This window comes from Garra rufa, chromosome 1, assembly GCF_049309525.1.
Source record: "Garra rufa chromosome 1, GarRuf1.0, whole genome shotgun sequence".
NCBI classification, from domain to species: Eukaryota; Metazoa; Chordata; class Actinopteri; order Cypriniformes; family Cyprinidae; genus Garra; species Garra rufa.
In genome coordinates this window covers 50,286,490-50,358,578 of record NC_133361.1, presented here as the reverse complement: position 1 = coordinate 50,358,578, position 72,089 = coordinate 50,286,490, and the positions used below count along the sequence as shown (strand labels likewise).

Sequence of the window (72,089 nt, the reverse complement as noted above, 5' to 3'; positions counted from 1 at the left end):
AGAAGACATTTTCCCCCTGAAAGTTGGCCTTTTTGTTTTTCGCTCTGCCCCCAACCCTCTCTCTCTGTCTCTGTTTTTCCATGACTCATGAAAGTACTTTGACGAATTACAGAGGTCTCAAGACATGGAAAAACTCAGCTGTTGCGACTGACCACAACCGCTGACCTGAAATCAGCCGTGCGCTCATCGGACATGTTATTTAGTCACCCCGAGCTGATCTCACATCAGAGATAGCACTGCTGTTTCAACCCCCCCCTTTATAGTTTTGTCTGGAGTGAGTAAGAAAGTATAGATGTGGAACGAAGGAGGGGAGTAAACCAAAGTGAACTGCTACAGAGGAGGAGGGATGTTTTGTGTATATCCCAGATTTGTCCCCCTGGTGGTGTTGATGCAATAAGATTCCAACTCCAAAATCTAGCAAATGGATCAAACTAATAAACAAGGAGGAATAAACGTCAAATGCAAAATTGAATGCGTTCGTGGATACCACACCTCTATACAGTGTTTGGGACTCACGTGCAGTACAAAGGGAAGAAAAGGGATACAGGGTGGGCATATTTCATGGATGGGCGGGCCGATATGCAGCATGCAGCCTTCTAACTGGTCGCTGTTTAACACCCACTACAAGATGAGCGGTTTTCTACTGCCCCATCTGTTATTTCTCTTTTGCGTTTCTATTTTTTTAGACTTTTTTTTCTCTCCCACACTCATTCTTTTGTTCCCATCTGTAAGCCAAAACAAAACTAAAACTCCCCCTGTCATTCACAGGAAGAATCAACATGATTTTGACTACAAATAAGCTACATGTTACAATAAAGTTAGATAGTATGCATTAACATTAATGAATGTATTATGTATCATGAACTAACAATGCATTTAAACATTTAGTAATCTTGGTTGATGCTAATTAGTAAATATACTTCATTATGCATTAATGTTTATCAGAAATTATTTTTGACATTTTTAACAAAAAGTGGTATCTCCCGAAACAAACTATAACCAAGAAATGCATTACCGTTCAAAAGTTAAGTCATTTTTAGGTCAGTAAGTTTTTTTTTAATTACTATAAAATTAATACTTTTCTTCAGCAAGGATGCATTATTTAGACATGTCTTAAAAGATTCCTATTTATAAAAATAATAGATACAAATATATAATAAAAAAGCTTTTCTTTTTAACTTTCTATTCCTTAAAGAATTCAGAATTTTTTTTATCATGGTTTCCACAAAAATATTAGATTTTCATATTAAAATTAATTTCAAATTAAATCATCATATTAAAATGATTTCTGAGGGATTATGTGAGACTGAAGACTGGAGTAATGATGCTGAAAATTCAGCATTACATTTTACATTTTAATTTAATATATTTATATATTTTTCTTTCCTTTATTTTCCCTATATATATATATATATATGGGTCAAAGACGAAAAAGGTTTAAGCATAAAAACAGTAAGTATAATACTGCTTTAAATTGTGGTTGTTTTCCCAAAAAATATTAAATTTAATTGCATTTTTATTGTTGTTTCTCTGAACAAAAAATAAATATCATATATTTTTCCCTAATTTACAGAAGACACCCACTAAAATGTCATTCAGTGTAATAATCAACAAAAATCAATTTATGATATATTAAAAGACGAATTACTTTCACCTCAAATAATAATTAGTTGTAATTCTACATTTTTAAAATTTGCCACTATCCTAGGTTTACTCATTTACTCATTTAAAACACAATAACATTTAATACGCTCCTTATTCTTTTATATATTTTAATATGTACAAGTCAGAATAAGCATGTTGTTTCAATTTTTACATAAATATTGTGTTACACTGAATGACACTGTAACATTATTTCAACCAAATTTGGACATTTTATTCTCCCCAAAATTTAAAACCTTAAAAGTAGACACTTTACTTGCATTTAACGTGCTTTCTATGGACATAAAATTACTTTTGTAAATTTATTTTGACGTGGACATCTTAACAACTTTGACCCATATATATATTTACATCAAATAAAACAAATGCAGCCTTGGTGAGCATAAGAGACTTCTTTCTAAATCATTAAAAATTTTACTGACCCCAAACTTTTGAATGCTAGTGTTGCATAGTTAACAGATCAATATTTTTGTACTAAGTTGATATTAGTGAAAAAGTTGTGAAAGTGTACTTTTACAGAAAGACATTAAAATCACAGTCACGGCTGGTGAGTCATTACAACGACTTCCATATTGCGTGTTTACAGACGCCATCGGTTTGTTTGAATAATGACATATATTTCTCTTTCTCTGCGCCTCCTCCCTCTCTCTCTTCCATTGTAGCTAAACTACTGCCACATCAACACTAGGAGTATGTCAGAGTATGAGGGAAGACAGAAATGAAAGGGGGAAAGAAAAAAAACTGGGGGGGGGGGGGGGGTGGAAGCAGATGTCCTGAAGTCGAACTCATAGAGGAGGAGTGAAGGAAAGACAGACACATGCCTTGAAGTAGATCTCTCTCCAGAAAGAGGTCAGGAGGAGGAGAGAGAAAGACTTGAGGAAAGAATAGAATTAAACGCAAATAAACATTAGCATTATTAACAATGTCAAGTTGCAAGTTTCTACACTTAACCACACAGATAACATCCATGAACACACCATTTCTAATGATATTCGGTGCTCAGGAATGACTCTTTGTGCACAAAGCCTTGATCTGCCAGTTAACCATTAGTTTTCTGACTTGGGAAGGAAAGTTTTGGGGAAAAAAAAAACAGACCAGACCATGTATTCTAAATAATCTGCACATTTGGCAAAAATATGTTAACAAGAAACACACCGAATTAAATATTTGATATTTTTTGCAATTGCATAAAGCTGATATATAATCAAACCAAAATGTATTCAGACACCTTCAACATTTCTCACATTATCAGTGTTTATTCGCTATAGTTTTGAAAATGGTAATAAAATATGACAAGAACTCAAGAGTAAAACTGTTTTAGAACAAATTCATCTTGATAATGTCAGATAACTTTGATAGAAATTAAGGTATGTAACAAAACATGAAAGTGTCCCAATTTTTATCAATTTCACTGTATGAAGAATATTTGGGTATAATATGTCACAGTTTACTTTGCTATCCTCACTTACAAAAATAAACTATAGTGTCCTGCACCTGCTAGTAAAAATATAAAATAATAATATTTTTTGGTTTGACTGTATGATAAATACTGCAATTTTAAATGTTTAATTTTTATCTCAGTTTTATAGAAATACCAAATTATTTGTTGTTTAATCACAAAGTTTATGAGAGAAAAACAAAAACTAGAGAATATTTGATCCTGTTCTGAAGGAAATATATAGATAACTTGGGTAACTTTTATCTATGTACTATATTTATTTGTAGAATATCGTTCAAAGGTGCTTTTTTATACTTTAACAAAGTTTTTCTTATATCTTTATTCAGCAAGGATGCATCAAATTGCTCAAAAATGTCAGTGTCAGTCAAGACATTTATAATGTTAAAAAAAAGATTTCTATTTCAAATAAATGCTGTTCTTGTGAATCTTGAAGAAACGTGAATCACTGTTTCCAGAAAAATATGAAGCAGCACAAATGCAGATGGAAGGATCATGTGACACTGAAGACTGGAGTAATTATGCTAAAATGTCATCTTTTCCATCACAGTAATAAATAAAATTTTTAATTAGGATAGAAAACTGTTATTTTAGACTAATAATAATAGTGCAGCCTCATATAAAAAAATAATAATAAAAATGCAGCCTCAGTGAGCATAAGAGACTTCTTTTTAAAATCATCTTTTAAAAATCCTACTGACCTAATTTTTTTTGAATGGCACTGTGTGTGTATGTCATGAAACACAAGCAGTACAAATTAATCTGAACGATGAATAAATAAGCTTTTCATTGATTTATGGTTTGCCAGGATAGGACCATATTTGGCTGAGATACAACTATTTGAAAATCTGGAATCTGAGAGTGCAAAAAAAAAAAAAAAGAATTGAGAAAATCACCTTTAAAGTTGTCCAAATGAAGTTCTTATAGCAATGCATATTACTAATCAAAAATTACGTTTTTATATAATTACGGTAGGAAATTTGCAAAATATCTTCATGGAATATGATCTTTACTTAATATCCTAATTATTTTTGGCATAAAAGAATGGCTACTGCTACAAATTTGCCAGTGCTAAGACTGGTTTTGTGGTCCAGGGTCACATAATTATAGATTATTTCCTTGGACCTTCGTTTATTAAACAGCCCAAACTTTGGGTCTTTTTGTGAGTCTTTGAAAAAAGCAAATCTCACACGCAAACAGGAGAGGGGGACAGAGATTAGCTCCACACACAGACATCACGTAAACAAACCTTCAGCAGTAGAGCAGGGAGGCTGGACAACTGGAAAATGGGGTGAGTGTAGAACGAGAAAAATGGAAAAAAAGAAAGAAAAAGAAGCAGCGAGGAAACTGAACATAACAATTTCGAGAAGAAATAAGAAATCAAGCCTGAAGAAACTAAAAATGAATGACACTGACAACAAAGTAGGATGCCAAGGCTGTGTTGTGTTATTGTGTGTTAGAAAGAGAAACAGAGGTGGACCAGATATAACACTTGATTGTTAAATACGCTGACATGCCTTGTTGTTTTTGCTTGCAAAGCAAATTTTAATTTTGTCCTTCTATATGCAGTAGTTTTCAAAATTTTTGGGATTTTGAAAAGCATGGGGAAAAAAGTATTTCTAGGTAATTGAATGGCACTAAATGAGCGTTCATGTGACCTCCTTATAGATGGTCAGAAATTCTTGCTGCCATTAAAGGAAAAAAAACATCAATACACTACCAGTCAAAAGTTCTTGAACAGTAAGATTTTTAATGTTTTTAAAGAAGTCTCTTCTGCTCACCAAGCCTGCATTTATTTGATCCAAAGTACAGCAAAAACAGTACAATTGTGAAATAGTTTTACTATTTAAAATAACTACTTTCTATATGAATATAGTTTAAAATGTAATTTATTCCTGTGAATAGGTTATAGAAATTAATACTTTTATTTAGCAAGGATGCTTTAAATTGATCAAAAGTGGTATTAAAGACGTTTATAATGTTACAAAAGATTTCTATCTCAGATAAATGCTGTTCTTCTGAACTTTCTATTCATTATAAGAAACCTGAAAAACTTCTACTCAGCTGTTTTCAACATAATAATAATAATAAATGTTTTTTGAGCAGCAAATCAGAATATTAGAATGATTTCTGAAGGATCATGTGACTGGAATAATGCTGCTAAAAATTCAGCTTTGAAATCACAGGAATAAATTACATTTTAAAGTATATTTAATTAGAAAAACTTTATTTTAAATAGCAAACATATTAAAATTTCAAAATTTTACAGTTTTTGCTGTACTTTGGATCAAATAAATGCAGGCTTGGTGAGCAGAAGAGACTTCTTTAAAAAACATAAAAATCGTACTGTTCAAAAACTTTTGACTGGGTGTGTTTTATTAATATTAAATTTAAAAACAAAAATTTCTGAATACTTTTCACCGGTAGTTTCAGACTTTTAGACCACACTGTGTTACATTTACAATTCATTCTTATTCATTTTCCCTATATTTGCCACATTCAAACCATCATGGTAACAGACCCCTCTAAATTCCCACATACAAGTCCGACAAACATTTGAACACATCTTCAAGTCTAAATTGTTTATCCGTGGAGGTCTAAAGGACTATAGGCTTAGTGATATAGAATTACACCTTTAAATCTCCCCAGTTGACTCTGTGAGGCTGCTTACTTGCCTCTACCTGCCTGCAGCATAACTTAAGTGCCTTCATTCTTTCTCTCATTGCTGAAGACAGGCATTACAGACTCCCAAATGACTTACAATAAGCTGTAAATATTAGTTCAGTAACAACATACTCAAACAGTGGCTTACTCATTATTGGATGGATGCACTGCAGTAGAGAATATTTATATATAGCATGAATGACCAAAAACTACTGTATCTTTCAATATGCATTTGATTGCAGAAGACAAATCTGTTTTAATTACTACTAGCTAATCTGGTTCGAAATGACTCAATAAGTGGAGAGGAAACAACTAATTATCATTTATCAATCAGCCAAAGACTTATAACTTGCTTTACTTTTGTTGTGTTTAATGCAATAATTTATTCTGCCATTGTGGCCTAAAAAAGTAAGGGATTTATGTTTAAACATTTCACAAAAGGAATAATAATTAAGTATGGAGGGCGAGAATAAAAGACGCTTTGATGAAGAAAAAAACGGCACTTAGAAACTGGAATCTCATCTTCTCCTCCAGACTTACTGACATTCCTCAGTGGGCTTTGGAAAGGAGGATGATGATCTTCCCACTTCCCTCTTTTCTTAGCTTTCTGCCTTTGCTGCAATCTGATCAGGAGTCTTGGGAGGCTATTTTGTAAGACTGCTAAGCTGCGCTGTCATTTCACCTGACAGAATGAAAGCGAGTGTTTTAATCGCTCATATTGGCCTTCATTTATTATTCTTGCACAGACTTCATACTAATGTCCCAGAACAGGGTCAGCGTCAACATATTATCAGTTTAAAACAGAATGCTTCATAATATCCATCAGTTTGAGGTAGTGAGGAAGTTTTATTTTTGGCAGTAAAAGCTAAACTCATTCACATTCCTAAATCATGTCAAGATTTTAGCATTTTTTAATTCTAAATGTCACATCACTAGACCTTACTAATTAGCAGATCTGAAAATAAAGGAAAGGAGGAAAAATGAACTTATTTTTCAGAAGCCAGAATACACAGCAACAGCATGACTGACGCCCTCTCCTGGCCCTCCAGTGTACAGCCGAAAACAACAAAATCAAGAGCCTCATTGAAGAGAACTAATCTGAGATCATCTAAAATCAGCACTTTTGTACTGAAGTGTTTCATGCATCTCGATCTGTATGTTAGGGTTCTCTTTCAAACGTGCTTCTGTCAAATCCTCTGGCATGTCTGAAGATATTTATCATATTTGCACCTTCATCTCTAGTTAGCAGCGTCCAAAACTGATCTATGGCCAGATGAGAACAACTGATGCATTGTAGATGAGGGCAGAGCAAGTGAGAGATGGAGGAGGAGATATTGAAGAGGGGTTATGTAGTAAGAGAAAAGAAAAGAACAAATGATAAATATAAATGTATGAGAATGAGACAAAACTAAGGAGCTGCAAAGTAAGAAAAAAACTCAAAAGTGAAAACCTAAAAAGCAAAGTCAAAAGGAATAAAAGGAAAAGAATGCAAATAAAATAGTAAATAAATAAAATAACTGAAGAAAAGAAAGAAGAGAAAGAGAAATACAAAGTTTATAGAAATGAAAGAAAGAAAGAAAGAAAGAAAGAAAGAAAGAAAATAAGAACAAAAAATAAGAAAGAAAGAAAGAAAGAAAGAAAGAAAGAAAGAAAGAAAGAAAGAAAGAAAGAAAGAAAGAAAGAAATGCAAAGTCTGAAGAAATAAAAGCTAAATTAGATGGAAAATAAAACTGAAAGAAAGAAAGAAAATAAGAAAGAACGAAAATAAGAAAGAAAGAAAGAAAGAAAGAAAGAAAGAAAGAAAGAAAGAAAGAAAGAAAGAAATGCAAAGTCTGAAGAAATAAAAGCTAAATTAGATGGAAAATAAAAATGAAAGAAAGAAAGAAAGAAAGAAAGGAAGGAAGAAAGAAAGAAAGAAAGAAAGAAAGAAAATAAGAAAGAAAGAAAGAAAATAAGAAAGAACAAAAAATAAGAAAGAAAGAAAATAAGAAAACAAAAAATAAGAAAGAAAGAAAATAAGAAAGAAAGAAAGAAAGAAAATAAGAAAGAAAGAAAGAAAATAAGAAAGAACAAAAAGAAAGAAAGAAAATAAGAAAGAAAGAAAGAAATGCAAAGTCTGAAGAAATAAAAGCTAAATTAGATGGAAAATAAAAATGAAAGAAAGAAAGAAAGAAAGAAAGAAAGAAAGAAAGAAAGAAAGAAAGAAAGAAAGAAAGAAAGAAAGAAAGAAAGAAATGCAAAGTGTGAAGAAATAAAAGCTAAAAGAAATAAAAGCTAAATAAGATGGAAAATAAAACTGAAAGAAAGAAAGAAAGAAAGAAAGAAAGAAAGAAAGAAAGAAAGAAAGAAAGAAATGCAAAGTGTGAAGAAATAAAAGCTAAAAAAAATAAAAGCTAAATAAGATAAAACTGAAAGAAAGAAAGAAAGAAAGAAAGAAAATAAGAAAGAAAGAAAGAAAATAAGAAAGAAAGAAAATAAGAAAGAAAGAAAGAAAGAAAGAAAGAAAGAAAGAAAGAAAGAAAGAAAGAAATGCAAAGTCTGAAGAAATAAAGACTAAAAGAAATAAAAGCTAAATAAGACAGAAAATCAAACTGAAAGAAAGAAAGAATTCCCACAGTATATCGACTGCTGTCAAACAAGTACACAACCAGAAGAGAGAGAGAGATAGAGACAAGCTGAATTAAACAGGTATATAACCACTTTTTTAACCACTGCTACTGTCAATCATCTGCATGCATCCACACCCAATAACCTCACACAAACGTATACGCAAACATTTTTATGCCCTGCAGGCATCACCTGGTTGGTGGAGTGAATAAGGATGTGTGGTTATGTGGTTAATATCGGATACAGTATTTGCTTTTTAAAGGTTGCTTATTTATCTAGCATTTGAGATCTGATTTAATACTGTAGCATCTATTTTTCTTAGTCAATTTGGCTCATTCTGAAGAAATTTGAATAATAGATTAAATAAGAAGCAAACATTTATTATACAGATTCTGCTGATATACTCTGAACGTTTCATCTCTATGTGAAATATTCAGTGTCGTCTAGTTACACTCGACCACCCACATGGCGGCTGCTGGAGTCGTGCTGGCCTGACATGTCCGGTGCAGACGGCAGGACCAAGATCAGTGTTTCTCAGGATTTTCTAGAAATAACAAACCAGCTCTTCTCTCCCTCACAGCTTCTCAGTTTTCTATTCTGAGCGCAAGACAGAAACAACATTTGAAAGAACACTAGAGTTAATTACAGATTAAAGATTAAAAGAGAAAGAAGATTAACAAAATGGTGTGAGACAAATGGCTGCTGTTACATTATCAGCTTAAGTTAACTGACAATGAGCTTTAAATATTATCTGTTTTGCGGGGAACATCCAATATAGATCATCTAAACATGGGGTATTTCATTATATTTCATTCTAGGCATGTTTAGTCATTTATTTTTACCTTTTTACCTATTTGTAAAACCGTTTCTGGATAATTTTTGCCCTTACCTAAGCCATATACCTTCTTTGTAGATATCAGAGAACAATTTAAAATATTCTATCATTGCATTCTATGGCACCTTTAAACTTCTGATATAGAGTTTTCTAAGCGCACACATTCAAAGCGAACACACAGAAAGCGGCTGTCACAAGGCATGCGAGTACTAAACTAAGTTCTCTTTCATGTCTTATTGCGCTTAAGACTGTTAAATACACACAAGTTTGTTACAAAAACAGTCAGTTATGTCTGAGAAGGTAAACAGCTGGGAAAGAAATTGCATGTTTATATTAGATCTGGGTGGCAGCAGCGTAATGTACACAATAAATAAATAAAAAAAATATGCACTGCTCTTTTGTCTCCTCTAAGACTAGGACTCTAAATATTGTTCTGTGCTCATCTGTGAAACCAACGACAGAACATGTAGATTAAGGGGCAGTGGTATTAAAATAAAATCCCCATTCTACATCACGGGGGGAGCCAAATCTGAGCTGTTCGTTTTTTCACATGCTTGCAGAAAAAGGCTTACCAAAACAAAGTTATTGGTTTGTCCTTTTTCATGTTTTCTGGGTTGGTAGATGCACCAGGGACCCAATTATAGCACTTAAACATGGAATAAGTCAGATTTTTATAATATGTCTTCCTTAACTTTAAAACTTTCTAATATCCCCAAATCCCCAAAAAATGCATCAGTTTACACAAAAACAATAAGCAGCTGTTTTCTACACTGATAGTCATAAATCTGTCTTAAACACTGAATCAGCATATTCGAATGATTTCTGAAGGATCATGTGACAATACACTAAATAATAAACAAATATTTCACAATTTAGCATTGCAAATCACACGAGACTTCTTTTAAAAAAAATCAAATCCAGCAGGCAAAACTTGTTAAAGAGTTAGATTAAACCTAGCTAGATTAAAGTGATTATTACGTTTTCAATATGGATATTTTTCTTACAAAAACGCATTGATTCACTACAGGAGGCCTTTATTCTTCCCCCGGAGCCATGTGAGGCACTTTTTAATATAGATGGATGTGCTTTATTGGATTTGCTTGGATTGTTGAAGAGAAACACTTGCCCATTGAATAATAAAAACTGAAGGAGACAGAACCATTTTTAATATAACTCCGATTGGATTTGTCTGAAAGAAGGAAGTCATATACATCTAGGATGCCTTGAGGGTGAGTAAATAATGAGCTAATTTTCATTTTTGGGTGAACTAACCCTTTAATAATAATAATAATAATAATAATAATAATAATAATAATAAAAATTAATTGCATTGAAACTTTGCTTGCCATTTGCAGCTGCTTTTTATCTCTGTCTCTCTGTCTTTTCTCTCTTGTGTCCTGGTTAACATATCCTAATTTATTGGTGCAGATCTCTTCTGTTTTGTTGATACTTCCATCCTGACACTTCCAAGATGGACACACAAATACAGTAAAAACAGTAATATTGCAACAATATTATTACAGTTTAAAAAAACTGTTTGCTATTTAATATATTTTGAAATATTTTTGATGCAAAGCTGAATTTTCAGCATCATTACTCCAGTCTTCAGTATCACATGATCCTTCAGAAATCATTCTAATATGCTGAATTGGTGATCAAGAAAGTAGATTAAAGTTATATATATACACACCACATCACTAAAGCAGCTAAATAAAATGTCTTGGATAAACAAGAAACCGACAGAAATGCACAGTAAGTAAGTAAAAGGCTTTCAACCTTAATCATGACATGTGCATCTAACTTGGAGAATGCACTGAAACGTTTTGGTTGTTAATGGGTGTCTAAGACGATCTAATAAATTGTTTAAATGTTAAGAGTAAAGTTCGATTCTTCTTGAGTTTCCTCTCCCCTTTGGAAAAGCACACAGATTGGAAACAGCTGTGGCCCATCCTGGAAGCTGTACAGCTGGAAGTCTCGTCATAGGGCTGGATCAGCCAACGAGAAAGGCCACAGGAGATCCACATCTGGAGAAGAGAGAGCGAGCGGAAAAGGATCCCAGATGCATGCCAGTTTCAGTGTCTCTCTCTCTCTCTCTCTCTCTTTTTCTCTCTCTCACACACACTCAGACACGCCAGTTCTTGGGCGAAGAAGAAGAACATTCCCTTGTGCTGATGTGAGGGAGGAGATAAAGAAATCAGGCCTGAAAACTGCATGGTGAGAGCTGAGCTGATTCCCTCCTCTACCTCTGAAGTTATATTTGATGATTTTTTTATTAAAGGGATAGTTCACCCAAAAATGGAAACTCTTTTCGTTTACTCTCTCTCTCATGTAATTTCAAACCTGTATATGTGACCCTGGACCATGAAACCAGTCATAAGGGTAAATTTTCTTTTAAACTGAGATTTATACATTTATAAATAAGCTTTCTATTGATGTATGGTTTGTTAGGATAGGTCAATATTTGGCTGAGATACAACTTCTTGAAAATCTTGAATCTGAGGGTGCAAAAAAAACAATTTTTGAGAAAATCGCCTTTAAAGTTGTCCAAATGAAGTTCTTAGCAATGCATTTTACTAATCAAAAATTAAGTTTTGATATATTTATGGTAAGAAATTTACAAAATTCACACAGGGTCATATATATGAATTTTAACACAAAAGGTATATTTGGGAAGAATATCCTGGCTACTCTTCAAAAATATATATATATATAAAAAAAAGTAAAAATAGAAAATAAACATTAATAAATTTATATTATAAAACATTAATGTTTTCTATTTTAATGTATTATAAAATGTAATGTATTCCTGTGATGCAAAGCTAAATTTTTTTAGCATCATTACTCCAGTCTTCAGTGTCACATGATCCTTCAGAAATCATTGTAATATGCTGATTTTGTTGTAACTTGCTAGAAAAACTAAGTTTATATCTTTCAAAAAATATAAAATAAATAAAAAACTTTTGAACATTGTGTATATTCCACATGTTCCAAAGTCATATAATAGCTATGCATAGGAAATAGACTACCATACCCTATAAAAACCTACCCTATATTTAAAAAATAATAAAATCAAATTAAATCTATTGTCAGATTGTACTGAAAATGAATGTAAAATACATGTAATAAATCACAGTAAATCACAAAGTGATAACCCACAAAACTGCTACTAAAAAGATAAGCATTAACATAAGATAAAATTCCTTTTGCAATTGCCTCAAATGTGCTTCATTTATTCAAAGAAGGAACATTGCTCCATCAACCCTGCCTAAACAAACACTCTCCAGAATTTTTCACAAAACTGTAAGAAAAGTGATGAATGTGTATTTGATACCTTAATGAGATATTTCTACCTGATCTTTTAAAAAACGACTTTCTTTGGTGTAACCTTGATATTAAATCGGATTTACTCTGTACATTTTAGGTTCCTTGACAAACATTGACAGTGCTGTCTGTGCTCTAAGTTTTGTTCTCAACCACAAAAAACAGTTTCTTCGAAGAGAAACCCAAGAAACCAGACGCCCTTGATCAGACGAGACACACATGGCTGTTATTAGAAATGACCTTCAATATTACAGCATTGCTTTTAGTGCATTTCGGCTGACTCTTTTAAAGAGTCCACAAAGGAACAAAAAATAATATTTGTTGTCCATAAAGCTTTAAAATCAGAAAATGATTACTTATGTCTTATGAGGCCTTGTCAACAACAATGGATGGAACAACATCACATTTCATTTTCCAAAAGAACCTTTTAGCGAACAGTTCCTAAAAGAACCAGTTTGAAGCACAATTTAAAAATCCACCATAAAGAACCTTTTCTGCATTTGAAAGGTTCCAATGATGTTCAAGGTTCTTCATGGAACCACTGAAGCCAGTAAAGAACCTTTATTTTTAAGATTACACTTTGTAGAACACAAGATGATATTCAGCAGAATGTTGAGGTCCAAACAACACTGGATGTGACTTGTATTTGTATTTCTTGTGTTCCACAGAAGAAAGTAAGTCATACAAGTTAGGGACGACATTCTTCATTGCCATCTGTGGTTCCACAAAGAACCTTCAACATCCATGGAATCTTTCCATTGGACAAAAGGTTCTTATAAAGGAACAGTTTCTTTAGATTAGTAAAATAGTCTTGGCATTAAGATAAAAATAGCTTCTTTTAATAATTGTTCACTGAAATGTTCTTTGGGGAATCCAAAATGGTTCTTCTACCTCATCGCTGCAAAAAACCCTATTTGTAACTTTTTAAAAAGTGTATTTGAGGTCATTTGTAGGTTGCCAACTTGGAGGTCGTATCTCAAAGTGCTTCTATGCCTTGACTGAAAACCTCATATTTCTTTCAGCAAGATTTCCTCCCTCTGAATCAGTATTTAGACTATAAAGAGCATGAATTACAGCAAGCCACCGTAGGCTATAGATATCCTGGCACTGCCCAGCAAAGACAGGCTAATTATGTATTGTGGTTGGTTTGACATGCGTGGCGCACAGACAATCCAGCGAAACCTCCTACGCTCCTAAATGCTCACCACCATCAACCGCTCGCTCCTTCTGAGCATGCACAGTAAGTCGGGTCCCAAAACAGGAAGTCTGGAAGCACCGTGATCCAGGGACAGACTATAAAAAAAGATTCTTCTGGTGAGATTCAATTACGTTTTGAAAATCCTGAAGAACTCGACAGTTTAGTGTTCAGTTTTCCAACACAAAGATTGGTGGTGTACGTTTTCTTTCTACTTCAAAATGTCATGCTCAACTCAGTGTTACTTGCAATTTCTGTGGAATTTACTAGCAATTTCTAAATAAAATTTGTTTTCACTGTGGTGTTACATTTATTTCCCATTAATTTTCATATCTCAGCTAAGATCTAAAGATCTAAACGTTCAAATCACTCAGGACTATTTTAGATGGCCTAATTACATCCTGTAACTCTCATAGTGATTTTCCCACTCTCTTTTCACTTTGAAACATGTACTGAGCTAACGAGGTCATGGTATTTTGGAGCCAGTTTGTCAAATATTAAAGTGACAAATTAGTGCTTGAACTCAGTCATAGTACTACAAAGTTATGCATTGCTGCAAAATGGAAAAGGAGGAGAAAAATAGAGAAGTGAGGTCTGTGAGTTTTTCCTAAATATAAAATAAAGGAGAAGGCTCTATCCAAAAGACACGGATATGTTCTGAAAATTATAGTATGGCAAAAAGAGTGAGTGAGTCAGAGAGAAGCGAAAGGGAGAGGAGTGGAGAGGTGTTTGGTCTCTGACAAAGGCTTCATTCATTGCATCTCAGGCTAACATTATACGGATTATTATAAGGAAATGTCCACTTAGTCCTCCGGAGCACAGGCTCAGCACCACACCTTTGATACCAGGCCTTGTCCAAATACCCGCCGGAAGATTTACAAGGATAACACCATCAGAGGTGAAAGTAAGTGTTGGGCCCCAAGTGGCTCAGGTAAATAAACTCCCAAGTCAAAGACAAATTGGTTTAGGCAGGTTTCAGACAAGAAAAGCTGTTTTCTCTCCAAACTGCTGCTTATTCTTAAGCAAAATATTCTTTATGATTGAGTTAAATGGCTTTGTTTCTAACATATAGCAAAAATGGAAAGACATTTTACTTACTGACTTTTGGATATACATTAGAGATGTAGATAAGATGTTAAGTCTGTAGATGGCGCTCTACACTCACTACAAAAATAAAGGTGCTTCACAATGCCTTAGAAGAACCTTTTTTTGCCATAAAGAACCTTAAACATCTCAAGAACCTTTCTGTTTGACAAAAGGATCTTTGTGGCAAAAGAAGGTTCTTCAGATTATAAAAAGGTACAAAAGAGATGGTTCTTTAAAGAACTTTTGACTGAATGGTTCTTTGTGGAACCAAAAATGGTTCCTCTATGGCATCGCTGTGAAGAACCTTTTAAAGAACCTTTATTTTTAAGAGTGTAGAGCTATAACCTAATCACTACAGATTTTTTTTTTTCATCAAATCCCAAGATAGTTTTCCTAATAATTTGAATGATTGGTTGATTTTTATTTTAACATACAAGAGTTAAAGATGCACTATGTAAAGGATTTTCTTGTTAATTTATGAGTTAATTATTCAAACAAATTAAGTCAAACATAATATATGACACAAAATAAGTGTTAAAGCAACTTTAAATAATCAATGTGATGCTCCATTAAAACCATGAACAAAAACTGCTTTACAATAAACACAAAGACGCCATGTCACTGAAATAACAGCTTCCCAGAAGCTTAAAATGAAATAAACAGGTCATTCTTCATGTGTGGTGGCAAGTGGTGTCCGTCTACTTTACAACAGTTGAAATAAATAAACTTTAAACACCAATAAATCATAAAAAGTTTGCATGTTTGTATTCTGTAGGGTAAACAACACTGGTGCACTGTTAATAGTTACACTTCTCTTTTAAAATATATATTTGAGTTTGAGAGATTGTATTTGTAACAAAGTGCGCATGTTTCTGCCAATCATCAGAGAGTTATCATGGAATGTAATTGCTAAAATAAATATTTTACACACAAATAAAGTGGTTATATTGTGGACATAGATTTTATTTAATGTTGAATTTAATTAATTTGTTTTTAAAAAATACATATTTTGTTATATCTATGAAAAAAGCTGTGTCCCCTAAATTCACGTCTGTCTTGTTACAACAATAGATGTTGCCCTTTTAAGAAAAAAGTGAAATCTATTTAGACTATTTTCTGTGTGTAAAGGTCATTGCAGGTCTTGGTTGATCTGAGGGGTGCATGGCGAGTACATCCTTTCTTATTAATTCCCTTAAAGTTAGCTAAATTTCTGACAATTTAATGTGTCACACTTTATTAGTGTCTGTGGTGTTATGTTGATAACTTGCAAATCTGACATATTTTATTCAAAATTTTGATAAATACATACTTATTAATATTTCCTAAATGTCCCCTGATCTTGAAATCATCATGATGGCAGCCTCCATTTTAGAAATGTATGGATTTAGGCTTATTTGTCTGCGGTACTATCTTTCCTGGTAACACCATTGACATAAGTGGTTGTGTCACCAGTATTTGATTAACAATTATTAAAAATTAAAACTAAGCTTCTATTTTAATGGATATAGCATATTAAACTAAATTTAAATGTGTAGCAATACATTTCTTTGCCACTCCAATTCAAGAATGACACAAACAACAGGCTACTGTAGCATCAAAAAACAGAACTCAGGGTCCAAAAATGTTTAACTTTTCACATAGTCACTGTAAGACTGCTCATTACTGATACATTTGATTTGACACAAGTTAACTTAAGAGCATGAGGGAGGGGAAAAAACTGATTTAGAACCTCTTACTAGTCTTCATACCCTTCCCATTTATGTTGCAATGCTGCCTCCTTGAGGCGCGATGTAACCAAACATAGAATTTCGGTTTGAGGATTTTTTAAAACCAGTTAAATTACGCAATATAATAGAGAAACAGTCATTGATAAAACGATGATTTATAAAAAAAAGTATGCTAAAATATCCCAATAATATGTATAAACGCTTTGTCTGATTAAAATAATACATAATGGGCTACTTGAGAAACTTTTTATCAGGCAATTGACCATATGCACGAATTACTTCCTTGTTTACTCAAGCCAGCTAAGTCATTTCCGGTCAACTGTACTGTGGCGTAATATGAGCGCACTTTGTTTGTTTTCTCTACATAATACATTCACAATCGAAGAAAAGTGTTGTTTGTCTAAGAGGAACAAACGTCCATGTACACCGTTTCAAGAATGAAAAATGCCAGTTTAAAAAAATACGGGAGTAAATCGGCTAAATATGCGCGAGTCATTGCTATGATTGACAGTAATAACCAGACCAAACAAATGACAAGCTGATGTCAAAAAAGAGCTTAAATGATTCAGACTAATTTCACAGTAACAGAACTACAGCAGTAGCAAGTTTGTGTTGGTTAAATATAGGCTATTAAATAGCTTTTACAGTTCAAGATAAAACTTAAAAGATGTAGTTATTAAATTTTATAAAATATTTCAAATTCATATTGATTCATATTGAGTGCATTATTTAATCATTATACCATCAATAATACTACAATTTATTATACTAGTAATTTTATAATAAATCAAAAAGCAAGACGTCTTGAAAAATATATAGGGATTTTAAAAGTCAGCTTCACAATAAATAATCCTCTGCTGCCATCTATTGGTTATATGGGTAATTCCATAAATAGACGTTGTTTTCCGTGAAAAGCCATTTTTTTCCGATGCCGTTTTTATGAATGAAAAGTGAGTCCCTGAAGTACATTGTATTACTACGGAGCCCCTTACGTCACCTGTAGAAGAAAAATAATTAATCCGTGGGGACGGTTTTGCAATTCGTTCCCTCAGTTTATAAACCGTTCTCACGAATTCTTAAACTGTCCCCTCAGTTTAACAATTCGTGCCCACGGATTAACAAACCGTGCCCACGAATTTCCAATCTGTGCGCTCAGATTTTGTAAACCGTACCCTCGGATTTTGAATCCATACCCACAAAATCATAATCCATGCGCACGCTTTCGCAATCCGTTCCCACAGTTTGTAAACTGCTCTCACGGATTTGTGGCCCCGCCCCCAAATTCAACCAGGACACCTGTTTATATGCTGGATGCATTGTTTTGCATTTATTAAACTTTATTTCTCAGTAGGCTATATGAGACTATGCAACACTGACAAAACAGAGTTTTTAGCTTTATTTTATATTAATCACCAATAGATTAGCTGCCAAAACATCATGTGTTTTAACCTATTGGTTATTAATGTAAAATAAACGATAAAAAGAAGCCTGTTTTGTAAGTGCGGTCATGGTACCAAAATAAAATAATAAGTGAAGAGCGCTGTTCAAACGGCTTTGTTTTATATAATATTTTTCAAAATATAAAATAACCTGAATTAAAAAAAAAAAAAAAAACGAGTTTTGGAGAGAAGAAGGTAAAAAGCAATACAAAACAAATAATGTACAGGTTATGTTGCCATTCCTTTGCTCTCAGACTAAATGCAATGTAATAATAGGCCTTATTTAATAATAACATTAATAGTGCAGCATGTATCTAACTCTGGGTGAAAAGCTTATCATATACTACGGAGCCCCTTACGTCACCTGTAGAAGAAAAATAATTAATCCGTGGGGACGGTTTTGCAATTCGTTCCCTCAGTTTATAAACCGTACTCACGAATTCTTAAACTGTTCCCTCGGTTTAATAAATCGTGCCCACGGATTAACAAACCGTACCCACGAATTTCCAATCCGTGCGCTCAGATTTTGTAAACCGTACCCTCGGATTTTGAATCCGTACCGACAAATTCATAATCCGTGCGCACGCTTTAGCAATCCGTTCCCACGGGTTTTAAAATGTACTCACGATTTGTGGCCCCGATCAGTAGAAACAGTAGTATAAGCTGTTTACGTCATAATACTTAAAATAGTAATTATTATTTTAATTTATAGGCTAAATAAATGAGTGCACAAATGTGCACATGTAGACTCATTTTGGCGATTTTATGATAATCTTTTCACTCAGAGTTAGATGCATGCTTCACTGTTAATGTAATTATTAAATATGAAATATATTACATTGCATTTAGTTTGAGAGCAAAGGAATGACAACATAACCTGTACATTATTTGTTTTGTATTGCTTTCTACCTTCTCCTCTCCAAAACTCGTTTTTTTTTTTTTTTTTTTTATTCAGGCAAATTTATATTTTGAAAAATATTATTAAATAAAGCAAAGCCGTTAAAACAGCGCTCTTCACTTATTTTATTTTGGTACCACACTCTAAAAAGTGCTGGGTTAAAAAATAACCCAACCATAACCCAGCTGCTGGGTAACTATGGGACAGAACACGCGTTGGGTTGTTTTGACTCAAGTGCTGGGTTAAATCATTTGACCCAAAATGCTGGGTTGTTTATTTGACCCAACCAGTGGGTCAGATTAACTGTGTTGCTGGGTTAAAAACTACCAAAATATTGGGTTATTTATTGTCTAATTGCCTTGCTACCTTTATATTTACCAATAATAATATATAAATCACAAAAGAATGTAAAATTATTATTGTTTTTCTGTAATACAGTTACACAACACAAAAAATGAATATGTAAATGTCATTTTAATGAGTTTTCATATTTCTTTTTAATACAGTTTTCAAATAGGTGTAGCTGTCACACATTTTGTCCAACCCTTAAAGACACAAATACCGTTTTTAGTAGATCAGTTTCTTTTAAACACAAAACTGTAAACTAGGCACACTATATTCATATTCTTTATGTCAACATTGCAGCAGCAGAACACTCAAAAATGAATTATTACCACATTAGAATCATTCCAAACATTGTGCCATTAAAACTAAGCCAAACAAAGAGTCCACCAGACAATTCTTACAATTTAAAACATGTTACAAGTGGCCAAAAAAAAAACTTCACACATGAAGACTTATGTCCATCAATATGATATACTGCAAGCTGGAGAAATTCCCAGGCAACAAGTCCGCTTCAATGGCATGGCCTGGAACAACGGCGAAGGTCTAGAAATGTCGTTGTCTCATCCCAAGGCTCAAATCCACCATGTTGGTCCCCACCTGTTAATTATACGACATTTAGTCTTGCAACATTACATTTTAAGTTAAGTGTATTTTATGAACATAAACACAGAGGCATGAAATAAATGCTCATTTTACTTCTCAACTTTTCATGCAGTTGTGGTCAAAATTATTAGAACACTAGTATTTTCACCAGCTAAATAAGGTTTTAAGTCAGTGATTTCTATCTATTGCTGTAGTGTGTCAGTAGGAAATATTGCTTTACATTTCCATTCATTTTACCATTAATTGTGATAATCCAGTGACATTTTTGTTCTGTGCTCCACACAGGATCTGATCTCATCATCATCCAGAAGAACTGTGACAGCGTCTCCAAGATGCTCCAAGAGACCTAACTGCAAAGCTACAGTACTGTTAAAAGTTTTAAGCACTTGTCTAAAAATGTCATAAAATGACTCTGTCAAAAATAATGTCATAAATAAATGTTCTTAATCAATTAACCTTGATTAACTAAATTAAATCAACATTTGGTTTGACCATCCTTTTGTGTTTAAAGCAGCTTTTGCCCTACACTAGGTGCACTTGCACATAGTTTTTCAGGTAGCTTTGCAGGTAGGTCTCTTGAAGCATCTTGGGGACGTTGTCACAGTTCTTCTGGATTTAGTCTGTCTCAGTTTGTTCTGTTTCTTCATGTCATTCCAGACAGACTGGATGATGATGAGATCAGATCTCTGTGTGGAGGATTGGCTGTTGTGCCAATGTATACTGATATTTCTCACTGACACACTACAGCAAAAGATAAAAAACACTGACTTAAAATCATTTTTTAGCTGGTGAAAATACAACTGTTATAATAATTTTGGCCACCACTGTGTTTATATATATATACACACACCCTTATTAGAGCAGAAAACGTAAAACAAAACTTACTGGTTGTACGTCAATGAATGGCCTCCGGGATTCCGTGGTTGTGTGTCTGAAGACCTTTTATCCAGAGTGGGCAGGACTTTGAAAGCACTTTCCCCTTTAGCATCTAAACCATAGGAATAATATGCAAACTGTGAAACATATTTTATAATCAAAACAAACTGAAACACTTTCATATGAAGATTTCTTCATTCCTTTAAATAATGCAAATTAATTCCCACCCTCATTCAACTACTGCAGGTTAAGTTTAGGTATGGGGTCAGATTCAGGGATGTAGAATATGCTCATGCAGAATAAGGCATCAGTTTGTGCTTCATAAGTACTAATTAACAGCCAATATACAAGCTAATAAGCAACTAGTTAAGTGTTACTGTACCATTGTATTTACCAGTTGATGTGTGTCAAATACAGTTGCATATTGTTTTATAGATTGACATATTATAAGAAAAAGCTTACCTTAAGTCATGTCACCCAGCTCTGAATGCACCTCACTGAGCACTGGCAAGAATTAGGTCTGCAACTGTAGCCCAGTCTTCAAAAAGTCTGCCTCTGGATATAGCTTCCTAAAGTCTTGTGAAATCTGATCAAATCTGAAAAACAAATGTGGTTCAATAAGTTTAAGGTTTATACTGGTCTCTTAGTTTGTAATGCAACACAGGCATTCACTAAAATAGAGGAAGAGTAACGGTGTGTTCACACCTTCACACCCCCTTAAGGGGCCGTTCACATGCCGCGCCTAAAAACGCGTGAAAACGCAAGACGCGTCGCTTTCTTTCCAAAAACGCAGCTTGCTCTCCCATGGCGTCTGCCGTTGCTAAGCAACCATGTCCCGTGCCTGGAAAAAATGAGCTTCCATTATGAGCGTATAATAACGAACTTCAGTGCGCAAAAAACGCGACATGTGAACGGCCACATACACCACGAGAGATTAAGTCTAACTTTACATACTGTAGCTAAAACAACATTACATTTAAGTAATAAACAATAGTACATACCAGTCATATTGTGGTTTAACATTATTAAAGTAAGGGACATAGCGTTTTAGCTAATGCAGATAAGTTACCTCAAGGAAAAAACCGCGAAAATGCTCAACATAAAACATATGGATCTATCGTTGGATTCGGCACGTCGCAAACATTTACTTGAAAAATATGCCCTTAAAAGATCAATTTTTGTATGAAATGATCTAATTTTGACAAAACATTACAAAGCAATACAGTATGCAGACAGTAAAGGAACTTACCCCCGTATTTCTGACCTACTCTTTCCATAAGGCGTTAAAATAAAGGCCATATGTATACTGTAAATTATACAAATAACACTACACACACACACACACACACACACACACACACACACACACACACACACACACACACACACACACACACACTTTATATAACAATAACGCGATTGTTGAGGCAAAAAAGTACATCGCTAGGCTGCTTAAGTTACAACGTTCGTCATTCACGGAATAAAAATGCCAACCCCGCACAGCGACATATCAAATATTGCATTAAACAGTGAAACCAGTGTGCTCTAAAACACAACTTATTAAAAATAAAGGTAAATAATTATATAATCATATTATTAATTTACCTTATAATCCTGCTTGCTGCGAGGTGCGTGGCCGCCTGGCGAGGAGACGAGTGAAGAATCCAGAATGTTCGATGAAGTGAAAAAAATAAACAAACCGGTTGGGTCAAAATAACCCAACCCAGGTGTTCATAGTGAAAGAACCCCTTATAGTCCATTTGACCCAGCATGATCAACCCAACTGTGTGTTTACAGTGCCTCAAACAACCCAACATTTTGACCCAGCACAATTAACCCAGCAATGTGTTTACAAAAATAACCCAGCACTTTTTAGAGTGCATGCATGGTCCGCACTTACAAAACATTCTTCTTTTTACATTCTTCTTTTTAGCGTTTATTTTACATTAATAACCAATGGAATAAAACGCAGGTGTGGTGTTTTAGCAGCTAATCTAGTTATTAATATAAAATAAACGCTAAAAACTCTGTTTTGTCAGTGTTCCATGGTCTCATATAGCCTACTATGAGAAATAAAGTTTAATAAATGCAATACAATGCGTATTACGGAGCCCCTTACGTCACCTGTTGAAGAAAAATAATTAATCCGTGGGGACGGTTTTGCAATTCGTTCCCTCAGTTTATAAACCGTTCTCACGAATTCTTAAACTGTTCCCTCAGTTTAACAATTCGTGCCCACGGATTAACAAACCGTGCCCACGAATTTCCAATCCGTGCGTCCAGATTTTGTAAACCGTACCCTCAGATTTTGAATCCGTACCCACAAATTCATAATCCGTGCGCACGCTTTCGCAATCCGTTCCCACAGTTTGTCCGTTCCTCACGGATTTGTGGCCCCGCCCCCAAATTCAACCAGGACACCTGTTTATATGCTGGATGCATTGTTTTGCATTTAATAAAATTTATTTCTCAGTAGGCTATATGAGACTATGCAACACTGACAAAACAGAGTTTTTAGCTTTATTTTATATTAATCACCAATAGATTAGCTGCCAAAACACCGTGTGTTTTATCCTATTGCTTATTAATGTAAAATAAACGCTAAAAAGTGTCACTTACAAAACACCAAAATAAAATAATAAGTGAAGAGCGCTGTTCAAACGGCTTTGTTTTATTTAATAATATTTTTCAAAATATAAAATTGCCTGAATAATATAAAAAAAGTATTGGAGAGGAGAAGGTAAAGAGCAATACAAAACAAATAATGTACAGGTTATTTTGTCATTCCTTTGCTCTCAAACTAAATGCAATGTAACAATAGGCCTTATTTAATAATAAAATTAATAGTGCAGCATGTATCTAACTCTGGGTGAAAAGCTTATCACAAATCACCAAAATGAGTTATGTTAATAATGACATTTCCAAAACTGTAAAAGGTAAACAGTTTACTGTTTTAAGTGCACTCATTTATTTAGTATACAAATTATAATAATAATTATAATAATTACTATTATCAGTATTATTTACGGTGAGCATTGTCACAGAGCACCTTCTCCCAAAAACAGCGCATACTGTTTCAGCTATTAAAATAGTTCTGTTTTGTATGTCATGGCAAAGTGACTATATTTCGTTTCATTTTTTTATTAAGTTCATTTAGAAAAAAGGTTTGGAGCATTTTTTGTTCTTTAAAAATAAGTTTTTATTTTTTTTTTAAGTAACGATCAGGAGGCCAGCGAGTGAGTTGATCGTGTTTGATAAATTTTGCCTTCTCAGATAATCCTGACTTGGCTAAAATAAATATAGATATAGTCTCAAAAAAGTTAAAGTATAAAACAATGTAATTTCATCGTTAAAATAATATAAATGTGCACATAACATATAGCCACATATGCAATTGTTGGTGCGAGTGGAAAGTAAGCTGTGAAAGTTATACATCATTTGGAACTGTAATAGGTCTATACTTTTATTTATGTGCATCACAATAACATCAGAACAGAAAACAATCATAATACCCTTTTTATCTCAACAGGAGCAAATACACACCTCACAGACAATTACATGTAGGCCTATAGAAAATTATTACTTAATGAAATAATAAAACAATTAATTAATTAATTGGCAATAGGATAAAATGCAGGCGGTAAATATATACACATTAGTTTATTGTTGAAATTAACATTGTTTCATGCTTGGCCTATAAATTTTATTGTCAGCAAGTCGTGATGATTTGAGAAGGCAAAACTGATCAAACACAGGCTATAATGAACTCATTCTCTGCCGCTGGCCGCCTTGTCGTTACTTTAAAAAACAAAAACTTATATTGAAGAACAAAAAAATGCTCCAAACATTTTTCTAAATTAACTTATTAAAAAAACGAAACGAAATACAGTCACTTTGTCATTTCATGCAAAACTGAACTATTTTAATAGCTGAGAAACAGTAGTAGGCTATAAGCTTTTTACGTCATAATACTTAAAATAGTAATTATTGTTATTTTAATTTATAGGCTAAATAAGTGCCCAAATGTGTTTGTGTACTATTCATTCTTAACATGTAGAATTTTGGCGATTTTATGATAAGCTTTGCACCCCCAGTTAGATGCTTGTTCACTGTTAATGTAATTATTAAATAGGCCTATGTAATATATCACACTGCATTTAGTTTAAGAGCAAAGTAATGACAACATAACCTGTACATTATATATTTGGTTAATTTACCATGATCAGCACTTACAAAACATTCTTCTTTTTAGTGTTTATCTTACATAACCAATGGGATAAAACACAGGTGTGGTGTTTTAGCAGCTAATCTATTGGTGATTAATATATAATAAAGCTAAAATCTCTGTTTTGTCAGTGTTGCATAGTCTCATATAGCCTACTATGAGAAAATAAATTTTAATAAATGCAATACAATGCATCCGGCACCTAAACAGGTGTCCTGGTTGAATTTGGGGGCGGGGCCACAAATCCGTGAGAGCAGTTTACAAACTGTGGGAACGGATTGCGAAAGCGTGCGCACGGATTATGAATTTGTGGGTACGGATTCAAAATCCGAGGGTACGGTTCACAAAATCTGAGCGCACGGATTGGAAATTCGTGGGCACGGTTTGTTAATCCGTGGGCACGAATTGTTAAACTGAGGGAACAGTTTAAGAATTCGTGAGAACGGTTTATAAACTGAGGGAACGAATTGCAAAACCGTCCCCACGGATTAATTATTTTTCTTCTACAGGTGACGTAAGGGGCTCCGTAGCATTTGGCGGGGCCACAAATCCGTAAATACAGTTTAAAACCCGTGGGAACGGATTGCTAAAGCGTGCGCACGGATTATGAATTTGTCGGTATGGATTCAAAATCCGAGGGTACGGTTTACAAAATCTGAGCGCACGGATTGGAAATTGGGTACGGTTTGTTAATCCGTGGGCACGATTTATTAAACCGAGGGAACAGTTTAAGAATTCGTGAGTACGGTTTATAAACTGAGGGAACGAATTGCAAAACCGTCCCCACGGATTAATTATTTTTCTTCTACAGGTGACGTAAGGGGCTCCGTATTTTTCACAGCTGTAGAGTTAGAAAATAAAAAAGGCTTTAAAATATTGCAAGATTTTAAAAATGTGTTCATGACTATGAAGGCAAGTTAGTGATTATCTAGAATACGATTAAGATGTCCTTGAAGAGAAGTATAGCTAGCTAGTTAACGTTAGCTTAAACAGGTTATGATAGTGTTTAGCTGTCAGCATTTAAATGTACAACTATGCAGATACAGAGAGTAGGGGATTGCCAGGCTCCGCATTTAAATTATATGTTGTTAATAATATGAATCTGAATGTTCTTGCCGCTAACATTGTTTATAATGTTGCAATTATAATTTTTCTCAGTTTCTGATAAGAACGAGGCAGTAGATGAGTCTCAATAGTGTCCACCTAATATATAGCACATAGAATATGAGCTTCAGCGGAAGTTTACGAGCTGGCTTATCTTTATGCGGAAGTTCTAAAGAACGCTGCGTGCATAAGGTCAATTATGCGGCCGCCATTTTGAAATCGAAAGCTGGCTCAAGTGGGGGAAACGTCGAAAGTGTTAAGTAAATAAGGTAACTGAGTGATTGCTTCCGTTTTTAAAGCACGCATTTAAACGATAACTTGTAGAATAAACATTTTCAGGGTTGTTTTTCACCCCTTTGTCATCGAAGATGGTCGAAAAGGAATTAAGGAGGTTTTAAAACATTTCAGTATTTTTCTCTGTATATTGGACATCAGTCGTGCCAAGGTCCAAACTGCAGTTTAAATGCAGCTTCAAATGGCTCTATACACTATCCCAGCGACGAATGAGGGTCTTATCTAGTGAAATTATCATTTTATTTAAAAAAAATAATAATGTATATACTTTTTTTAACCACAAATGCTCATCTTGCACTAGCTCTGCAATGCGCATGCATGTCTTCACATATTGGAAAGGTCACACATGGTTAGTTCTTGTGTAACATTACTTCAGTTGAAAAATGTAGGTTAAGACCAAAAACTCCATTTCATTTTCTCCTCCAACTTTAAAATCATTGTTTTACCTTTTATTGTAAAGGGCTTTTGACTTTCTTTGCACGTTCGCTTTGTAAAAGCTGGGTTGGTACTTCCACCTACGTCACATGTGCGTGATTGCATAATGCAGGTATTGCTATAGTATTTGTGGTTAAAAGGATATGCATTTTATTTATATAATTTTTTTTGTGGTTTATTTATTTATTTATTTATTTATTTATTTTTATTGAAAATTAACGTTTCACTAGATAACGCCCCTATTTCTTGGCTGGCATCGTGCAGAGCCCCTTGAAGCTGCATTAAAACAGCAATTTGGACCTTCAACCCACTGATCCCCATTGATCTCTACTATATAGAGAATAATCCTGGAATGTTTTCCTCAAAAACCTTAATTTCTTTTCGACTGAAGAAAGAAAGACATGAACATCTTGGATGACATAGTGGTGAGTAAATGATCTGGAAATTTGTATTCTGAAAGTGAACTAATCCTTTTAAATATGTGCTGTACAACATTCATTGGTATGATTGGTATGTACACAATCGCACAGCAGACGGCATACAGACACTAAGTGACTCATGGAAATCTTCCTTGTATGCTCATGGCATCTCGGATAAAACAAAACCTTTCATTTATATTGTTTTATGTGTAAAAGAAAAAGGTACATGGAAAGAATCATTTTTGTGTGCGCTTTCTGAATGCGACATTATTTTTTGAAGATGGATATGATAGAAGAAACTAGAATGGATTTACAGTAGTTCAGTTTCAAAGTTGCCAGTTTTATTTACAAATAGTTTGCCTTTCTCAATCATCAGCATAAGAATAAACACACTCAAAAACCAATACAGTCACCTACATCTTGGATGCCCTGGGGGTAAGCAGATAAACATCAAATTTTCATTTTTGGGTGAACTATCCCTTTAAGGTCAAGTATTTGTTCAAGTCCTGCAGTATCTGTGGCGTGTAGTAGAGATGCTAAAGCTAAGCAGAATGTGCTCACTCCTCCTTCAAGTTCACAGCTCTCATTTGCACAAATTAAAACATCCTCATATAATTCTGCCACAAGAAATCACATGTGCTAAGTTATTGTGCATCCACCCTTCTCCTTGAAGGGGTTTTTGTCCTCAGGAACTCCTTTTATGAGAGGATCTTCTGCAGCTTTGGCCTCAACCCATTCACAGATCTCCTTCGCGCTTTTAGAAACCTGAGGTAAGAGGGAAAATATATCAGACCTTCATCACAAATGCAAAGTTGGCACAACATAAATAACTTGTTCAGGCTTTTAATCAGCAGGCAAAGAAACTTACAGGCTCTCTAGTGTTCTTCACCTCCTTCTGAAGTTGTTCCAACTCCATTTTCAGGATGTCCTTATCGGACATATCCCGCGCCATCTTGCCCTGAGCAAAAATATAAGTTACAGGGTCACATCTGTGACAGTCACATTTTTGAAAGATCACATTTCTGAATTGCTCAGAAAAGGATGAAAAGTAATGTTCATGATATAATGGGAGGAATGTAATGTAAATCCCAGCATTTATTGCCACAATATGTATTCTTAGAGATCAAGACAAATTACTTTTAAAAGCTGTTTGACAAATAGGACATTTCAATAAATCAAAAACGCTCACTGGAAAAACAGATTTTATTGTTCTGACATCAAGCAAGCAAAACGGATTGAACGCATGATTTGTGTTAGAGTAAACTATTTAAAATATAAAGATCAGCTGAGCCACAGTTGTAAATTGATAGTGACAGTAAATTGATATTTTAAACATTAATAGGGGTTTCTCCTGAACTGAATACATAACATTAAGTAACCGGTCATACAACAAGTTAATCTTGTTAGCCGGCATCATTGTTTGAGTTGTTATTATAGATATTTAATTTAAAAACTCTTCTTGTTTTCTTAAATTCTGACTTAAATTCCTAAGATTAAATCAAATGTTCTTATTATAATAAACCAGTGTACACTTGCAATCTCTAATCTGCCATAACTACAGTACTGTGAACAAGGCCTAACTATTCATGTATTTTATTATACAAAATGTGGTTATGTCACCTAGAATGATGACACATGCTAACCAACAGTTGGTTTTGCCAATGGGGGAAGATGATGCTCAACTGCTGCAGTTTTTTAGATTTAGATTGAGAAGAGAGCAATAATATTCACAATTCCTCATAGCTTTAACTGTAATTAAATTTATGTAATTAAATCTTTTACTGTCTGTATAGTAATAAAATGCATTTAGTTGTTCATATAAGTAAACCTTAGACTATACTTGTTTGTATAATGTGTATACCAATTTATCACCTACAGTGCTGTTAGTTTCACTTACCTATTGGTCAGCGGGGCAGCCGATGGAGGGAACGACTCGCTCTCTGCACTTTAAGGGACCATGTACAGAGTTTGGGGTCTGGTGATGAACTGAGCGCTTCGGTCTGCTGTCTTCGCCTCTTCAGGATCACCTCCAGATGGTAAGAGGTGGGGGGGGGGGGGGTGGAGACTGATCCCCAACAAGCACACTTCCTTCATCCAGATTTCTGATCAGCTTAAGCCATCTTGGTAATTAATGAGATTAAATCACCCAGAATCAAGGCAGAGCGGTTTATTTGTGAGAGCATGTGAGCTGTTCTTCTTACAAGATTTTATTTGTGTAATGTCTTGTGCCGTGGAAAAAATGAAGTTGGTTTGGAGCATCTATCTGTGCAGTTGATGTATTTAAGAAATTGAAAAGGTCAGTGACCTTCTCTAGACTTAAACGCAAGTGTATTCGTTTTGAATAAGTAGCAGGTTGCCTAGACATGCCTGACTGAATGTGTGAGCCAGCGTATTAACAAGTCAATTATCCGGTTAACCCAAAACACTTCCAGAAGAACAAATACAGTTGAAGTCAAAAGTTTACACACTGTACACCTTGCAGAATCTGCAAAATGTTAATTACTTGACCAAAATAAGAGGGATCATACAAAATACATATTATTTTTTATTTAGTGCTGAGCTGAATAAGATATTTCACATAAAAGATGTTTACATATAGTCTACAAGAGAAAATAATAGTTGAATTTATTTTTAAAAAATGACTTTGTTCAAAAGTTTATATTCACTTGATTCTTAATATCAAGCTGTTTTTCAGAAAAATCCTTCAAGTCCCACAAATTCTTAGGTTTTCCAGAATTTTTTTTGTGTTTGAACCCTTTCCAACAATGACTGTATGATTTTGAGATCCATATTTTCACACTGAGGACAACTGAGGGACTTTGAAGATCGGGGTAAATTTGACTTACTTTGTCTTCTGGTAAACATGTAAGTATGTTCTGTGGCTTCTGAAGGCAGTACTAAACAGAAAAATATGATATTTAGGCAAAATAAGAAAAATTTACACATTCTGTTCAAAAGTTTACACCCCTTGCTCTTATACTGTAAGTGATATATCTTATTCAGGTCAGTAAATAAAAAATAACATTTAGTATGATAGCATTTTGTATGATCTCTCTTATTTTGGTAAAATAGTTAACATTTTGCAGATTCTGCAAGGTGTATGTAAAATTTTGACTTCGATTGAAAGTGGTTGACTGATGACTTCAGGAGTAGGGTGGCTGACAGGTTTACCTACAATGCTTATATATAATTCTTAAATATGCCTAAATCAGTTTAATAAGATGTACATAGCACTTCTGAATTGAAATGGATAACTGAATACTGATAAATATACAACATAATATTTACTAAATATTAAAGTCATATTAGATAACTACAACAAGAATAATAATAAAACATTTTTGTTACTTAAAATAAAAATGACTAACAGCAAAATTACTAAACTGAAATAATAAAATACAGATAACATCTCAATGATATTAAAATAACATTTAATAATTTTTGAAAATAAATATTGTTGTATACAATATTAACTCAAAATTCAAAAGCATTTCATATTATGAAATAGTTCATAATATTTAATTTAAAATTTACTCAAAATGGACAGTTAACCTGCCTAACTGGTACATCAGCTCATCATCTAATATAATTGATAATAATACTAGAGATTCAGTCAAACCAACATTTATTCAGACACCTTTAACATTTCTCACATTATCACAGTTTATTCGCTATAGTTTAGAAAATGGTAATAAAATATGACAAGAACTCAAAAGTTAACCCTTGGCAGAACAAATTCATTTTTCAAATCAAGTGTCAAATCAAATTTTTGGTCCAATTTTTTCCTAATAAGAGGGGTAGTCCACTTTTTGGGTATAATATGTCACTGTCTATGTTACTATCCTCATATGCTATCCTTACTTACATAAATTAACTGTAGTGTCCTGCACCCACTAGTAAAAATAATTTTCACTCATTTTTAATAATATATCTAAGGAAAGAAACATAAATACAGTGACCTCTGATTTCTCTTGAAAGAGGGCAGGACCAGTAATATGTGATTGTTGACTTAGGGTCTCTTTGATTTAGTCCCTTGCCTGTAGCACAATCATTTATAGGTGACTGAAAGCAGACAAGTGACTGCAGTCATCTTATTTTACACAACATTTCAGATACAACCAGAATGAACTGAAATTCGTAATGACTGATGACTGCAAATGCAATCCTTGACCTAGAAGGATCTTATATTTGGTCTTTTATCTGTGCGATGTCAATGCCAATTAATGGCCTCATCTGAGTGATCTGTTATCCTGGAGACAAGCCTCTTGCCTTAAATGCGTCACCTTAGCTAATCTCATCACAAGGTCTTAATCCAAGTGATTAGACTCAGAAATGTCACTCTCACTCTTGATTTTCACTATGAAATATAGAGCAAGGTTATTTATTTCCTCTTCCTGTTTGCTCTTTGTTATTTTTTGACTGTTTATATTCATACGTTTTAAAAAAGCACACACACAGACCTACTGTCATAAATTAAATTAAATTAAATTAATTGTTAATTGACGATGTTGTTGTACTGTTTTGTTAAAGAAACAATATATTTATTATACATTCTGTACTTTATATGAAATGACATGAAAAACTTGAAGACAAATGGTAAATGTAAACAATGAACACTGATGTTTAAATGAGCAGCTACAGTACGTCAGACTGCGTTGTTGCGCTCCGCCATCTCACAATAATAATAATAAAAAAAACTTTGAGTGCCATCGTTTACAAGGGACTAGCGGGGAATGTCCATTGATACACCTTGATTGTAACATGGTTTATTTTGATTGGTTAACTGTTTTTGTAGTATTAAGGGAAAGAACCTTGGCAGCACGTTCTTAGAGGAGTAGTTCACTTTCAGAACAAAAATCTACAGATAATTTACTCACCCCCTTGTCATCCAGGATGTTCACGTCTGTCTTTCATCAGTCATAAAGAAATAATTTTTTTTGAGGAAAAAATTTCAGGATTTCTCCATACAATAGACTTCTATGATGCCCCTGAGTTTGAACTTCCAAAATGCTGTTTAAATGCAGCTTCAAAAGGCTCTAAATGATCCCAGCTGAGGAAGAAGGGTCTTATCTAGTGAAACGATCTGTTATTTTCTAAAAACATTTACAATTTCTATACTTTTCAATCTCTACACAGAGTACACTACACACAGAGCTAGACAAGATGAGCATTTGGGGTTAAAAAGTATTTAAATTGTAAAAAAATTTTTAGAAAATAACCGATCGTTTGGCTAGATAAGACCCTTCTTTCCTTGGCCATGATGGTTTAGAGCCCTATGACGCTGCATTTTGGAAGTTCAAACTCAGGGGCACCACAGAAGTCTATTATATGGAGAGAAATCCTGAAATGTTTTCCTCAAAAAACATAGGCTGTATCCGAAATCGCCCCCTAATAGTGCACTATTTGAGGGGACAGCCATTTTAAGTGGTGTTCGAAACCATAGTGGACGTTCTCGAGTGCACTCATTCAATCCCACAATGCACCGCAAAAACGAGTGTACAAACGATGTATGCTCAACAGCTAGAGATAACCCATAATGCACTGTGAGAGTCGCGCGCCGACTGAATTCCCGCGTCTCGCCAGACGATGGAATCATCCATCTGTTCATTTTACAACGCGCTGGTCCATGGCGTAATAAGCGTAAAACACAGGTACCAATTCGTTGTAAAGTGATTATTAATTTTTTTAACCAGGGTTTATACGTAAATTCCTTGACATAGTTCAAGATAAATCCTTTAATCTTACTACTCGAACTGTCAATTTTAAATGATTGTTAAACGGCAAGCAATACTATGCAAAAGCGGCAGTCCTTCCGGTGCACTTAGTGTCCGAATTCACTCACTCGTTTTTATTCACTCCTTCAAGTGAACTGTACGAGTGGACTAATGTAGGGAATAGTGAATGAGGGTATAGGGGGCGATTTCGGATACAGCCATAATTTCCTTATGACTGTAGAAAGAAAGACATGAACATCTTGGATGACAAGGGGGTGAGTACATTATCTGTAAATGTTTGTTTGGAAATGAACTACTTCTTTAACATAAGAGGAAGACCGTAATTTCTGCTTGCTGCAATAAATAGCTATTTTTCTGCACTAAACAAGTGAATTTTGGCAAAAATATTTTTAGAAATTATAGACAAGATGTTATAGAGTAATAATTTAATGAATTTTGACAAAAAATGGACATTCTACATTTTTCGAATTTCCAGAAAATGTCACAGCACGACATCCAACGGGTTTTCCCAGATTGTAACACAAATAGTCCATGTGACATCAGTGGTTCAACCATAGTAGTGTGAGACTGAAAAGGTAATGAGAGACAGGTGAATGCAATTGATGAGTGCTGATGAGTCCAGGCAGCGGAGTGGTACAAGTCTGGGACAGAGTGCCCTCTAGCGCAGCTCACAGGCACTCCAGCTAAAGATCCTCCAAGCAGAATAGACTAAAGTCCAGGAGGGAGGTGGAATGAAGGTGGAACAGGGGAGGGATGGAGGGCCAGGTCCATGTGGAAGTGGAGGGACAGAGGACTGATGCAGAGCAGAGAGCCAGGATGGAGCCAGCGGAGCAGGCTACACTCGGGGAACAGAAGCACTTTTTTGGGCCAAACTCAGGAACAGGAGCCCTAGACTTAGGATCAGAAGCCTTCTCTGGGCTAAACTTGGGATCAGATTCGGGGAGCAGAGTGGCGCCACCACCTTGGGAGGTTGTGCAGTGAAGGCTGCCACCTTGGGGGATCTACGGTGGTGTGTGTGGCCCAAACACAGAGAATGGCCATAGCCACAACAGGCAGGACAGAGAGAGTACATTGTCTATTTCCAAGACTGATGGTGCTGTGCCTGGGAAACTGGGGTGAGTAGTGGCTGGCAGGCTTGAGAGCGTTGAAACCGTTGAAATCAAATTACTTGATTGTGCTGAGACTGGTGCTAGGGAGCGTAGAGTCTGCGTGGCTCATGTGCGTAGAGTCTGCATGGCTCATGTGCGTAGAGACCCTTGGAATGCCAGCAGCTCGCACCGACACCAACTGAGGGTCCTCCATTGCTGATGCCAGCTTTGAATCCTTTGGGACTTATTATTATTAATCAGTACTTAATGTAGTTAAGATAATTCTTAAAGAAATGATGAGCAAGTTTTCTCTCTTCTTCAGCTTTTCCTTGATTCCTATAAGAGTCATATTCGGCCTGTGGCTGGTGTGTCTGGTGACCAACAGAGAGACCTTTACAGGACGCAACCAACAGCTTTCCAAGTCCATCAATAAAGAACTCTGAAGTCGGTGGTGAAAATCCACAGATGGGGCATGAAAATGAAGAGCAGATTGAGATAAATACAATGTGCTTGGAATTGATCATTGAAGATGTTTTACTCAAGTAAAATTTGGTACACTTACCGGTGTGACCAACTCTTTTGAGGAACGGATCAAAGCCAACACTTCGCACCGCATCAGTCCTTGCCAGGAAAAAATTTACTACGCCATCCACCAGAAAGCAGCCATCATAGCCTGAAAGTGGCTGATGAAACCCTCTAATACGGCTCAGGCAGCCTCCGTTACTTTCATCTCCCTCGTCATACTCCAGAATGAAGTAGAACTGGTCACCTGACACCTCACCACCAAGCTAATCAGAGAAAAAAGAGTTTTTACAAGTATATTGCTTAAAGACTTTCCACTTGCAAACAATTATACTGTACATATATACTTACAACATCTAGTTCTGGAACTGCTTCCATAATCTCCACAAAACGCTCAATCTTTGTCTCTTTCGAGAACACAAAGTCGTCATCGACCCACAAGAAGTATTTGGTTGTGAGCTGTGATACAACCAAATTTCTTCCCGCAAACCAGCCCTGAGAAGCCAAATAATCATCAGCAGTAATCAGTTACCAGGTCATCAACACTTAAAGGGCATAACACACAGGCCAATGTCATGTTAATCTTGAGAGCCTATAGAGTAGTATTGCATATCTCTGAAGAGTCTTTAGTTTTATAATTTTTTTAAAAAGAAAGACACAGCTTTTCTCTCTGAAAACAGTCGAGTTCCTGGAGGCATGGTGTGGCGTGGGCGGAGCTAAAGAGTCACAAGTGCGCAATGCTTTTGCGTAGCGATCGGTTGCAAGCTGTGACATCAACATAATTCCCTCACAAATGTGATTAGCATGGGAATCCAACTCCTTAACAGTTTAAATAAGTCAAAATTCATGAAACAGCATTAGACTTCCCTTTTAACAACTAAAGGCCAATTCACACTTAAGCAACAGAGGCAGACCAATGGCAACAGACATGTTTGTCAGGTTTTTTTGTTTTTGTTTGTTGCAACACCCTGTAACACACTGTACCTGAGGTATAACAATATGTGCTATTAACGCCTATTAAATATTAATTAGCTTTTGTGTGGTTTTGGAATGATTGAGAAGTCACATTCTGTCAGCTGTAGGCGTTGGTCTGCTTATGTTGGCGATGAGTGAATTGGTCTGGAGATGTGTGAAATACAGAATTAGATCAATAGAAATGATGACACAGAAGTATTTACCTGTGCAGGAGGCATGATGTAGTGCTCAATGTGGTTTCCAGACACACGTTCAGGCTTGAGGCTGTCATCCGCAACAATGATCTTGATCTTAGGGTAAAATTTCCTGATACTCTCGATGAGAACGTTCAGCTCTTTATACCTCAGAAAGGTCTTGGTTATTATGGTTACCTGTGAGTTGACATCTAAATTGCAAAGAGAGACAAAACGGTTCCTTAGATGCTACCAAAGTGATAGCATATCATAGTGGTACCATGATAATCATAGTGTTTTTTTTTTTTAAATTGTTGTGTTGTGGTATTACCTTTTCCTGGGTCATACAGAACAGGTACTGATGGTCTTCGAATCGTAATTGGAAATATGGCTTCTTGGTCTTCGAAAGTGAAGTAGCCTGAGGAAAGAAGACATATTTCGAGTCATTGTAATTATATCTCCAGCCATAAGAAACATTTCTTACAGTGATTAAATAGTGAATACATATAGCTAGTTAGTTTTTTTTTTTTTTTTTGCAATTAATCACAAAGGCCCATTGACACCAAGAAGTTCCGCTTACGTCGTGCCGAACAACGCCCCTTAGCTGTTATAAATTCACTGTAAACCAAACCTTCTCGGGGCTTATTGCTTTTATAAAACAGCTATTCCATATACATGGTAAGGTTTCACAAAATAAAACGGAGCAAATAAAGTGTAAGGATAGTAATAAAAACATTGTTCTTCCGCCAAACACTGTAGGTTCTCGTAAACGGTTCCAACCATAAACGTTTTGCAATAAAGTGGTTGCAGAGAAACACATAGACATAAACAAAGGTGTATGTTTGTAATTTACAACAGCTTTGGACGTGGCTCAACCAATCAGAATCAAGGACCGGAACTGTCTGTTTTATAATAGTAACTACATTCCATACCAAAGCAAGCATCTTCTGCTTCCAAGGAAACCCCAGGTATTAACCTTATTATAACCGTATGTAACCTTTGACTGAAAATTACAACCAAAAGCTACACAAGTCTTAATACCCAGGGTTTCTTTTAAATGTCCTTTAATTCCTTTAAACTTCTTAAAGGGATAGTCCCCCCCCCCCCCCCAAAAAAAAAAAAAAAATAAAAAATGCTGTTATTTTGCTGACCTTCAGGTTATCCAAAATACTTTTTTTCTTGAGTAGAACATCAAAGAAGATTTTTAGCTAAAACCATGGTCCTGTCTGATTTATAAAATGCGACAGAGCATCAGTGGCTGCCTGTCTGTGCATGAAACCGAGCATAAAAACATTGCCTGTAATCCAGAGCCACAGGCTTTATTTTTCAATCATTTCTTTTAAAACTTTTTTTTTTTTTTTGATGAACTAGTTGAACAAGTTCACCAAATCAGACTAACCTATCTGAAACAGTTCACTGCTTAAGCAGCACAGATCTACAATCACTCAGTCAAAACTCACTTTCGCACATGCCTGATGACAAAATACTGCTGTACGTGATCCTCTGACGTTGGTTTGCCAATTAATTCAACGCTTCAGTTGCTCCATCACTCACTGAACTAAGGAACGTGTTCAGACCTGAACCAAAGGCAACTGAGCCAGTGATATGCATGAGCACATCACAAGAACTTGTCAATATCTTATAGTTTATGTGGAAAGGTGAGCTGATGAGGACAAAAGAAAAAGCTTATTCACTTTATATGCTTTAGACATGTTAAAGATCCAAGTTTTACATCATTATTGGGTGCTTTGATAATATATTTGCCCATATGTGAAATGAACTAGTGTATTAAACTAGTTCATTCTGTTCGAAAGAACTAGTTTGCGGAAAAGACTCAAATTCCTGTTTCCCGAGGCTCTGGATTACAGGTAATAATCTATATTAATAACCCATTATAATAACACCTCAATATTTTGTTATTTTCAGGTGGCAATTTCAATTACATGGGTATGTTTTGGAATAGCACTCACCTCTCAATAAAAGGTCTAACAGCTGAAAAACCAAGCCCTAAATTCAAAAGTAGGGCAGTAGAGCTCAGAAACAGGATTTTTGCAAGGCACAAATCTGTGGATCTGGAGTTCAGAAAAGTTCTGCTGCATTGAAGGTTCAAGGAGCATGTAGTCACCATTAACCTCAATGGAAGAAGTTTGAGACAGAACTCCCCCTAGAGCTGATTTCAGCATGGTTCTGAACTAACTCATATGCGCAAAAGAACAACAGAACAGGGTTGTCAGGTTTTCACAACAAAGCCAGTCCAATTGCTTCTCAAAACTAGTCCAAAATTAGCCCAGTCGCATTCCAGGGATAAATATCGTGTTAATGGGATCGCTTCAACCCAAGGAATGAAAAAACCAGTGGCCACAAGACCAATGCAAAAAGACCATTTCAATTTGAATCCTGCATGTTCCGTTTGCCTCTGTATGTATGAAAGGCGGAGACGCGTTTTTACTACACGCATATTGAAGCACACGTGACGCACCCGCTAATTTTTGGCCTTTGCATCTCACATGAACAGATAAACTCAATCTCCAAAGCTGCTGTGAGTGTCACTTTTACCATTTCATTTGAGAAAGCATCATATCATACTGTACACACAGAAACTTCAAGGCAACCTGTCAACATAAAAGTACGGTTTAACATGTAACAGAACAATATTAGTCTTGTATTACTTTTGTACAGTATAATGTAAGTGTTTATATATTCCTATTTAAATAATTTACATAAAACAATATATATGATAAAAAATAAATATTACAACAAGAATAACCACTTAATTGTAGAAAAAAAACTACAATTATTATTTAACCTGAATATAATTTTTCTTCCATGTATTGATTTTAACAGTAAACCTCTGTTTGTTTGACAAAAATTAAAAGGGTTTATTTTTCATTTGATTAAAAATAAATTAATGTTTATGCTTTCATTTGATTATCAGAAAAATTAAAACAAGAATTTCAAAAAAAAAAGTCTGCCGACTTTATCAAGTTGTCAATGTGACATGTATGCAAATACAAACTTTTGCATTATATCACAATATTTATTGTATCGTGACCCATGTATCGTATCGTGAGGCCCTTGCCAATACACAGCCCCAGTTATAATGTATACATCAAAAAGTTTGACTTAATTTATTTTTTTTTCCAGGGTGTAATGTGACAAAAGGTAAAGGTTTTCACAGGGTTTGATAATTTTCTATAGGCACTGTATATTCAGTATTATTTAGTGCCAGTTTATCAGGAAGTAATGATTATGTTCTCTTTGACTCGTTGGATGGAAACGGTGCTTATTCACCAATGTTTTATGCGATATTCCAAATTTGCGCATAAGTTGTAATAAGTAAGTTGTAAAGCTGTAATACTTATGAATTCTGACACTTCAACTTCTACTTACTGCCTTTCGCAACTGTCTTAATAACTTTGGATATGTAAAATCTTTGACGTGACTCCCATGAGTGCAGAATTATGATGAATGTTGATCTAGAGCTGTGGTTTTCAAACATGTCCTGGTGACACCCCTGTCCTGCACATTTTACATGTCTTCCTCATCTAACTCACCTGATTCAAATCATCAGCTTAATAGTAGAAACTGCAAGACGTGATTTGGGAGTGTCTTATTAGGGGTTACTTACAAAATGTACAGGGCAGGGGTGCCTCCAGGACAGGTTTGAAAACTACTGATCTAGAGTGACGTAAAAGTTGCATAAATTCTGATACGACTGTTCACACTGCGGTCGCTTTGCAACACATCTGAACTGTATCAGATTTAGTACCACATATGAAAGTGGCACAAATCGGAATTTAACAAAAAAGAGATCAGATTCCATGTGGTTTGTGCTGTTGATACTGTCATTAAAAAACAGATCTGACACACATGTGAGCAATAAAATGGATTTGGGACACATTTGCCTGCAGTGTTAACAGAGCATTATTACTTGCTCAGAGAACTGTTCATAATTCTGCTGTGGCCTTCATCAAAGGCCGTGAGCAATATTGTGTGTATAAGATAACTTGCTTAATATTAACTTCTTGCTTATTGAATGGTTGTACAAAAGCAAATCACACCAACAATCAAATTCAACAGGTTACACTGGCTGAAGTGAACTTGAACATTAATCCTGCCTTTTCATCACTGCATGCTTGATCCCCTGTAGCTACATCTATTTTCAAATACAACCCCTGGCAAAAATTATGGAATCGCCACACTAAGATGTTTGTTTATTAATTCAACATTCTGGTTATGTGAAACATACCTCAAACAAATGAGATTAAGCTCTTTTAAACAATGGAAAATTATTTTTTATATTAAGTACAGGAAAAAATATGAAATCATTCAATGTTGAGGTAATTAATTATGGAATCATTAACCAAAAAACACAGTTAGTACTTTGTTGCTCCTTCTCTGGCATTTATGATGGGCTGAATTCGTTAGGGCATGGACTTTAGTAAAAAAACAACAACACTATTCTTCATCAAGCTGGTTCCAACTTTCTTGAATAGCATTTGACAGATCAGCTTTGCAAGATGGAGCATTGTCATAGACCAGTTTTTTCATTTCCACATACATTTTCAATCGGATTGAGATCCAAACTGATCCGACCCCATATTACACATGAGTTGGGATATTTGATTGTTTTCTTTAGGCAGTCATTTTTATACACTTCATTAGAATGGCACAAAAGTTCCAGCATCATCTGCTTGTCCATTGCAGATTTGTGATTCATCACTGAATATGTTTAGATATTTGTTTCAGAAATACTAATTACAAGCTGATTCCATTTTTTCCCTCAACATTGAATGATTCCATAATTCTTTCCTCTACTTTATATGGAAAATAATTTTCTATTAATTCAACTATTTTAATTTCATTTGTTCGAGGTTAGTTTCACATAACCAGTTTGTTGAAAAATTAAACAAAATTATTTTGTGTTATATCTGTGATTGGTTTATTTGTTTTAAAGTAAAAAAAACATCTTCTAAGTGTAGTGATTCCATAAATTTTGCCAGGGGTTGTAGCCCTTACCCAAGTCTGATGTTTTGATGTGGTAGATGGTACTGGTGTAGGCCACTCTGGACAGCAGATCATTGAGATGTGTGAGGTTTCTGGATGAGATGGTCAGTTCACTCTGATCCTGTCCTTTCACCTGATCTTCATCCAGAACATCCTCCACTGAGAGCACTCCTTTCTTCACACTCAAAGACACCTGCAATTGTGTCAAGTGCAGGAAAAGTCCATTTAAGTCCACATTTAGAATGGAAACAGAATTTAAGATTTTGCATTTAATGCTTAACAAACAAATTTAATGGTGAAAACAGAATTTTAAACATACATGTATAGTAAATGTACTAGGGCTTTTAACTGTATAAAAAAACAATAAGCACAAAGGGCATTGTTTGCTCTACCTTGTACATCTCACTCTTGCCTCTCCCTTGCATTTGAAGAGCGAGACCTGAAATGATATTTAAATTATATTTTTAAAAACCATTCACTTAATAGATTAAGGGAGATTACTTTTGTAACATTTATTAATATGCATATAAGGTCAGTTTCACTCAGTTAAATAACATTCCTAAACATGATTCAGTTAACAGGGAAAGTATGTTAACCTGGTATGATACTTTTCTTCAGAGGAGCTACTTTGAAACCCGTAATTGGATATTGGAGAGGACAGTTGACCGGGGCAATAATAATATCTTCATTTTTCTTATTCCTGAAAAAAAGCACAATATTAGAAAAATTTATAAATGACTCCCAAAAAGTTTAATGTAAGAGATATGTATGGAGCTGTAAAAATGTCAAAATGCTGTAAAAATATGACTGTCAGAAAACAAGATTTGAATGTGTATTAAACGTAACACCCACGACAAATGACATTATGACACATGGTGTTGTGTTACAGGACTGTGTGCGAGATAAAGAGAAATCCAGTTCAACCTGAGTTGGTGTTGTTTAAATTCTTTTGCTCTGCGTTCCAGAATGGCATTGAGATCATCTGGCACAGATTGCCGGGTAAATTCAGTTCCTTGGCAAGATAGATTTGGCCTGAGGAGTCCTGTCAAACTTGACAACATGCTTACACCACAGGTAGAGCATCTAAACTGGAATGATGAGATAAACCAAAGGGAAAAATAAATGACACCTTGAGATTTGATCTTGTTTAGGATTCTTACTGTTGAATAAAGTAATCGCATTTCTCAGTAAACAAGTGGAGGTTAAGGTACAGACTAGTATATATAGAATGATCACAAGTAGAAGAAACAGAAAGTTAGTAAAAATGGGTGTTTCTTTGAATTTGACCACATTTATGGCCAAGGTTATTGTCTAAAGTTATTAGCATTCTTTTTCCATTAGCATTCTTTTTCTTCCATTCTGGAAGTCTATGGCAGCCCATAGAACCGCTTGCGGAAAAGTTGTCATATTTGGCGCACTGAAAGAGAACAGTCTCAACATAATCATAGCAAGTTTGGAGGCGCTAACTCAAACTCTCTAGCGCCACCACTTGTCCAAAATTTCAATTATTTTATGCTAATAACTTTTGAACCTTAAGGTCTAGTAGGAAAATTATCTTTTTTTCTCTGAATCCTTGGGTCATGCCAAGTCGAATGAAGTCCAAATTTCAAAAATCGTAAAGGTTTCGTTTTTTTTTTTTCTATTTTTAATTGCTAGTCCTAGACGGTTTGTCTAATTTTCACCAAAATTGGCTCAGACCATCTTCAGACCATGCTGGCAAAAAGTTATGGAATTCAAGTTGATTGGACAAACCGTTCTCGAATAACGCACAAATGAATTCTATGAAAAGCGCACAAAAATGGATATGAAGCTATATCTTCACAACGATTTGGCGTATTGAGACCAAACTTGGTGTGTGTTATAATAAGCATGACTTGAGGCTACCTGCAGTGTTTTGGCGCAGTGACACCTAGTGGTCAGGAGATATGAAAAATGGCTATTTTTGCAAATAACTTCTCAATTACAAATAACTTCTGTGGAGCATGCCAAGTTGAACAATACCCAAGTTTTCCAATATCAGCCATTTTGGGCATCGGCCATTTTGAATTTTCATGTAAAATGCTATATTTTACGAACGCATCAATGTATTATTACAAAACTCGGTATGTGTCTTCGGCACCTTTGGAGGCAGCTTCAGCAAGTTTGGAGGCAGCTCCACCTTGTGGTCAAAAGTTATAAAGAAATTTTGAAAAATGCTAATAACTTTTGTTTAGATTAGCCTATTGTAATGAAACTGGTCTTGATATATTCCTTGGGTCATGCCTGAGAATATTGATACCAATTATGCCATAATTGGATGAACTTCCTGTCCGCCATTTTGATTTATGTTGAAAACAATTTGAATTGTCTCTGCAAGACACTCTGGCATCGAGCAATGATGCAGGTTACTGCATTACGTAAGCAGTTGTGGGAACCAATCAAATCGATGTATCTGATGTAGGCGGGCCAGAGGCGAGCTAAACTGATGACGACAGCACTGCGACGTCCGAATCATATAGTAAACTTTAAAAGATTGCTGTCGCTACAGATGAACACCGGTTGTTTGAAACGGCTTTGGCCGCTACAATGAACGAGTTAGACTTGGCTTTTCATATAAAAGAGGAACAGAAAACCGAAAACTCGAATCGTTCCTTTGCAAGAAGGATGTTTTTGCTGTTTTGCCGACTGGATACGGCAAGAGTTTAATCTGTTCACGAGTTCACGCTTACATATAATTAGCCGGAGGATAGTAGTGCATGTTTGGCGTGCTGTCCGGTGAAGGGCTCCGAGCTCGAGAGTGGCCCGAACCCAGAGTACGTTACCCCCCAATAGGAGTAGCGAGAACTCGGAGTGATGAGATGGGGCGGTGGAGGTTTACTGATAAACCATCGAGTGAATTGAGGTGAGTCAGCCGTATTTAAACCTATGGCGCTGATTGACTTGAGTGGGCTCCTCTTGTGATGTTTATGCTAAGTATCTGACGCGCTTCTCCCGAACTTTGTTAATGAAACCTCATTTAGCTCTGCTGGTAGCTAAGCGTGTATTGTTGTGATTGGTCGTGGCGTTATCCAATTGTGTGCAGTGAGAGTTTCAAATGCATGCTTGGTGCCGCCCCTTGAGTTAGGCAGTTTTCATTGCTCGATCCCAGACCCTTAATCTTAATAGATTAGGGTCTGGATTTTTCCAGGCTACAAAGCACTGAGAAGTTATAAGCAAAAATAGCCAATTGTCATATCTCCTGACCACTAGGTGGCACTGTGACGAAACACTGCAGGTAGCCTCAGGTCATGCTTGTTATAACACAAACCAAGTTAAGTCTCAATACGACAAACTGTTGCGGAGATATGGCCTCACATCCATTTTTGCACGCTTTTCGTAGAATTAATTAGCTCGTTATTCGAGAACGGTTTGTCCAATCAACTTGAATTCCATAACTTTTTGCCAGCATGGTCTGAAGATGATCTGAGCCAATTTTGGTGAAAATCAGACAAACCGTCTAAGACGAGTTCGAAAAAGTAGGTTTTACAAACAATAAATTATAGAAAAAAAACTAAACCTTACGATTTTGAAAATTTAGTGTTCATTCGACTCGGCATGACCCAAGGATTCGGAGAAAAAAAGAATTTTGATTTGTGGCTTACGGTTCAAAAGTTATTAGCAAAAAGAAAGTGCTACTTTGGACAAGTGGTGGCGCTAGAGAGTTTGAGTTAGAGACTCCAAATTAGCTACAGTGACATTTCAGACTGTCCTCTATCAGTGTGCCAAATTATACAACTTTCCCGCAAGCAGTTCTATGGGCTGCCATAGACGCAATGGCGGAAGAATACTAATAATATTAGAAAGAAATCTAACGGATACAATAGGTGCCATCGCACCTTCGGTGCTTGGCCCCTAAAAACGACAACGTGTACCTGGGTGGTAGTCTGCTTTTTGTGACTTTCAACACTCCACTTTTTATGACGTAGCTGCTCAGTACAACACCAAGAATAATCAGGAAAGCAATCCAGTGGATGTTCTTCATTATGGGGATGATCTGAAATCATGAAATCTGAGTTACAAACATCATTAAAACTTGGATTAAAACTGGAACACTTGTATACCAGAACTTTGGATCTTTTTAATACTTGCTAAACAAACAAAATAAAACTAATGCTTGGAACAACACAAAGATGAGTCAATGATTAGCATTTTTGGGCGACTTATCCTAGTGTTAGTGTTATAGTTAACTGTTTTTTAAACAACTGCGTTGCCTAAACAAGCTTTTGTGTTTTTTTAACCCTGCATAGACATCAATGCAACTATACAATAGGTAAGGACACTGTTAAAATAATCCATGTGACATCAGTGGTTCAACTTTAATGTTATAAAGTTACAGTGCCATGCGAAATTATTCATACCCCTTCATTTTTTTTCACATTTTGTTATGTTGCTGCCTTATGTTAAACTACTTTAAATTACTTTTCCCCCACATCAATCTACACTCCCTACTCCATAATGGCAAAGCAAAAAAATAGGTTTTTAACATTTGTGCAAATTTATTAAAAATAAAAAACTGAATAGATCCCGTTGCATAAGTATTCATACCCTTTTCTGGGACACTTGAAATTTAGCTCAGGAGCATTCATATTGCTTCTAGATGCTACTACACTTTGAGTGGAGTTAAACTGTGGCAAATTCATTTGAATGAGTATGATTTAGAAAGGCACACACCTCTCAGAAAATGTCTAACAGCTGAAAATGCAAATCAGAGCAAAAACCAAGTCCTGAGGTCAAGATAACTGCCTGTAGAGCTCAGTGACAGACTTGCGTTAAGGCAATGATCTAGGGAAGAGTTAAAAAAAAAAATCTGCTGCATTGAAGGTTCACAGAAGCGTTATCCATAATGGAAGACGACTGGAACAACTAGGACTCTAGAAAATGTCTGCCAGCCCCCATCCAAGCTGACAGAGCTTGAGAGGTGAAAAGGTGAGGCAAAGAATGGCAGATAATTGCCAAATGCAGATATGCAAAGCTAGTCACATCATACCCAAAAAGACTTGAGGCTGTAAAGGTGCTTCAACTATATACTGAGTTAAGGGTATGAATACTTATAATATGTACTTATTTCAGTGTTTTATTTTTAATAAAATAAAATTTACACTCCATACACCATAATAATGACAAAGCAAAAACCAGATTTGCAAATTTTACAAATTTATTAAAAATAAAACACTGAAATAAGTTTTACATTTTTAATAAATTTGCACAGATGTATTTTTTGCTTTGCTATTATGGAAGAGGGAGTGTAGATTGATGTTGGAAAAAAAGTGATTTAAAGTAGTTTAACATAAGGCAGCAACATAACAAAATGTGAAAAAAATTAAAGGGGTATGAATAATTTTGCAAGGCACTGTACGAGAATGCTTTTTGTGTTCAAAGAAAACTAAAATATAGACTTTATTCAGCAATTTCTTGGTGTGTTGCTGCTGACGCAGGAGCTGATGATCTGATGTAGAACGTCTATATCTCTTAGTTCATCGTCTGTATATTCTGGTTCAAATAAGTAAGACTGAGCAAAAAATTGCAAGTCATCCTATCTGCCGAAATCGTCAGACATGTTTACGAAAGCTGTTTTATGTACAGCATGTGTTTTCCTCTGCTTGCAAACAAGCTGCAGTGCATCCGGGTTATACGTCAGAGCACAAGCTCTTGCGTCAGCATCACATGAACTGAGTCGACTGAAGGAATTATTGAATAAACTTGTTATTTTTGTTTTCGTAGTGCATAAAAAGTATTATGAAGCAATAGGACAAGTGAGAAAGAAAGAGAAAAAAGCTACATGAGCTGGGATTGTCCAGTTGTTTGTTGCACAGCTGTGGCATACGAATACGGCTCCCAAACACATACTATAAATAAATGCTCCAAAGGCCAACGTGAGTACATTTAATGTGCATATTTCTACAAAAAGTGCATTTTGACAATGTTTACTCTAGTCACCCGTCACATTACTGCACCATATTTGGGCGCTGCCCATGAGCTCATATCTTAAATGGACGCCAGTCCTTTTTTAACATGACTGGCAGCAATCGTTTAAGATAAAATCTAAGCATGAAAGCCAATAGTAAAAGCAATTCACGTAAGTGCACACATCTCTAAGTCATAAATCCATTAGCCACAAAAGCATCTCCACTTTTCTATCATCATTTACCTTAGATGCCCAGGCTCTCTTGGACAAACTTATGCACTAGCAAAATGAGAATATGGAAACCAGACAAAAGTGAGATGTACTACTTACCAGTATGAAATGCCCATTTCAGAAGAGCAGTAAAGTCGAGTCTTGTAAAAACCTCCCAGTCTTAGCTGCTTTCTCTTTCGAACATCTCTGAGATGTTTTGCTCCTCCTTTGTCCAGTGGCCGGAATAGAGCTGATCATTTTACATACTGCATCATCAAAGTAGAAGTAGAGCATTAATCAATTAAATCAAATTTCTTGAACATTAATGTGGACATAATGCACTCACAAACTGAAGCAGTGGAAAATCTGCTGAGAGAATTAGGCAAAGTGCTTAAAGCTATGAGTCGAACCAGCTAAACCCCAGAGTCTCTTATTCTAAAATGTTTTGATCTTTCTTCAGCTAGCCATTCTGATCATTCAAGTTTTTCTTAACTTTTAGCGTTCAATACAGTGAGTATTTCAGTTTAAAGTTAAATGTCTACTTACAAATCTTACGCAATTTGAATGCAATGTTTAAATGAACCATATAAATGGTCAATGAACAGTTACACATTGTAGATGTTCGGTTTTCAATTTGTATAACCTAATGCCTCAGCTAGGCCTAAAAAAACATGATAAAGCTGTTAAACTTTAAAAAAGGTAAAACAGTAACCAAAACCACACTCCATTAACAGCATATGTACAGTGCCTTGTGAAATTATTCACATTTTATGTTGCTGCCTTATGTTAAACTACCGTAAAATTACATTTTCCCCCACATCAATCTACACTCCCTACTCCATAATGGCAAAGCAAAAAATAGGTTTTTAACATTTGTGCAAATTTATTTAAAATAAAAAACTGAAAAGATCCGTTGCATGAGTATTCATACCCTTTTCTGGCACACTCGAAATTTAGCTCAGGAGCATTCATATTGCTTCTAGATGTTACTACACTTCGAGTGGAGTTAAACTGTGGCAAATTAATTTGAATGAGTATGATTTAGAAAGGCACACACCTCTTAGAAAAGGTCTAACAGCTGAAAATGCAAATCAGAGCAAAAACCAAGTCCTGAGGTCAAGATAACTGCCTGTAGAGCTCAGTGACAGACTTGTGTTAAGGCAATGATCTAGGGAAGAGTTCTGGAAAAATCTGCTGCATTGAAGGTTCACAGAAGCGTTATCCATAACGGAAGACGATTGGAACAACTAGGACTCTAGAAAATGTCTGCCAGCCCCCATCCAAGCTGACAGAGCTTGAGAGGTGAAAAGGTGAGGCAAAGAATGGCAGATAATTGCCAAATGCAGATGTGCAAAGCTTGTCACATCATACCCAAAAAGATTTGAGGCTGTAAAGGTGCTTCAACTATGTATGTAACTATTTAAAACCTATTTTTTGCTTTGCCATTATGGGGTAGGGAGTGTAGATTGATGTGGGGAAAAAGTAATTCAAATTAGTTTAACATAAGGCAGCAACATAACAAAATGTGAAAAAAAATGAAGGGGTATGAATAATTTCGCAAGGCACTGTATCTGTTCTGTAACCAGACAAAATGGCTAGATCTGATATTTCTATCAGTGCGACATTAAAGGTGACATATGAAAATCTGACTTTTTCCATGATTAAGTGCTATAATTATGTCCCCGGTATAATTTTGATTACCCTTTTTCTGTAAGTATGTGAAAAAACTAGCGTGTCAGATCTCTGAACAAGAGAGCAGTGGATTTATTGATTTATTTACTGTATATTACACTCCTGCCACATAAATATAACAAACATGCTATTTCTTTCGTAGTCGTTTACCTTCACAGAAAATAACTGACTTTTTTTGTAACTTCTGTGTGTTTTTAACTTAAACTTTATTTGACAGTTTAAGCTCAATAAGACATGAAAGAGAACTTAGTTTGGTACTCACATGTCGTGTGACAGCCACTTTCTGTGTGCATGCTTAGGATGTGTACGTATAGAAAACCCTATATCAGAAGTTTAAACTAATATGGCTTTATAACACGAGTTCAGTGGAATAGACATGATAGTCAAAACCAAACAGATGCTTATTAGCAGAGATTCTGAGGTGCAAGCTGTAAAGGCACAGCTGTGTTCTGAAAAAGGGGGCAGAGAGCAGCAGCTCATTTGCATTTAAAAAGACATGCAGGAAAACAGCGTGTTACTGCTTCCAGTCAAATGGGCATTTTCACAATTATATAATAAATGATCTATGGGGTATTTTGAGCTGAAACTTCACAGACACATTCTTGGGACACCTGAGACTTTTTGTAAAAAAGGGAATAATAGGTCTCAAATATAATGCTGATACAGTTTATATGAGTGCAACGAATCAACGGAAAGGAAGGTACATAATTGATGAGACATTCTCAGTTTTATTAATGTAAACCTAGTACAGACTATAAAGTATTTTAAGAACAGTCAGACAGAAGATAGAAAAAAATAGTAATAAATAATACATGTACATTTATTCAATGCCAAAATGGGTTACAAATTGTTCACAAAATATTACCAGTGTAATATTAACCAAACAGGTGTAGCAGTCACAACACAAACACATTGCCAGAGTATTATTATTTATTTAGACAGCAGACCTCAGCAGACAACTTCATCTCAGAAAAATTAACATGTAGACTGATAATTTCCATTACTGGTCAAATAAATTAATTTAGAGAGAGAAATTTCTTAGAGAAGGGGTCCAACTGGTTTTATGTTTATTAAAAAAAGTATGCTGCCACATTTGAACAGGCTCAGATATATATTTTAATTTTTTGAGTGTAGCCATCTTGCAAGCAAAACTAAATCTGAAACGAGGACAAACTGGACAGAATATTCCTTTGGTTGTCAAAAACAAAGTCTTATGGGAAAAGAGAACAAAAGCCCTTCAGAATTTTATGTTTTTCAGATAGTTCTTAAAGAAATGATGAAAGAGTTTTTTCCTCAACTCTGCTTTCTTCTGAGTTCTGAAGTAGGCATATTTACCATGAGGCTTATGTCTTTGGTGGCCAATGGAGAGGCCTTTACAGGAAGCAACCAACAGTTGTCCGAGTCCATCCATGAAGAACTCTGAAGAAAAGCAAGAATGCAGAGAAAGGACATGACAAGAATGGATACAAAATCTATGAATTGACTCATATACATTAAAGACTATCGGGCACTAAGAAGCCTCAGAATAATTCATATACAGGCCATCCTACAGAAATGGTTCAGTTTGTGGAAATGTCTTATTCCACAAATTTTGTAGGTTTCCACATTGTATAATATCCAAGGTACACATTTCTAGTAATTGTGCAGTTTTCAATTCTCATGTTGTATTTTCAGACATTTTGGAATATTTGTCTTCTCCCCAAATTTGTCACTTCCAAAACACAGTAATGTATAACTTAATAAGAAGGGTTATACTGACCTATTAAGATTTTGCTTACATCCTTCTTGTAAATATATATTTTCTTATTTAATTAAAAAGTTTTTAGAAGTTTATAATTATATTTTTAACAATATTTTAAGTGTGATTTATGAGATTTGTTGTATTTTGAATACAGTTGATCATACTGATGTCAAACTTAAGGATTAATTAGTTTGAATATACATTGAACCAAACACAATTATTATTATTTTTGTTTACTTAAACAACAAGGGAATAAAATGCAAAAATTATTTCAGTTGAAATTTAGGGGTTAGGGTTCGGGACAGCCACCTCCCAATTGCAAGAACTCACTAAATAATGATTTTATATACAGTCAAGCCCAAAATTATTCATACCCCTGGCAAATTCTGACTTAAAGTTACAGGTATGTGCCACAAAATTAGACTATCAAGGGAAAGTCCATTTATTTTAATAATTTGTTTCAAAAAGTGAAATGTGTATGTTATATTAGTTCACTACACACAAAGTGAAATATTTCAAGCCTTTATTTGTTTCAATTTTAATGATTATGGATTAAAGATAAAAAAAAACAAATCCAGTATTTCACAAAATTAGAATATCATGACAAAGTTCAACATTGTAGGCCCCCTGTGTCCCAATCTAGTCAGCCAATTAACGCAAAACACTTGCAAAGGTTTCCTCAGCCTTTAAATTATCTCAGTCTGGCTTCGTAGGCTGCAGAATCATGGGGAAGACTGCTGACTTGATGGTTGTGCCAAAGACCATCATTGGCACCCTCCATCAGGAGGAAAAGTCTCAAAAGGCAATTGCAAAAGAAGCTGGATGCTCACAGAGCGCAGTATCGAAGTATATTAACATAGTGTTAAGAGGAAGGGAAAAATGTGGCCGGAAAAGGTGCACAAGTGACAGGGATGACCGTAGCCTTGAGAGGATTGTCAAGCAAGGGCGGTTCAGAAATCTGGGGGAGCTTCATAAGGAGTGGACTGAGGCTGGTGTCAGTGCATCAAGAACCACCACATACAGACGTCTGCATGACATGGGCTACAGCTGGAGAATTACATGCTAAGGAGAAAAAATACTGGTCTGTTGCCCAGTGGTCCCAAGTCCTGTTTTCAGATTAAAGCAAATTTTGCATTTCACTTGAAAATCAAGGTCCCAGAGTCTGGAGGAAGACCGGAGAGGCACAAAAGTCAAGCTGCTTAAAATCCACTGTGAAGTTTCCACAGTCAGTGATGGTTTGGGGAGCATGTCATCTGCTGCTGTGAGTCCATTGTCTTTTATCAAGTCCACAGTCAATGCAACTGTCTACCAGGACATTTTAGAGCACTTCATGCTTCCGGCTGCCAACATGCTTTTTGGAGATGATGATTTTATTTTCCAGCAAGATTTGGCACCTGCCCACAAGCCAAAACTACCAGTACCTGGTTTAATAGCCATGGAATAACTGTCCTTGATTGGCCGGCAAACTCGCCTGACTTAAACCCCACTGAAAATCTATGGGGTATTGTCAAAAGGAAGATGAGGGAACAGAGACCCCGAAATGCAGACGAGCTGGAGGCCAATATCAAAGCAACTTGGGCTACCATAACACCTCAACTGTTTCAAAGGCTGATCGCCTGCATGCCACGCCGCCTTGATGCTGGAATTAGTGCAAAAGGAGGCCCAACAAAGTATTGAGGACATAATACAGTACATTAACACACTTTTCAGAAGGCCAACATGTGTTTAAGATCCTTTTTTTATTGGTTACATGAAATATTCAAATTTTGTGGAATACTGGATTTGGGGTTTTTTTGTCTTTAATCCATAATCATCAAAATTGAAACAAAAAAAGGTTTGAAATATTTCACTTTGTGTGTAGTGAACTAACATAACCTACAAGTTTCACTATTTGAAACAAATTGAAATAAATGGACTTTCCCTCGATATTCTAATTTTTTGGCACATACCTGTACTTTTATTCAACCAGCAAGTTTTTTTTTTTGATTAGAAATGACAGACGTCTTGTAGCCCTTTCCTGTCTTGTGATCAGCCACAATGCGCAGCAGCAGGTCCTCAGTGAGCTCCTTTGTCTTGGCCATGACTGTCCACAAACCAACAGCAGAGAGCTTCTGTTTTTCACCTGTTGAGTTGATTAAAACAGCTGTTCCCAATGAATCAGGGTAATTAGGATGCTTTAGAACAGCTTGGACTATTTGGAATGGTATAGAACTTTGGATTTTCCCATCGACTGTGACAGTTTGCAAAGGGTATGAATAATTTTGGACATGCCACTTTTTGTTCAAATGTAAATAAAAGCTCAGAAATATTTTTTTCCACAATGATGCCTGATGTACATCGTCTTACTATTTTTTTTTTTGGAGAAGATTTTTTTGAAACTTGCGGGTTGAATAAAAGTAACCAAGTCAGAATTTGCCAGGGGTATGAATAATTTCGGGTTTCACTGTATATTAAGCTTACTGCTATTTTAAATATTATTGTGTGTTTCAAAAGATAATAGAAGGATCTTAGTAAACATCTAAGATATGAATCCTTGAATGTTTTTTAAATGTGTTTTTTCATTGTGGAAAAGCAGTTTGAACCAATTCTGTAGAATGGCCCATACACACATACTGGATGTAACCTGCAGGAAACAAAGTAAAAAAAAAAAAAGATTTTGACCAAATTTTGTAAATACTTACCAGAATGACCCACTCTTTTCAGGTACGGGTCAAAGCCAACCCTTCTCACTGCATCTGTCCGACCCAAAAAATAATTTACAACTCCATCTACTAGAATGCAGTTTGGAAAGTTTGGAAGTTGCTGATGAAACCCTTTTTTAACACGGGTTAGGCAGCCGCCTTCCTCTTCATCTCCCTCTTCATACTCAAATTTGAAATAATACTGATTGCCTGATACGTCACCACCAAGCTAGACAGAGGCAAAGAGAGAAAGGATTCTCATTAGCTTAAGCAGTTAAAGTTTCATTAACAATCTGCAGTTTCACCAAAAGAAATCTTACAATGTCCAATTCTGGAACCGCTTCCATAATCTCTACAAAGCTCTCAATCCGGGTTCCTTTCAAAAACCCAAAATCATCGTCCACCCAAAGGAAATATTTTGTGTCGACTTGTGATACAGCAAGATTCCTCCCTGCAAACCAGCCCTAAAGAAAGCAGAGAAGTGTATGCTAATCAATAGTCGCATATCAGCTAACAGCAGGGAAGAAAATACCAATAAACCAATCTAAATATAGAAGATCAGTTGAATCAAGGCCTTTTTGTGAGCGCAAACCCAGAATATGAAAAGCATTTACCCGTGTAGGGGGCATGATGTAATGCTCAATGTTTTTTCCAGTCACAGGTTCAGGCTTCAAGCTGTCATCCGCAATAATTATCTTTATGTCTGGGTAATACATTCGGATACTCTTGATGAGGGCGTTCAGCTCCTTATACCTTAGAAATGTCTTGGTAATTATGGTTACCTGTGAGTTGACATCTGAATTGCAATGGAGAGAATCATGTAAGAGGCATATTTGGTGTCATGAAAGCATCCTATTTTAATAATTAATAATAATAATTTTAATTTTATTTTTTTTTTGTGGTTTTACCTGTCCCTGGGTCAATCAGAACAGGAACTGTTTGTCTCTTGATCAAGATCGGAAACATGACCTCATGGTCCTCGTGTATGAAATGAGCTAAAGAGAACATTTGTCAGTTGTGTTGCTGTCTATGCAGGGTCAGAAAGCTCTCGGATTTCATCAAAAATATCCTAACTTGTGTTCCGAAGATGAAGGAATGTCTTACGAATTTAGAACGACATGAGGGTGAGTAATTCATGACAGAATTTTCATTTGGATAGGGAATTTTCTCTTTGAGAGTCTTAAGTGTGTCTCCTGTTCATACCAAAGTCTGATGTTTTGATGTGGTAGATAGTGCTGGTGTAGGCCACTCTAGACAGCAGATCATTGAGATGTGTGAGGTTGCTGGATGAGATGGTCAGATTACTTTGATCCTGTCCATCCACCTGATCTCCATCCAGAACATCGTCCACTGAGAGCACTCCACTCGTCACACTCAAAGACACCTGCAGGCATGATTGTGTTTAACGCAAACAAAGTGCTCCTGCATGCTAAATTAAATACCAAACAAGGATTTAGGCCTCAGCCAACACCCTTGCTCACACACCAAGTCTGTAAACATTGAAACCAGACCAAACCCTTATTTGAAAGCAACCAAAATCATGCATTCAACACTTCACAGTATTAAAAAGTAAATGAATTACAGTGAGGGAAAAATTATTTAATCCCCTGCTGATTTTGTATGTTTGCCCACTGACAAAGAAATGAGCAGTCTATTATTGGAGACAGAATAACAAAAAAAAAATCTAGAAAAACGAATTTAAAAAAAGTTATAGATTGATTTGCATTTCACTCATTAAAATGCAAATCAATTTATTCCTTGAAATGCATTTTTCTGGATTTTTTGTTGTTGTCTCTCACTGTTCAAATAAACCTACCACTAAAATTATAGACTGATGATTTCTTTTTCAGTGAGTAAACATACTAAATCAGCAGCGGATCAAATAATTTTTACCCCTCACTTTATTAGAAGTCTCTCATTTCAGCCCACCACCTAGAGGAAAAAAAGACTTAGGAACACAAAGTAAAAGATTTTTGTCTAAACTAACCTTATACACCTGCCTCTTTTGTGTCTGAAGAGCAAGACCTTAAAAATGTTTAGTATTTAGAAATTGTACTTTTTGATACAGTTCTCTATTTCATGAAAAATAAATAAATACTACAAAATTATTTAAGTACTGAAAATCAGGGCAGAAGGTGCCCTTTTAAACAACACTACATATATACATACATACCTGGTATTATAGTTTTTTTCAGTGGAGATACTGTGAAACCTGTGATTGGATATTGGAGTGGAGAGTTGGCTGGTGCAATAAGTAGTCTGTCCAGGTGTGCCCCCATCCTGAGAAAGACAAATGAAGAAAACATCTACATTACCTTTCAAAATACATGTGAAACTATCACAAAAAAGAAGTTGGGTTTAAAGAGAAAACAATCATTGCATGCAAATAGACAAAGCAAGGTACGACAATAATGTAGTGACAATAATAATAATAAAAAAAAGTTGTTTGACAAGACAAAGTGTCTGAAAGAGAAAAACAATTATAAACCTAATTTTATGTTGCCTGTACTCCTCTGCTCTGCGTTTCATAATGTCCTTCAGCAGTTCGTCTGATACATTTGGTGTTGTATGCATACCTTCAATGGAACACGACGAGCGATTTGAACTGTAAAACGGTCCAATTCTGTGGAAAGCGAAAATAAATGAATAAATAAATAAACAAACAAACAACTAATATGAACCCCTTTTAAGGTAACAGACTTGTGCTTCCTGCTGTACTTACTTTGGTTTGACGAAAATGACATGGTGAGAGGTGCTGAGCAGAAAAATAATAATAATTAATAATAATAATAATAATTAAACAATTTAATTTAAAAAAAATGAAAAACAAACAAATAAAGAGCCAGGTGAAGCCTAGAGTTTAATGTTGTAATACTATGAGTGCACTGAAAAATCACATTGATTAAAAGTGTATTCTAAATCACAAGGATTATAAAAGAAAAAAGGATAGATACCCATAGCTCCCAGATGATATTACAGTTTTCATGATATCCATGGCACCCAGTTGGAACAAACAAATGGACAGTGCAATACCAAGCAAAATCAAAAAAACTGTAAGCAGGTGGTGGCGGTTGCAGGTCATTATGGGAAGTGATCTGTAAGGAAAAACAGACACAGTACAGGTCAATGGCAGTAGCAGCAACAAGCACAATATATTTTTAGAACATTATGTTATGATTGCAGTTATGTTGCTAGCTTTTAAAACGTCAGTACATAGTGCTTATATACGAAAACCAGCTCTAAATGATAAACTTTATATTTTAAACCAGAGTAAGTTCCGCATTTGAAATAACTATGTCAGAAACAAAGAAAATATAAGACTACACCCACAAAATATGCCTATAGAACGTGCTTTACCACTTCTGCCATTTCACTCGTGTTAATCCTTTTATGTCAGGTTTGACAATGGGCGAACGAGAAAGTCTAACAAAAGCCAGCGTTTGGCGGGTATAATTTTCTAATGTAAAACAGGTTTAACTTTCAAACAGTTCTCATGAGAAAACGTACGCATTTTACGAGTTTGAGATTTCGAATGAATTTAGTGTTTTGGCTTTTTTTTGTGTGTGTTTTGTGAGGCTTTAAAAAAAACGAACCAAGAACGTCCACCACGAGCCCACATTAAGGCGAGGGTAGATCTTACAAATGTATAAATACAGGCTATCAGCTCTATTCAGCATGACTCACTCAAAAGACAATGTTCTCTTGTACCTCATCTATTTTCTCATGCAATGAAAGCATCTTCAATTGAAAACCGTAATAAAAGAATATTTGCGAAACGGATTTGGCGGCGAATTTGGCTTCTCCAGTGCGTAGGCTGTTTGCCTGAAAAAAGACTTATTGTGCAGTGGCTGAGATTTAAGTATTACGGAAGTGAGATCCCAATAAACTAAAGTGATTCACTGTTTTATAGAGAGTACAACGGAAGCGATAGGAATTTGCTTTCGAAATCGCAAACATAATTTATCATCATGACGTTAACCATGTCCAGACGTCAGTCAAAATCCTTTATTATTAACAAATCAGCTCCAATCAAACCCCCAATCCACTGCCGTGTTAATTCAACAAGTTGAATTTATAAACTGGCAGCCCTGATTTAGCCTATATAATTTGCCGTTGATAAAGCCATTACATAGATCAATACTCTGTTTAATTAAGCTACAATGAAAAAGATAACAGAAAATACTGGAGTGTTACATTTTAGGTAAAGCAAAGATGTTCACATTGACCAACGATTTAATTTGGATTAGGTTTGAGATTTATACATCATCTGAAAGCTGAATAAATATTCGAAATACTGAGAAAATCGCCTTTGAAGCTGTCTAAAGAAGTTCTTAGCAATGCATATTACTAATCAAAAATTTAGTTTTGATTTATTTACGGTATGAAATTTACAAAATATCTTCATGGAACATGGTCTTTACTTAACATGATTTTTGGCATAAAAGAGAAATCGATCATTTTGACCAAAACAATGTATTTTTGGCTATTGCTACAAATATAACTGTGCTACTTATGACTGGTTTGTGGTCCAGGGTCACATACATATGTATATAAGAAGTAAAAATGGGCTACTAAATATATTAAATCTGATAAAGCGAAATAAGAGAAACATACCTCTCTGCCATCTGATATTCAGTTGTTTTTTCCGTTTTACTCGCTTCTTGCCATAGAAACTATTACCTACAAATGTTTTTTTTTTTTTTTAACTGTCGTAAAAAAATATATATAAAATAATATAAAGTAATACAGGCTAAAGAATTTAACCCGGTCCAGCCGCAAACATTGATCTTTTTCCGTCAAACGAGACAAACGGTCTGGATTTCATTCAAGCACGTGTAATAAGAATGGCTGTCATAAATGCTGCATATGAAAAGCCTATCATGACAAACGCTTTGTTTGGGGAGTGTGAGCGGTGACCAAGACTCCAGACCGCACTTACTCATCCGGTTGGCTGAGTAAATGTTTCATAGAGAATGAGGGTTAGGAGGCGTTGGTTTTAGAGAAAAGAAATAATCATGTACGTTAAAGGTGGAATGTAGAATCTGATTCGCTTTCTAATTTCACGTTTATTTTGTATGACCGCATAAATAAGAACGAAAGTGGCATATGGAACTTTAAAATGGAACAACTTTTAGAGGTTTCCACGTCAAAAAAATAGTCAACAAAATATAAAAACTTTATTAATTATATGAATTTTAATTTATAAATATAATTTAAAATAATAATAATAATAATAATAATAATAATAATGTGTGAGAGAGAGAATATGGTAATAAAAATGAGAACTAGGGGCCAAAAATTTTAGAGAAACTAAGTCTATAAGAATGTTCCGGAGTGCAACTGTTGAAAAATTCATAGGAAAGGTTACATATTCTTTAGAGCATCTTTAGGGTTTGGTGTTGTCTGACTGCATGCCAGTTCTTACCCAATACTCAACACTATGAACTCCAATACCACAGACAGTCTTTCAGTATTGTCTATAGATTATCATAATGCACATGCATTTTTCATTGCTACTGGCTTGACTGGTTATTAAACATTTCACTTCTGGGAATTTAAGACAAGCTTTGTCTTAACATTCTTTTCAGCAATTCAAAACATTTAATGCTATTACCTTTAAAACAAGGTAATAGCATTAAATGTTTTGAGATTACCAAAAAAATAAAATAAGATTAAGAATGTTTTGTGAATCCAGATATTCCGATGTAATTTTTGTATGTGATAAATTAAAAAGCCATGGTGAGTGTGATTTATAGTTAACTAGTCTTTCAAAATGTTTTTATTTCTATCGGAATATAAAACATTGTAGCCCCATTAAGTTATTCAAACTGATCTCAAGTGTAAATGTTTTTAACGTATAAAAGTAATCCATTGTCTTTGCGAGTGGAAGGTTATATTCAAGTTGAGTAACCCAGCTGGAAGTGTTTACAGTTTAGTAAGAATGGTTCAAGGTTTAAGATTGTAAAAGTTGGTCTATAATCGTTATCTTCTCATTTAATCTAAATGAGGATCTTGGATAATTTAAGATCTGGTTAATTTTTTTCAGGATATAAAGTGGCCATCACAAGAAATTATTTTATCATTGACCCTCTACACATAATAAAACTTATGAAAGCATGCTTTAGCATTTTGAAGTGATAACATGATTTAGCATCCACAAAGTGATCATTCACAAATTGGATCTTAAAGCATTTTTCTTGGAAAACAGTTTTGTTGACTAAATGTGTCCTTTTATTATCAGAGCATTCATATAGTAGAACTTTTCAAAAGGCTTTTAAAAACAACTGTAACAATGGACAAAAAGAGATAGCAAGAAAACCCGAAACATGAGATGCACCTACGTACCAGAATGAGCAGGGCTTTTACAGAGCGTATCAAAGGCAACCCGTCAAACCACATCTGTCATTGTTAGAAAGCAGTTGATGGCAGCCCTTAAATTCTGGCAGTGACTGATGATTCATCTTATGAAGACAAGCTATAGACAAAAGAGTGAGCAAGTGAGATTAAGCAGTTTCAACAGGTGAAATGATTTATTTCACCAAACAGTAATGGATGGATTCGCTTTTTTCCATCCTTCTAATCAGAATACTAACAAAACGGGATTGGAAAAAAAAAAAAAAAAAAAAAGTCTATAGGTTGAAATACTCAACAGCCTTGCATGTGTTTTGACTCTTTACCACATCTAGAATTTTTATTATAAATAAATCTATGTACATTTAAAAGTTTTTTAACTCGCTGAAATGACTCCGCATGTGTTATGGATACAACAGGAAATGTCCATTTTCAGTAGACTGTACAATTTCCTATCCACATAATGAAGGGATCTTAGCTGGACATGCAAATATAAATATATACACTTATTAGGAGAATAATACGCTGAAATACCAAACATTTTGGATGTGGCACAAATCAAACCTGTTTGGGAATCAGTCAACCATCACAATGCCTCTGTTGACATATACATTTACTCTGAATGCCAGTTCTAACAATGAATGAAAACCATCTGAAATTATCTGAAGATCTGTCTGTGTGTAGTCAACTTTTGTTTTTTCATGGTAAGGATGCCCTTTGCATCTACTTAATTTTTTTATATACAAATATTGTTACTAAAACAAGCATTTCAGTATTGGAAAATCATTATAAAATAAATACATTAAATAGCTTTGAACATATTTTAGGTTTCTACTTTCAAACGCTCAGGCTCCCACTGTGAGTGCAGCAGGGTTGCCAGGTTTTCACAACAAAACACACCCAATTGCTACTCAAAACTAGTCCAAAATTAGCCCAATCGCATTCCGTTCCCCTGCTACAGTTCGCATTCCAGGGGATAAACGTACCCTTTTTTTTTTTTTTTTTTACATTTCGGGTTTCTCAGCAGTGGAAGTCGTCATAGTTGGGTTAACTTCAAGAGCAGTGAATGGGAGAGAACCACAAATATATATTTTTTGCATTCCCATTTGTTCAAATAGAAAATAAAAATTCCCGAATATAGTTTCACTACTTTTACCAAAAAAAAAAAAGAAAAATAATTGCGAGAGACCGATAATGGCAGTCAGAAGAGAGAACAATGTCAAATTTACTGTCCCTTTTTTGTAATTTGATGCAAAGAAGCTATAGAATACAAAGTATAGTGTTATAGATGCACATTTTTAAAATCAAAATATAAATGTTTTACGATGCTGATGACCATTGAAACGCGCATCAGTCTTGTTGAATGGGACCATATAATTATTACGTTATTGGGGTCGCTTCAGTCCTCGAATATGAAAAACAAAGCATGGCAACAGTGTTAAAGTAGCCCAATTCTGCGGGAAAACCTCGGGCTTGGCGACACGGAAGTGCAGTTTCCAGAAAAGTGCATTTACCTGTGCTCTATATTGTGACAAGACACATTATCTGGCGTCAGGCTGTCGTCTGCAATAACGACCTTGATGTTCAGGTAAAACTGGCAGATATTCTTAAAGACGACTTCTACTATCCATATTAAGAAGCAGAAAAGAGAGACACTGTGATCGAGCGGTCACAAGGAGAATCACGTCGAGATGCAAACACAGGTGCAGATGTGCAAATAAATGACCCTGGACCACAAAACCAGTCATGAGGGTCGATTTTTTGAAATTGAGATTTTTAAATCATCTGAAAGCTAATAAAATTAAGTTTTGATATATTCACGGTAGGATATCCTAATGGTTTTTTGACATAAAAGAAAAATCTATAATTTTGACCCATACAATGTATTGTTGGCTATTGCTACAAATATACCTGTGCTACTTACGACTGGTTTTGCGGTCCAGGGTCACATATGGTTTAGAACATGAATAAAATAAATGTTGCTAATAAAAATAGTCTAAAAACTAAACTGCTAGTTACCAACACCTGTCTACATAACTGAAGCCGGAGTTCAACACGCTGAAGCAGCGTTAAAATAACTTTTTACGACCAAACTCTTAACATATTAGATCCGCTAGTGACAGCGGTCTATATATTTACATAGTCACACATTTCCCGCTTTTAATTGGAATATACCATTTTTATAAAATAAAGATTTGCCTCACCATATGATTAGTTGAATAATTTATATGAGATTAAGAAAAAGAGTTAAATCCAACATAGGTAAATGCAATAAAAACACGGATTAAACCAATAACAAACATCAATGAATTAGATCAAATTTCCGATAAGTTTGTGCTTCCTTTAAAGCCATGTCCACTCAGACAAAACAGGAAATATAAACAAACAAAAACCCAAAGTAAATTGTATAACATGCACAAGAACATGATTGTGTTCACAATTTTGTGTTCTTTCCTGCCTTATTTACCTGTTGAGAGTGTGTTGATAGTTTGTGTAACTCAGGGGTGTCCTGGAGGGCCACTGTCCTGCAGAGTTGAACTCCAACCCCAATTAAACTCACCTGAACCAGCCAATCAAGGTCTCACTAGGCATACTAGAAACTTCCAGGCAGGTGTGCTGTGGCAAGTTTGAGGTAAACTCTTCAGGACTGTGGTCCTCCAGAAAAACACCCCTGCTGTCGCTTAATGGTTGAGCTCTAGAAAATGAAGTAGATTTGACAGTTACAGACTTGACTCTACAGCAGATTATTGAGTTGTGTGATGAAAGATAAGTATAATAATATGACCATAACCTGATGAAGCAAAGTGAGACATCTTTGATGTTTATTTTATAGTTGCACTTTATATTTTGAGGAAAATGCTTATTCTGTCTGTCCTTTGAAAAGTGTTACAGTAGCTGAATGAAAATGTTTTGCTATATTAAGACTTAAAGTCTTCATGACTATAATACATTATGAAGCAGGCAGCAAACCTAAATTAGATTTACTTCTCATTGGGTAAAATTACTGAATATCTGGATTCTTTTATCCCAGTTAGTGTTAAAATTAATCCATATTGGCAATGTTTACCACAACAGAAAATATTCAACATCAACAATTCCATAATAGCATGTAAAAGAAATCAGAAAGACTTAATAGATAGAAAGAAAATGTTTGCAATAAACATACAAGCAAATAAATAAATAAAAATATCCTCAAATACAAAGAGATGATAATTAATGGATTCCTTAAAAAATGTAAACATTATTCTAAACATTCTTGAATCCAGAAGACATTGCAAGAAATCTCATAAACATAACTATTGTAAATCATTAAAGCCGACACAAACCAGTTCAGCATTTAATATTCTTTTTAAACAAAAGTCAAAAAAGCAGAAATTCCAAAACATGTATTTTACATTTTTACATATTATATCCTTCTCAGGCAGCAACACCATGAAACAGCCACATAATTAAGATTAATACATTTAGGGACAGGAACAACCTTTGTGCAAAGTTTGGTAACTCTTCAACTCTTCAAAAAGTTACCCTCAAATATTTTATTATAGAAAATGAGTAACCCTTAGGAAAATCAATTTGAAAAGCAACTTGATACAAATATCAAGCTCAATGTAAGGGTGAACCTTTTGCACATTTTATTTTATAACAGTAACCCACACTTATAAATACGATAAAAAAGTGTCTAATGTAAATAAATATACTGAAAATATTTCTTCCTTGAGATCAGTTCTTCAACTGAAGACAAAACTAGGTTCACAGGTTTTGTTGACATTGACGGAATTGTTCATTTGCCTTAAATGTCACATTTATCACTACTCTTTCCTTTACAAAAACACATCTCAAGTGAACCTTTGCTCAAATACATTCTTTTTAATGAATTCAACTAGAAGTTAAATTCAGTTTGGTCTGTGCAGGAGAATGGTCACCCTTCTCCTCAGAAGTCCCTTAGTACCTAATGCACTTCAAATAATTCTTGAAGTAATGATGGACCAGTTTGTTTCTTCCATCCTTTCGCCCTGGAAACCTAAAGTGCCTGTATTTGCTTTGTTTGCGCTTCTTCTGGTGGCCGACTGAAAGTCCTTTGCAAGAGGCAATCAGCAAATCTCCAAGACCATCAAGAAAAAACTCTGAAGGGGTTTAGAAAAGAGAGACAAAAGAAGAAGTCAATCATTAAAAAAAATACTCAAGCACTAAACGCTATCCTGAACCCCCCTGAGATGCACCTACCAGTGTGAGCCACTCTCTTCAGAAACGGATCAAACCCAACCCGTCGCACCGCATCTGTCCGTGCCAGGAAGTAGTTGACGACCCCGTCTACAAAGAAGCAGCCGTCAAGGCCTGGAACGGCTTGAATCTTCTTTCTATGCAAACGTCTGAGACAACCGCCTTCCTCTTCATCTCCTTCCTCGTATTTAAGACGGAAAAAGAACTGATCTTTTCCCACTGCACCACCAACCTGGAAACAGAGAGAGAGAAAGTAACAAACTGTTTCTATAGCTGAAATTATCCACTTTTATTTAAAGGTTATTCGATTAAAAACAGCTAGTCATCTTTCTTGCACCATCCTGTACAAATGAACAGTGAGCAATGGGACTCATTCAGTACTCATTTCATGGATTGTTCATATTTAATACACAAAAGAACTGAGGTGAAAATTTGTAAGAATTTAAGAGAGTATCTGTTTATCACGATTTATCAAATTTGTGCAAATTTGTCAGTGGTGCTTTGAAATGAGGAGGCAAAGTCCTCAAAAGTTTTTTTTTAATCAAATGTAAATGTATGTCCCAGTCACATTTTCTTAGTTAAATAAACATTACTTACACTACCAGAAAAAATACATACTTTATATTTTTACATTAACAATGTAATCAATTCTATGTATTAAAGCCAAGTATGAACCTCATCAAGTTAGTGTTTTTAAGATTTTTACATGTATTCCAAAATAATAACTCAAGGCAGTAACAATTTAAACAATACATCTTATTTGTGAACTTACATTCAGCTGTTCTTTTTAATAGTTAACTTTTAACTATTGTTGAACTTGTTCAGATCAGTCATCAAAGCTCAGTAAATATTGGTCACGACACTGAGATTCACTTTAAAGCTGATTACTCACTATAAACTCCCACAGATCATGTTTTCATGCCATTTTAAGTCTTATTTTGACTTTTACAAAGTGGTAATATCTAAGTGTGTAAGTTGTTTACTTACGTTTTTAAATTAGTCTTCCAATTAACTTTAGACTGATTTGTGAACGTGGAATGTGCACAAACACAAGAGGTGGGATTTATCGCATGAACCAATCACAGCCGAACATAACCAGTCATATCCAATCATATCGCGATGAAGGCATTGCCTCCTCTCATGTGACTTTCTCCCATTCATTCTCAATTACCCCCCACCAAACTCACGGCACGCTTTAGGGGTTCTGTTAAAGCTCAATGGGCTCAGGAGAGGCGAGAGAGACCTGGACTCTCGCTGTAACTTTACCTGCTGGTATCGCTGTTGAACGTGTTTTTGTAGCAAAACAAGTGATTAATACACTTTTTAATGTTTTATATTGTAATACTGGCATTGTTTTTTTATCATTCAGTATTTTGGGAAGGTACTGCCTCCCTTGCTTCCTCGGAGGAAACTCTTCGATGGATGTTTAGTGAAAAAAAATAAATAAATAAAAAAAGTATCTTTACTCACCACATCTAGTTCTGGAGCTTTCTCCATTATCTCCACAAATTTTTCAATCCGTGTATTGTTACTGAATATGTAGTCATCATCAACCCACAAGAAGTATTTAGTGGTGACCTGAGATACAGCCAGATTCCTGCCTGCAAACCAGCCCTGAGGAAACATTTAAAGAGATATGTGACCCTGAACCACAAAACCAGTCATACAGACCAACTGTATCTGAAAAAGCCGAATAAACAAGCTTTCCATTGATGTATGGTTTGTTAGGATAGGACAATATTTGACTTGGATACAACTATTTGAAAATCTGTAATCTGAGGGTGCAAAAAAACAAAACATTGAGAAAAATGTTTTAGTTGTTCAGATTAAGTTCTTAGCAATGTATATTACTAATCAAAAATTAGGTTTTGATATATTTACAGTAGGAAATTTACAAAACATAATCTTTACTTAATACCCTAATGATTTTTGGCTGATGATTTGACCCATACAATGCATTTTTGTCCATTGCTACAAATATACCCGTACTATCCAAGACTGGTTTTGTGGTCCAGGAACATATTTCTATTTTTTAGTCACTCGACAGCATTATGTTGAGCAATGTAGCTTTAAAAAAATATTCACCTGTGCAGGAGGCATAATGTAGTGCTCTAAATTGTAGCCAGTCACGTTTTGCGGCTCCAGGCTGTCATCAGCAATGATGATCTTAATATCGGGGTACAACTGTCGGATGCTTTTGATAAGGATGTTCAGCTCGTCATATCTCAGAAAGGTTTTGGTTGCTATAGTCACCTGTGAGTTAATATCTAAGACAGAAAGAAAGAAAGAGAAAGAGCTGTTGACCATACATAATCTAAACAACAGGTATTTGAAAAGATAAGTTTTGTTGTCTTACCTTTTCCTGGGTCATACAGAACAGGAACTGATGGTCTCTTGATCTTAATGGAAAAAAAGGCCTCATAGTCTTCAAAAGAAAAATTAACTAAGGAGACAAGCAAAAGTGATTTCAAATGCAGTATTCAATTCTATTGCAAGTATATTGCATGTAGTTCTAACAGTAAAAAATTTACTAGACTGTGGAAAAACAATAAGCTCAATATCTCAGACCCATTCTCTGAACATATAATGGACAAAGAGGGCAGTGCTGACATTACCCAGATCTTTGGTCTTGACATGGTAGGTGGTGCTGGTGTAGGTCACTCTGGAGAGCAGATCATTGAGATGTGTGTGGCTGGTGGATGAGATGGTCAGTTCACTCTGACCCTTTCCTTCCACCTGATCTCCTTCCACAACATCCTCCACTGAGAGCACTCCTTTCTTCACACTCAAAGACACCTATGGGCACCAATGTGGTACGTGAATGGATAATCAGTGTGATATTCATTAATAATCATGAGTGGAAAGAAATCAGTAGTCTTGAGTTTGAAGAACACAGAAAAGTCCAAAATGCAAAAAGACCCTCCACCTTCATTGACATGATCAAACCAGAAAACCCCAAAGAACCTCTATGGCCCACGCAAATTTGAAAACAAACCTTATATAGTTTTCTTTTTTGTGCATGCACAGCCAAACCTGTGAAAATGGGCAGTTTAACAAATTTCATTCTCATAAATAATAGATGTAAAAATCCATGAAAGTACATTCTTAATTAGTTAACACACATCAACTTTTAATAGAGTGTTTTCACGATGTGTCATATTTTGCTGATTATTGCTGCTGAAAATGGTCAATTATGGTCATGTTTTGGGCTGTACTAACTGGTCGGACCAGGAAAAACATTTGGAGTACAATAGACTGCCAAAAATTAGAACAAATCAAGGAAAAGAGTGCAAAAGACTGTCTGAGGAACAAAATTCAGTTTGTGAACAACACAGTAATTGCTTTTGATATATAAGATCCAACATTCCAAAGTAGAAAGACATATCTAAGCAAACCTGGTAAGTTTTACCTGGTATCACAGTTTTTGTAAGAGGTGCCACTATGAAACCCTGGATGGGATACTGAAGGGGAGAATTGGCTTGGGCTAGTATAAGGGACTCCATTTTTGTCCCCATCCTGAGAAATGCAAAATTAGAACTTTTAGAATTAAGCCAATCCAAATTAAATAAAGCCTAAAAACTGGAATGTTCTTTGACCTGAGCTGGTATTGGCGGTACTCCTCAGATCGGCGTCTCTGAAGGTCTTCCAGTTCATCTTCTGGCACATGTTGAGCATTTAAAGTATATCCTTCACAGGAACAAGACGAGCGATTTTTACTGGGAAATGGCCCAATGTTGCGATCAGACAGTCTGTGAAATCACAAAAGCACTAGTAAGATAAATCTCAAAAAAGTACAGAAGTAAGTTCAAGAGAGTATAGTATTCTGAATAAATAACCAACTACTGACCTCTCTTTAGAAAACTGGAGGCGCCTTGTGCTGCAAATAATACAAAAAAAGTCACTTGCAAGAACACAAAAGGACAAACAACCAAAAACTGATCAACAAATATGACCAAGATAGAGTCGTAGGGTCATACCCTGTTGGCAACAGTTTTTTTGTGACATCTGTAACATCCAGAAATCCACTCTGTATAGCATAAATACCCAGTGCAGTAACACAGAGCGAAGTCAGGAATATCTTAAAGAGAAAGCTGTAATTCATTTCTGGAGATTACCTGAAACCAAAGCAGTTAAAAAGCTGTAACAACCAATGACTGATAAATCAAACCAGCAAAAAATAATCCTAACAAAGGAAAACAGAAAAAAACAGCACTGATCATATACTAACCAAATAAAATGAATGCTAAATAAATCAATCAATGTTTGTCAGCAACATACTCCCACACACTACGTGGCTCCAGGTGAAAAAAATACCCGTTTTCAACATTATCTATTAACTTAGCAGGCATCAGTTTTTATTAGCCGTTTTGGGAGGTTCAAGGTCTACCCAAGGTTTCCAAAGACAGAAAAAACTCATACAAGCCATAAATCTGTCGCCCTAGAAACAGCACCTTATTTTCTGCGTTCACGTACATAGTGTACACCTGAGAATCTCTGCCAATGCCGACCCCGCTTGATATGACTGACGTCACGCGTCAGCGTTTCCGGGTCTTTTTTTTTTTTTTTATTAATTAATGGTCAATGCGCAAAACAATGTACAAACAAAGATAAATAAATTTAAGGGGGTGCTAAACACATTACAAACTAATTTTGGGAATAATAATACAGGAAAATAATTACAGACAATGTTTTGACCGTTTGGTCGATGGCAGGTATTTGCTCAAATTGCTTTTATAAAAACAATGAAGAGTGGTCTGGTAGTTGCTTATTTGGATTTGTGAACAACTTTGCCAGCAGCAAAATCAAATTAATTACATAAAACTGTTCTATAGGTCTACATATTTTCCCCTAAATGTTAACCTGCTTAAAAATTCCGTTCTTATCAGATCAGACACACCTCAACCTGTGTAGCTGTTACACACGTCAAAATGCTCATTGTGAAATTTGTTGAAATATTCAGCTTACGTGTGCGCATACTTAACAGTCTTGTACAGTCATCGTGTTTATGTAGCCTGCCTAATTATGTTGTGTTACTGGCTACACACGTTTTAACAATGGTTAAGAAAATGTAAATAATTCAACAAAAACACAAAACTGTAATTCTAGCATCAAAAATGCACTGACGTTGCTCAAGCAGGAAATACACGCACCACAACATTCAGAGAAAGAACGCTGAGCTGCGTTCTGAAGTAGAAATTAATATGCGTACACATACCTATCCTAAAACTAATCTTGTGCGACTGATAAGATGCAAATCTAATGATTTTAGGTCAAAGATACAACAGGTGCGACCTGCGGAACATGTTTAGATTATCAAGCACGTAGGGCATCTTCACCTTTATCACTTTTTTTCTTAAAGGCTGAATTTCAGTCTATCCATTTACAAAATAAAATTTAAGCCTTTGTACTTGTGAGCTAAAAATAGTAAAAAAAAAAAAAAAAAACCGCAAATTACGCCCATGCCTAAGCTATAGGCAAAATGTTGTGTTCATAAGCGATAATGTAGTCGAATCTTGGACCCAGTATTTATTATGTCACAATTTAACAAGCAGGTTTAGGCTGCATTATTCAACTGAAATACCTATTGCCGAAATCGTTTTCTTAACAAGGTTATAGGCTACTCACATCGTATTTTGCATTTACATCGAAAGTAATAAAAAGAAAAAAAGTCGTTTTCACCTGTATTGTCGACCTCAAAACAGAAATCCTTTTAAAAGTGTAAAATCATTTAACTCTGTACAGAAACAAATGAACGTACGTAAGGAAAAACACGTTTAGCTACAGCAACAGCGTAAACGTGAATACAGCCTACCTGACTATCAGCAAACGCAACACTGTTAAACAAAACTCCTGACAGAAAAACGAACAGTCACAGTCAGTATTTATATGGGTTAATATAATAATCAAAGACTGCCTCCAGCTATCGATTTGTTCGTGCTAGTCTGAAAGATAATTTAGGTACATCCTGTCAATTAAAAAATATATAAAAACAAAACATCAACAACAGCCACTAAACTGACATTTACCTCATCATAAGCCCCACATATGTATTTCAAAGTCCAGGGTACCGAGTAAACCGCAAATTACAAGTAAACTAACTTGATGATATAGTTAATAAAAGACTGACAAATAGAATTTGTAGTCGGTGAAAGTATGCATAATATTGCCGTACTCACCATTAATCCACGGCCCGGGGAAACAAAGGCTGCTCAACGCGCACACAGGTGAAACGGCGATTTTACGAACCAGCGTAACAAGTTGGTTAAGTATGTTTTATGTACTTTTGAATGGCCCTTGCATTTCAATCGGCTTATTTTGGTTGCCAAGTTGACGGGTGTGGCTCACGGTGCCTCACATAAAAATGACCACCTGTGTAACAGTTTTGCAGTGCGACTTTGATAATAATTTATTTCTTATCACTAAATCATGTGTGTTTATGTCCTTCTGTAAAAACACCACCCTGTATTGTAGAACACAGCCCTGTTCCAGCATCCTGCCAACCCACAACACATTACAGCATGATGGAAAATTCTTCTCCATTGTCTCTGGAAAGTCAAACTGAACAGAACGTTCTATGACAACATTTCACAGAATCACTCTCTATTCAAATCACAGATGAGCCTAAGTGGAAATACAGGTGTAAAATGCAAATAGCATGGTCCATGGTCACACCCTCCACAATTTTTCTCCGTAGTTTTCATTTTCTTGTCTTGACAAATTGACAAATTGAACAAATTGAATTCCACAGTTTACTTACACTGAAAGTGAATAAAATAGATGGCATTGTGGCATTGACATCCCAACTGTGACATCAGAATTGCGAAATTTATGAAAGAAAAGGTCTTTGAACTGGGCTAAACAAAACTTTTGTCACTCCCAACCCATATGACGCACTCTCTTGTGCGTCTCTTGTTCTCTTATTTTGTAAGTTATTTAATAAAGAAATATGAATTGCACCTCACATTTGCCTTAAAAACAACAGTAATGGGGAAGAGTAAGAGAAAAAAGACAGGTTCCAGTCGGACTCGGGCCAGTAGATGAGACTTCGGACATTTTTGCAACGAATGTTTGTTTAATAGCCTATTTAACGTTGTTATCTAGGCTACTTTCTTATTTAAATATATTATTTCTTTGATTTATTTTTGCCTTTTTTGGCTGTCTGTTCACTGACTGAAGTGCTAAAATAAACACGCACGTTTGTTAATAATGTTTGAGCCTCATTTATTTTGTGTTCCAAAATTATATACATATGTATTTCATTTATATATAGGCCTATATATGCACGTTATAATTTATATTTATAAAACCCGCGTTTGGGAGGGGAAAATCGGGGCAAAATCGGGCTAAAACTCCTGTAGTGTGAGCCGGGCTTTAAGCAACCATGACCCGCTCTCCATGAAGAGGCGGAAGTTTTAGCAAAGGATAAATGGATTTCCAGCATTAAAAATCGCTTGCAGTAACTCTGCTATTAAATGTATTTAAAATGGTTATTCCTGTGCAGCTATGATAAGCTGTTTCTCCAACTTGGCAGTGCGTTCAATGTTATTAAGGAAAAGGATGAAGCTGTGTGGTTGGTTCTTGTCACAAGACCTGTGGTGAGATGTTTTTATCTCTATGCGGCTCGGACGCGCCTGGAAAAAAAAGGAGTGCGTCGCGTATATCTAGGTCGCGACCGCGTCGCTTCCATTATGAGCACGCATACCGGGCGTCTACATTTGAAATAAGGAACTTGAGCGCGCAAAAGACGTGACATATGAATGGCCCCTTTGACATTTAAATTACACATAATCACTATAAATCACTTATAATAATAATAATAAGAAGAAGAAACAGCAGTAGCCTAATAATTGGCTAAACCTTTCAAATATTTATATATATTTATATTATATTTATATATTTTATTTGACTCAACTGATTCATTAAAATCACTGAATCTTTAACAAATGAAACAATGGACTTAAAATAAATTATTAATTCAATTAGGCCTATATTTGATCACAAACAATGATTAATTCCTCAATGAAACATCACTAAATATTATAGCCTATCTTTTATAATTATACCTACTATAGACAATTATTGACTTTAAATTTACTGTAATACAGAGATGCTAACTTGGGCAGAAAGCACTTGACATGTTTAAGACTTGAAGCTTAAAGTTGAGGACTTGCAACTCGACTTGGACTTGCCCGTCTTGACTTGGGACTTGACTTGGGACTTGTCTGGCTTGACTCGGGACTTGACTTGAGACTTGAATGCAAAGACTCAAGACTTACTTGTGACTTGCAAAACAATGACTTGGTCCCACCTCTGCTAATTACAGTATCTTACTGGCAACAGTGTTGCCAGTAAGTTACTGTAAAAACCCTTTGAAATGTCTAACAGTGAATTTAAAGCGTCCTTGCTAAATAATAGTATAAATTTCTACTATTAGTAATTTATCTAAATCAGGGGAGTTGCTAGACCTAAAGCTCTACTGGGGCACAGGCCCCCATTACTCGTTAATCCAGTTGTTATATGTAGTTTAATGTCTTTATTTTGGGATTATCAACGTAAATTATAACTCAAATTTGAGATTT

The 72,089-nt window shown here is 35.3% G+C and overlaps 4 protein-coding genes across 4 annotated transcripts; all 4 read right to left on the bottom strand.

Moving 5' to 3' along the window:
• Positions 1–27,510: 27,510 nt before the first annotated feature.
• On the bottom strand, positions 27,511–29,244 carry gngt2a (guanine nucleotide binding protein (G protein), gamma transducing activity polypeptide 2a). Its single transcript, XM_073833484.1, has 3 exons — positions 29,089–29,244; positions 28,060–28,149; positions 27,511–27,956 (listed from the first exon to the last, which is right to left on the bottom strand). Exons 2-3 carry the CDS (start codon positions 28,141–28,143, stop codon positions 27,831–27,833), a joined length of 210 nt encoding a protein of 69 aa, XP_073689585.1. The 5' UTR covers positions 28,144–28,149; positions 29,089–29,244; the 3' UTR covers positions 27,511–27,830.
• Positions 29,245–34,271: 5,027 nt separating this feature from the next.
• Positions 34,272–44,691, bottom strand: LOC141316492 (beta-1,4 N-acetylgalactosaminyltransferase 2-like). Its single transcript, XM_073832782.1, has 10 exons — positions 44,546–44,691; positions 41,616–41,741; positions 41,288–41,391; positions 41,084–41,130; positions 40,704–40,884; positions 36,016–36,102; positions 35,715–35,896; positions 34,888–35,031; positions 34,577–34,802; positions 34,272–34,453 (listed from the first exon to the last, which is right to left on the bottom strand). The coding sequence occupies exons 1-10, from the start codon at positions 44,689–44,691 to the stop codon at positions 34,272–34,274; spliced, it is 1,425 nt and encodes a 474-aa protein (XP_073688883.1).
• A 4,533-nt stretch (positions 44,692–49,224) lies between these two features.
• LOC141316326 (beta-1,4 N-acetylgalactosaminyltransferase 1-like) lies at positions 49,225–61,881 on the bottom strand. Its single transcript, XM_073832774.1, has 12 exons — positions 61,850–61,881; positions 60,804–60,944; positions 55,893–56,033; positions 55,427–55,561; positions 55,112–55,218; positions 54,926–54,963; positions 54,142–54,322; positions 53,847–53,933; positions 53,553–53,734; positions 53,259–53,402; positions 52,939–53,167; positions 49,225–49,935 (listed from the first exon to the last, which is right to left on the bottom strand). Exons 1-12 carry the CDS (start codon positions 61,879–61,881, stop codon positions 49,754–49,756), a joined length of 1,599 nt encoding a protein of 532 aa, XP_073688875.1. The 3' UTR covers positions 49,225–49,753.
• A 745-nt stretch (positions 61,882–62,626) lies between these two features.
• LOC141323459 (beta-1,4 N-acetylgalactosaminyltransferase 1-like) lies at positions 62,627–69,894 on the bottom strand. Its single transcript, XM_073833480.1, has 12 exons — positions 69,687–69,894; positions 67,488–67,625; positions 67,358–67,387; positions 67,107–67,259; positions 66,920–67,026; positions 66,506–66,543; positions 66,126–66,306; positions 65,867–65,953; positions 65,596–65,777; positions 64,981–65,124; positions 63,514–63,742; positions 62,627–63,413 (listed from the first exon to the last, which is right to left on the bottom strand). The coding sequence occupies exons 2-12, from the start codon at positions 67,610–67,612 to the stop codon at positions 63,232–63,234; spliced, it is 1,458 nt and encodes a 485-aa protein (XP_073689581.1). The 5' UTR covers positions 67,613–67,625; positions 69,687–69,894; the 3' UTR covers positions 62,627–63,231.
• Between the last annotated feature and the right edge of the window lie 2,195 nt (positions 69,895–72,089).

Excerpts from the sequence above, each read along its gene's own strand:
- LOC141316492 (XM_073832782.1), bottom strand. The coding sequence starts at position 44,691 with ATGAAGAACATCCACTGGATTGCTTTCCTGATTATTCTTGGTGTTGTA. Across the intron at positions 41,131-41,287 it reads GAAGAAAAGTATCATACCAG|GTCTCGCTCTTCAAATGCAA; the intron begins GTTAACATACTT and ends ATATCATTTCAG. Across the intron at positions 36,103-40,703 it reads CATCAAAACATCAGACTTGG|GCTACTTCACTTTCGAAGAC; the intron begins GTAAGGGCTACA and ends TTCTTTCCTCAG.
- LOC141323459 (XM_073833480.1), bottom strand. The coding sequence starts at position 67,612 with ATGAATTACAGCTTTCTCTTTAAGATATTCCTGACTTCGCTCTGTGTT. Across the intron at positions 67,260-67,357 it reads CTCCAGTTTTCTAAAGAGAG|ACTGTCTGATCGCAACATTG; the intron begins GTCAGTAGTTGG and ends GTGATTTCACAG. Across the intron at positions 63,414-63,513 it reads GAAGAGAGTGGCTCACACTG|AGTTTTTTCTTGATGGTCTT; the intron begins GTAGGTGCATCT and ends AAACCCCTTCAG.
- LOC141316326 (XM_073832774.1), bottom strand. The coding sequence starts at position 61,881 with ATGCCTAGTGAGACCTTGATTGGCTGGTTCAG. Across the intron at positions 56,034-60,803 it reads TGTCACAATATAGAGCACAG|ATCACTTCCCATAATGACCT; the intron begins GTAAATGCACTT and ends TTTTCCTTACAG. Across the intron at positions 49,936-52,938 it reads GAAAAGAGTGGGTCATTCTG|AGTTCTTCATGGATGGACTC; the intron begins GTAAGTATTTAC and ends GCTTTTCTTCAG.
- gngt2a (XM_073833484.1), bottom strand. The coding sequence starts at position 28,143 with ATGGCGCGGGATATGTCCGATAAGGACATCCTGAAAATGGAGTTGGAA. Across the intron at positions 27,957-28,059 it reads TGAAGAACACTAGAGAGCCT|GTTTCTAAAAGCGCGAAGGA; the intron begins GTAAGTTTCTTT and ends CTCTTACCTCAG.